General features: G+C 38.9%; 1 protein-coding gene across 1 annotated transcript; it reads right to left on the bottom strand.

Annotated features, from left to right (window-relative positions):
* Positions 1-29,476: 29,476 nt before the first annotated feature.
* STARD6 (StAR related lipid transfer domain containing 6) lies at positions 29,477-68,122 on the bottom strand. The gene is made up of 7 exons (XM_053700408.1): positions 67,990-68,122; positions 63,141-63,232; positions 62,649-62,698; positions 45,228-45,354; positions 39,826-39,943; positions 34,309-34,405; positions 29,477-29,932 (listed from the first exon to the last, which is right to left on the bottom strand). Exons 2-7 carry the CDS (start codon positions 63,228-63,230, stop codon positions 29,773-29,775), a joined length of 642 nt encoding a protein of 213 aa, XP_053556383.1. The 5' UTR covers positions 63,231-63,232; positions 67,990-68,122; the 3' UTR covers positions 29,477-29,772.
* Positions 68,123-72,089: the final 3,967 nt, after the last annotated feature.

Genomic DNA, 72,089 nt, shown 5'->3' with positions numbered 1-72,089 from the left:
CAAGATTGGGATATTCTCCCTTAGAAATCTCTGAATCAGGTTTCCCCGAGTCAGAGATGTCACCCACAGACTGAAGCTCTCCGTCCTCATGTTCTGCATACTGTGACGCAGTATCAGACATGGCTCTAACAGCATTTGCGCGCTCTGTATCTCTCCTAACCCCAGAGCCATCGCGCTTGCCTCTTAATTCAGGCAATCTAGATAATACCTCTGACAGGGTATTATTCATGATTGCAGCCATGTCCTGCAAGGTAATCGCTATGGGCGTCCCTGATGTAATTGGCGCCATATTAGCGTGCGTCCCCTGAGCGGGAGGCGAATGGTCTGACACGTGGGGAGAGTTAGTCGGCATAACTTCCCCCTCGACAGAACCCTCTGGTGATAATTCTTTTATAGATAAAGACTGATCTTTACTGTTTAAGGTGAAATCAATACATTTAGTACACATTCTCCTATGGGGCTCCACCATGGCTTTCAAACATAATGAACAAGTAGGTTCCTCTGTGTCAGACATGTTTAAACAGACTAGCAATGAGACTAGCAAGCTTGGAAAACACTTTAAAACAACTTGCAACAAGATTGGGATATTCTCCCTAGAAAGAAATGCTATATAGCACTCTCTGCCCAGACTGGGGTAGAGCCACTGATACCTTTAAAATTTAACTTTTATTATTCACTTTAAAAAATGGGTGAACACAAACAAATTAAAATGTCTCTATCTCTAAATAGCTGATGTCAAAAGCTTCAGGTTATTACCAAATTATTCAAGTAACCGGTTGATTCCCAAATACTTTTATATATAGTTATATTAGATCAATCGGTATTCCCTTGTATTGGTCAAGTAAAATTGGTAGGAGCTTAGTAATGGGTGTTTATTTCGTTTGAATGTCTCATATATTTTTTGAGGCTTGTATTGGTGTAAAATTGGTTTGAATTGAGCCTGAGTGACAGTAGGGATTATCAACTTTTATTCACGTTTATACATAGATTTCAGTTGTGGTTGAGTGTTTTAAAGATTTGTTTTTCTTGGTTATGTTGGTGTGCAGATGCCCTGGTTTGGGTATCCCTTACATTCAGATTTTTTGTGTGTATTCCAATTTTTTATATACACTCTTAAATTATTAATTAAGTAACAACACTGGTATGCGAGAATTCCTTGATACTAATAGTTTTTTTCCCCTAAGACCCACTGTTTACAATGTTTCTTTCTATAGTTACTCTTATTCTTATGGGTAACTGGGCTATTGTATTTGTATATGTTTCATTCCTTCATAGGTGCTCAACAATTGTTTTTAGTTATAATAGCAATATCCACCTTGGGATTTTATTCCATTTTCCTGCTAATTTGCTTTTTGTGTTGGGTGTATTATTCGGGTGGCTATATAAATCCTATGAACATATAGTCCAGATTTGTTATATATCTTACTGCTGGGTGATACAATAATCGTGTAAGTATATTGCGTATTCTTCTTCCAACATTCTTAGGCAATCTGTTTGATAATACTGCCTGTCTGCATCTATTTCTTTGCTTGATACTATATGTGCCCCCCTGATAGCAATCTTATCTTGCTGTTACCATTGTTTGTGGGGTTGCTATGCTGCTATATTTTGTATTGTTACTTTTGAACCACAAGTATTTTGTAATTGTAAAGTGTTATAATAAGTATACAATGTTGCAACACTCTAACTCTGGTTCCTTGCTAGGGACTCCAACATTGATTTTCCTTGTAATTAAGGTTCCACCTCTAAATTCGGTTACACTCTGTGCTTATTTGACTGTACCTATTAATTATACCACTCGGTGAGTCTTTCGGATTACCTACAACCCGGTACTATGTCTTCATAAATTATTCTAATGATATTTACGATAATATCCTAACTGCCGCTCTGCGCCGTTTACACTACAGCTAGGTTTGGCAGTCTGTCACTAATATAGAGTCTCGTTCGATTGAGATCCGTTGGCAATCGATACTTCTATTTGGCTAAGCCCCTTATGGACACTAGTGGGGATGCACTTGGGTTAATTATTTAAATAAGGTTACCCATAAGTTATATTCCGGTTTTTATCGTAGTTTAACCATTAACCCCCAACATGCATTCACACACTGTTTGATATCTTCCCCATTACTTTTGCAAATTTTCGCTATTTGAGATAGATTAATTTAAAATACACACATAACACATTTACGATAATATCCTAACTGCAGAGCGGCAGTTAGGATATTATCGTAAATATCATTAGAATAATTTATGAAGACATAGTACCGGGTTGTAGGTAATCCGAAAGACTCACCGAGTGGTATAATTAATAGGTACAGTCAAATAAGCACAGAGTGTAACCGAATTTAGAGGTGGAACCTTAATTACAAGGAAAATCAATGTTGGAGTCCCTAGCAAGGAACCAGAGTTAGAGTGTTGCAACATTGTATACTTATTATAACACTTTACAATTACAAAATACTTGTGGTTCAAAAGTAACAATACAAAATATAGCAGCATAGCAACCCCACAAACAATGGTAACAGCAAGATAAGATTGCTATCAGGGGGGCACATATAGTATCAAGCAAAGAAATAGATGCAGACAGGCAGTATTATCAAACAGATTGCCTAAGAATGTTGGAAGAAGAATACGCAATATACTTACACGATTATTGTATCACCCAGCAGTAAGATATATAACAAATCTGGACTATATGTTCATAGGATTTATATAGCCACCCGAATAATACACCCAACACAAAAAGCAAATTAGCAGGAAAATGGAATAAAATCCCAAGGTGGATATTGCTATTATAACTAAAAACAATTGTTGAGCACCTATGAAGGAATGAAACATATACAAATACAATAGCCCAGTTACCCATAAGAATAAGAGTAACTATAGAAAGAAACATTGTAAACAGTGGGTCTTAGGGGAAAAAAACTATTAGTATCAAGGAATTCTCGCATACCAGTGTTGTTACTTAATTAATAATTTAAGAGTGTATATAAAAAATTGGAATACACACAAAAAATCTGAATGTAAGGGATACCCAAACCAGGGCATCTGCACACCAACATAACCAAGAAAAACAAATCTTTAAAACACTCAACCACAACTGAAATCTATGTATAAACGTGAATAAAAGTTGATAATCCCTACTGTCACTCAGGCTCAATTCAAACCAATTTTACACCAATACAAGCCTCAAAAAATATATGAGACATTCAAACGAAATAAACACCCATTACTAAGCTCCTACCAATTTTACTTGACCAATACAAGGGAATACCGATTGATCTAATATAACTATATATAAAAGTATTTGGGAATCAACCGGTTACTTGAATAATTTGGTAATAACCTGAAGCTTTTGACATCAGCTATTTAGAGATAGAGACATTTTAATTTGTTTGTGTTCACCCATTTTTTAAAGTGAATAATAAAAGTTAAATTTTAAAGGTATCAGTGGCTCTACCCCAGTCTGGGCAGAGAGTGCTATATAGCATTTCTTTCTAGGGAGAATATCCCAATCTTGTTGCAAGTTGTTTTAAAGTGTTTTCCAAGCTTGCTAGTCTCATTGCTAGTCTGTTTAAACATGTCTGACACAGAGGAACCTACTTGTTCATTATGTTTGAAAGCCATGGTGGAGCCCCATAGGAGAATGTGTACTAAATGTATTGATTTCACCTTAAACAGTAAAGATCAGTCTTTATCTATAAAAGAATTATCACCAGAGGGTTCTGTCGAGGGGGAAGTTATGCCGACTAACTCTCCCCACGTGTCAGACCATTCGCCTCCCGCTCAGGGGACGCACGCTAATATGGCGCCAATTACATCAGGGACGCCCATAGCGATTACCTTGCAGGACATGGCTGCAATCATGAATAATACCCTGTCAGAGGTATTATCTAGATTGCCTGAATTAAGAGGCAAGCGCGATGGCTCTGGGGTTAGGAGAGATACAGAGCGCGCAAATGCTGTTAGAGCCATGTCTGATACTGCGTCACAGTATGCAGAACATGAGGACGGAGAGCTTCAGTCTGTGGGTGACATCTCTGACTCGGGGAAACCTGATTCAGAGATTTCTAATTTTAAATTTAAGCTTGAGAACCTCCGTGTATTGCTTGGGGAGGTATTAGCTGCTCTGAATGACTGTAACACAGTTGCAATTCCAGAGAAATTGTGTAGGCTGGATAGATACTATGCGGTGCCGGTGTGTACTGACGTTTTTCCTATACCTAAAAGGCTTACAGAAATTATTAGCAAGGAGTGGGATAGACCCGGTGTGCCCTTTTCCCCACCTCCTATATTTAGAAAAATGTTTCCAATAGACGCCACTACACGGGACTTATGGCAGACGGGGTCCCTAAGGTGGAGGGAGCAGTTTCTACTTTAGCAAAGCGTACCACTATCCCGGTTGAGGATAGTTGTGCTTTTTCAGATCCAATGGATAAAAAATTGGAGGGTTACCTTAAGAAAATGTTTATTCAACAAGGTTTTATTTTACAGCCCCTTACATGCATTGCGCCTGTCACTGCTGCGCCGGCATTCTGGTTTGAGGCCCTGGAAGAGGCCATCCAGACAGCTCCATTGAATGAAATTATTGACAAGCTTAGAACGCTTAAGCTAGCTAACTGATTTGTTTCTGATGCCATTGTTCATTTGACTAAACTAACGGCTAAGAATTCCGGATTCGCCATCCAGGCGCGTAGGACGCTATGGCTTAAATCCTGGTCAGCTGACGTGACTTCAAAGTCTAAATTACTCAACATTCCTTTCAAGGGGCAGACCTTATTCGGGCCTGGCTTGAAGGAAATTATTGCTGACATTACTGGAGGCAAGGGTCATACCCTTCCTCAGGACAGGGCCAAATCAAAGGCCAAACAGTCTAATTTTCGTGCCTTTCGAAATTTCAAGGCAGGAGCAGCATCAACTTCCTCCGCTTCAAAACAAGAGGGAACTGTTGCTCATTCCAGACAGGCCTGGAAACCTAACCAGTCCTGGAACAAGGGCAAGCAGGCCAGAAAGCCTGCTGCTGCCCCCAAGACAGCATGAAGGAACGGCCCCCTATCCGGAAACGGATCTAGTGGGGGGCAGACTTTCTCTCTTCGCCCAGGCGTGGGCAAGAGATGTTCAGGATCCCTGGGCGTTGGAGATCATATCTCAGGGATATCTTCTGGACTTCAAAGCTTCTCCTCCACAAGGGAGATTTCATCTTTCAAGGTTATCAGCAAACCAGATAAAGAAAGAGGCATTCCTAAGCTGTGTGCAAGACCTCCTAGTTATGGAAGTGATCCATCCAGTTCCGCGGACGGAACAAGGACAGGGATTTTATTCAAATCTGTTTGTGGTTCCCAAGAAAGAGGGAACCTTCAGACCAATCTTGGATCTAAAGATCTTAAACAAATTCCTCAGAGTTCCATCATTCAAAATGGAAACTATTCGGACCATCCTACCCATGATCCAAGAGGGTCAGTACATGACCACAGTGGACTTAAAGGATGCCTACCTTCACATACCGATTCACAAAGATCATCATCGGTTCCTAAGGTTTGCCTTTCTAGACAGGCATTACCAATTTGTAGCTCTTCCCTTCGGGTTGGCCACTGCCCCGAGAATTTTTACAAAGGTTCTGGGCTCACTTCTGGCGGTTCTAAGACCGCGAGGCATAGCGGTGGCTCCGTATCTAGACGACATCCTGATACAGGCGTCAAGCTTTCAAATTGCCAAGTCTCATACAGAGATAGTTCTGGCATTTCTGAGGTCGCATGGGTGGAAAGTGAACGTGGAAAAGAGTTCTCTATCACCACTCACAAGAGTCTCCTTCCTAGGGACTCTTATAGATTCTGTAGAGATGAAAATTTACCTGACGGAGTCCAGGTTATCAAAACTTCTAAATGCTTGCCGTGTCCTTCATTCCATTCCACGCCCGTCAGTGGCTCAGTGCATGGAAGTAATCGGCTTAATGGTAGCGGCAATGGACATAGTGCCATTTGCACGCCTTCATCTCAGACCGCTGCAATTATGAATGCTAAGTCAGTGGAATGGGGATTACTCAGATTTGTCCCCTCTACTAAATCTGGATCAAGAGACAAGAGATTCTCTTCTCTGGTGGCTTTCTCGGGTCCATCTGTCCAAGGGTATGACCTTTCGCAGGCCAGATTGGACGATTGTAACAACAGATGCCAGCCTTCTAGGTTGGGGCGCAGTCTGGAACTCCCTGAAGGCTCAGGGATCGTGGACTCAGGAGGAGAAACTCCTCCTAATAAATATTCTGGAGTTAAGAGCAATATTCAAGGCTCTTCTAGCTTGGCCTCAGTTAGCAACACTGAGGTTCATCAGATTTCAGTCGGACAACATCACGACTGTGGCTTACATCAACCATCAAGGGGGAACCAGGAGTTCCCTAGCGGTGTTAGAAGTCTCAAAAGATAATTCGCTGGGCAGAGTCTCACTCTTGCCACCTGTCAGCGATCCACATCCCAGGCGTAGAGAACTGGGAGGCGGATTTTCCAAGTCATCAGACTTTCCATCCGGGGGAGTGGGAACTCCATCCGGAGGTGTTTGCTCAACTGGTCCATCGTTGGGGCAAACCAGAACTGGATCTCATGGCGTCTCGCCAGAACGCCAAGCTTCCTTGTTACGGATCCAGGTCCAGGGACCCAGGAGCAACGCTGATAGATGCTCTAGCAGCTCCTTGGTTCTTCAACCTGGCCTATGTGTTTCCACCGTTTCCTCTGCTCCCTCGACTGATTGCCAAAATCAAACAGGAGAGAGCATCGGTGATTCTGATAGCGCCTGCGTGGCCACGCAGGACCTGGTATGCAGACCTAGTGGACATGTCATCTCTTCCACCATGGACTCTGCCTCTGAGGCAGGACCTTCTAATACAAGGTCCTTTCAATCATCCAAATCTAATTTCTCTGAGACTGACTGCATGGAGATTGAACGCTTGATTCTATCAAGGCGTGGCTTCTCCGAGTCAGTCATTGATACCTTAATACAGGCTCGGAAGCCTGTCACCAGGAAAATCTACCATAAGATGTGGCGTAAATATCTTTATTGGTGTGAATCCAAGAGTTACTCATGGAGTAAGGTTAGGATTCCTAGGATATTGTCCTTTCTCCAAGAGGGTTTGGACAAAGGCTTATCAGCTAGTTCTTTAAAAGGACAGATCTCTGCTTTGTCTGTTCTTTTGCACAAGCGTCTGGCAGAAGTTCCAGACGTCCAGGCATTTTGTCAGGCTTTGGTTAGGATTAAGCCTGTGTTTAAAACTGTTGCTCCCCCGTGGAGCTTAAACTTGGTTCTTAAAGTTCTTCAGGGAGTTCCGTTTGAACCCCTTCATTCCATTGATATTAAACTTTTATCTTGGAAAGTTCTGTTTTTGATGGCTATTTCCTCGGCTCGAAGAGTCTCTGAGTTATCTGCCTTACATTGTGATTCTCCTTATCTGATTTTTCATTCAGACAAGGTAGTTCTGCGTACCAAACCTGGGTTTTTACCTAAGGTGGTTTCTAACAGGAACATCAATCAAGAGATTGTTGTTCCATCATTGTGTCCTAATCCTTCTTCAAAGAAGGAACGTCTTTTACATAATCTGGACGTAGTCCGTGCCTTGAAGTTTTACTTACAGGCTACTAAAGATTTTCGTCAAACATCTGCCCTGTTTGTCGTTTACTCTGGACAGAGGAGAGGTCAAAAAGCTTCGGCAACCTCTCTCTCCTTTTGGCTTCGGAGCATAATACGCTTAGCCTATGAGACTGCTGGACAGCAGCCCCCTGAAAGGATTACAGCTCATTCTACTAGAGCTGTGGCTTCCACCTGGGCCTTTAAAAATGAGGCCTCTGTTGAACAGATTTACAAGGCTGCGACTTGGTCTTCGCTTCACACCTTTTCAAAATTTTACAAATTTGACACTTTTGCTTCTTCGGAGGCTATTTTTGGGAGAAAGGTTCTACAGGCAGTGGTTCCTTCCATTTAAGTTCCTGCCTTGTCCCTCCCATCATCCGTGTACTTTAGCTTTGGTATTGGTATCCCACAAGTAATGGATGATCCGTGGACTGGATACACTTAACAAGAGAAAACATAATTTATGCTTACCTGATAAATTTATTTCTCTTGTAGTGTATCCAGTCCACGGCCCGCCCTGTCCTTTTAAGGCAGGTCTAAATTTTAATTAAACTACAGTCACCACTGCACCCTATGGTTTCTCCTTTCTCGTCTTGTTTCGGTCGAATGACTGGATATGGCAGTGAGGGGAGGAGCTATATAGCAGCTCTGCTGTGGGTGATCCTCTTGCAACTTCCTGTTGGGAAGGAGAATATCCCACAAGTAATGGATGATCCGTGGACTGGATACACTACAAGAGAAATAAATTTATCAGGTAAGCATAAATTATGTTTTTTCCCTAACTTTATACCTGGTTATTTACCATTGCATATAGATATTCAAGATATTTGTGTTAGAATGAAGTCCATGTTTTCTTTAAGAGGGTCCCTTGCATTGGCGGAGAGCTAGCAAAGATAAATATCCCACTTTGGTGAAATTGGAAAAACCCTACTTATGCATCTCAGGCACCTCAACACCATCTGAGTGCCTCTTCTCTGCTGTACGCAAAATAACTTGCACAAAGAAAGCCAGCCTCAGCCAGGAGCCTGCCTCCTTTCTATTTCTCCTTTTTTTTTTTCAAACAGTTTGTGGTTTTATTTTCTAAAATTATACAAATGTGTTCTGCTGTTTAAAAATTGGACAAACAGTTGTGTTAAAGGGACACTAAACCCAAATATTTTCTTTCATAATTCAGTTAGAGAATACAATTTTAAACAACATTCGAATTTACTTCTATTATCTAATTTGTTTTATTTTTTAGATATCCTTTGTTGAAGAAATAGCAATGCATATGGGTGAGCCAATCACACGAGGCATCTCTGTGCACCCACCAATCAGCAGCTACTGAGCCTATCTAGATATGCTTTTCAGCAAAGAATATCAAGAGAATGAAACAAATTAGATAATAGAAGTAAATTAGAAAGTTGTTTAAAATTGCACGCTCTTTCTAAATCATGAAAGAAAAAAAAATGGGCTTTCATGTCCCTTTAATATAAAGTTTTAGTCTGAAGTTTATATTTGTAACACTCACTATGTGGATTTTATTTTAAATATAAGAAAATGTTTTGTTTTGTTTTTTTAATCCGATTAATCAAAAAAATAATAATCATCAGATTAATTGATTATGAAAATAATGGTTAGTTAAAGCCCTAGTTATAACAATGTGAACCCCTTTGTGTCGGCATAAGTGTTAACATCAGAACAAATATCTGATGTGAAGACTTTCTGTAAAAGTGAAATGATGTGATTGTCGATGCGATCACATGATTTTAAGGCTGGAATTGGATCATGGGGGACTGCCTACGCAGCTAGGCACGACCCTCAGTGCAGTTTTTGCTTGTGTCAAAGGAGGAGGCTGTAAGACGCCATATAATGGCGTTAAATCCCAGCAATAATAGGATGGCATGGAACGTCCTAACTGCGTGAAGGGGTTAAACATAATTTTCGAGGCAGGTGCACACTCCTAAGCCTTCCTCATGGATGATGGATCTAAGTTTAAACAAAGGATACCAAGAGAAAGAGGTTAATTTGATATTGAAAGTAAAAATGTATTGATATTTTTTTTTTTTTATGCTCACTCTAAATGAAAGGTTGAGTTTTTGTTTTGTAGGTGTGGGGTGACTTAGTGAGGAAAAATGAAGTGTGATTTAAGCTTTAAGTTAAAAAGGACCTTTATTTTTTCTGTCACGGCCTGTGACCAACCCTGGCCAGTAGTCTTCTTATCCCGGCATCAAGTGGAGTGACAGGAAAGAAATCCCACACCAAAAAACAATAGCACTAGGACCCAGCGGTAGGAGTGGAGTAGCAGAAGTCGCAAAGCACGGTGACAACCTTTACAGGCGGAAAAAGGATGAATCTCTTAATAACAAGGATTGTCAGAAACCAGACTGGTAAACAGAACTAAATCAGCAGGCAAGAGAGAGGTCAGTGGCAGTACAATGGTCAGGGAAGGGGGCAAACAAGAAAGTAGTCCGGAGATGCAAGGGTCAGCAAAAGGAATTCCAGCAAGAGAAGTATAGCACACCCAGAATACTAGATTCAATACACGAGCAAAGACAGGAAGCAGCCTTTTATAGGCTGCTAATTAGGTAACTGACTGCAGGTGGAGCCAGAGAGCCAGCCAGTAGGATTCAGCAATTCACACATGGAGCCAGAACCCTCAAGAGGAAAGGCAAACGGCCAGAGACTGGAGGTTCCAGGATCATTTCCGTGCAAGCCAAGGAGCAGAGCGCACACCGAGCGCGATTTGACAGTTTCATTGCATCTGGTTTAAAGAAATAATGACAATGTTTCAGGCCAACTATTGGCCCTTTGTCATGTCTGTTGATATACATATATGTTATCTTTTATACTCCTGTGTCACAACAGCACCATCATTTGGTCCATTATTATTCCAGAATGTGTCATAAAAAAAATCTAAAAATTAAAATAACTAAAAACATATGTAAAAAAGTATAAAAAAAATTAGGTTGCACAAATATACATAAACACAACAATATCCAATCAAAATCTTTGGTCATACATAAAGGTTCCAAAACATAAATCCAATACATTTCCTGATTTTGAATAGATGCCAAATGCTGACCCTTTCAATAACTTAGAATTTCAATTGACTATTATGTCCAGCAGTCAAAAAGTGGGAGGAGACAGTTACCCTTACTTGCAATTATTCAAATCTTAATCTGAACCTTTGAATTATTAGCACCTCCTTGTGTAAACTTGAACACAGGTGTACAGCCAAAAAGCAGGGTATTATCTAAAATTAGTTTGGGGTTATTACAAAAACCCAGTATCATAATGTGACACAGAAAGCAGCTATTTAAAATAAATTATCACTATGGCTGAGTAACAATCTGAAGAATACAAATAATCTTTGCTTAATTAAACATGTAGAGTAATGTTGTAAATAATTGTTTACCTAGCCACTACCTTTCGAGAAGAAAAAAAAATGAGGGACCCTTTCCAGCAGCACAATCAAATACTCCAGTTATGAGTTTACTGTACACCACAGCTGATGTTCTCAACCCCAAACACACAATGTAATTGCACACACAAAATATTAAATACTGTAGTATTCAATTAAATCTGTAAATTGGTGGAGATTCACAGATGCCAGTTCACCAAATTAGATATATTTTATTATTCTGCTGTATGTAAAGTACATGAGATGGAGATGCCACAATATACAAACAAATATATACATACATTTCCAAGGACCTCATGTCTGATTCCCACAGAATGCCCCTTAATGTTAAAATCATTAAGGGAGAGAGTTTGATCTTTGTAACAAAATAGAACATATTAAAATGAAGGTAAACTTTGATGAATGAAAGCCAGTTTTTTAAAAATACTATTAAAAACAGGGACACTTTCATTCATCAAAGTTTACAAAGCAGCCATTTTGATTAAAAACTTACCTCTCTTCTTTGCACAGCCAGAGCAGCTTCCCCCACCCGGAGATCCTCTCTTCACCCGTCATCAATGACTAATCCAGCTTCCTCCAATCATGGCTTTCCCCCCAGGGTAGTCATTGCCTGAGGCCATGCCGTGATTGGAGGAAGCTGGATTAGTCATTGATGACGTGTGAAGAGAGGATCTCCGGGTGGGGGAAGCTGCTCTGGCTTTGAAAAAAACAAAAAGGTACGTTTTTTTGTTTGTTTTTTAATCAAAACAGCTACTTTCTAAACTTTGATGAATGAAAGTTCCCCTGTTTTTAATAGTATTTTATCACTTACCTTCATTTTAAGTGATACAATTATTCTTATTTTAATAATTCATTGTTATGTATTGAAGGTATGTAATCCGCATATCAATGTTTCTCTTGTAAGGTGTATCCAGTCCACGGATCATCCATTACTTGTGGGATATTCTCCTTCCCAACAGGAAGTTGCAAGAGGATCACCCACAGCAGAGCTGCTATATATCTCCTCCCCTAACTGCCATATCCAGTCATTCTCTTGCAACTCTCAACATAGCTGGACGTAGTAAGAGGAAAGTGGTGTAATATAGTTAGTTTTTTCTTCAATCAAGAGTTTATTGTTTTTAAATGGTACCGGAGTCGTACTATTTTATCTCAGGCAGCATTTAGAAGAAGAATCTGCCTGCGTTTTCTATGATCTTAGCAGAAGTAACTAAGATCCACTGCTGTTCTCACATATGTCTGAGGAGTGAGGTAACTTCAGAGGGAGAATAGCGTGCAGATTATCCTGCAATAAGGTATGTGCAGTTTAAGTTTTTCTAGGGATGGAATTGCTAGAAAATGCTACTGATACCGAATTAATGTAAGTTAAGCCTAAATACAGTGATTTAATAGCGACTAGTATCAGGCTTGCTATCAGAGGTATATACTCTGATTAATGTGCAATATAAAACGTTTGCTGTCATGTTTAATCGTTTTTATATATGCTTTGGTGATAAAACTTATTGGGGCCTAGTTTTTTCCACATGGCTGGCTTTATTTTTGCCTAGAAACAGTTTCCTGAGGCTTTCCACAGTTATAGTATAAAAGTTACAGTTGGTGCAGTTAAAATTACAAACTGTGACATTCAGCTTCCCTCAGCAGTCCCCTGCATGCTATAGGACATCTCTGAAGGGCTCAAAAGGCTTCAAAAGTAGGAGCTGTGGCAGTTGTTATGACTGTTTAAAAAACATATTTTTCGTTTTGTTAATCTGTTTTTTGTATTAAGGGGTTAATCATCCATTTGCAAGTGGGTGCAATGCTCTGCTAACTTGTTACATACACTCTAAAAATTTTGTTAGTTTAACTGCCTTTTTTCACTGTTATTTCAAATTTTGGCAAAATTTGTTTCTCTTAAAGGCACAGTAACGTTTTTTTATATTGCTTGTTAACTTGATTTAAAGTGTTTTCCAAGCTTGCTAGTCTCATTGCTAGTCTGTATAAACATGTCTGACATAGAGGAAACTCATTGTTCATTATGTTTAAAAGCCATGGTGGAACCCCATAGGAGAATGTGTACTAAATGTATTGATTTCACTTTAAACAATAAAGATCAGCTGTTATCTTTAAAAGAATTATCACCAGAGGATTCTGACGAGGGGGAAGTTATGCCGACTAACTCTCCCCACGTGTCGGACCCTTTGACTCCCGCTCAAGGGACTCACGCTAAAATGGCGCCAAGTACATCAAAGACGCCCATAGCGATTACTTTGCAGGACATGGCGGCAATCATGGATAATACCCTGTCAGCGGTATTAGCCAGACTGCCTGAATTCAGAGGAAAGCGCGATAGCTCTGGGGTTAGACGTAATACAGAGCACGCAGATGCTTTAAGGCCCATGTCTGATACTGCGTCACAATATGCAGAAGCTGAGGAAGGAGAGCTTCAGTCTGTGGGTGACATTTCTGATTCGGGGAAACCTGATTCAGATATTTCTACTTTTAAATTTAAGCTTGAGAACCTCCGTGTATTGCTTGCTCTGAATGACTGTGAGACAATTGCAGTGCCAGAGAAATTGTGTAGACTGGATAAATACTATGCAGTGCCGGTGTGTACTGATGTTTTTTTCCAATTCCTAAAAGGTTTACAGAAATTATTAATAAGGAGTGGGATAGACCCGGTGTGCCGTTTCCCCCCCCCCCCCCCCTCCTATTTTTAGAAAAATGTTTCCAATAGACGCCACCACAAGGGACTTATGGCAGACGGTTCCTAAGGTGGAGGGAGCAGTTTCTACTTTAGCAAAGCGTACCACTATCCCTGTCGAGGACAGTTGTGCTTTTTCAGATCCAATGGATAAAAAATTAGAAGGTTACCTTAAGAAAATGTTTATTCAACAAGGTTTTATCCTGCAGCCCCTTGCATGCATTGCGCCTGTCACTGCTGCTGCGGCGTTCTGGTTTGAGTCTCTGGAAGAGGCCTTTCAGACAGCTACTCCATTGACTGAAATACTTGACAAGCTTAGAACACTTAAGCTAGCTAATTCTTTTGTTTCTGATGCCATTGTTCATTTGACTAAACTAACGGCTAAGAATTCTGGATTCGCCATCCAGGCGCGTAGGGCGCTATGGCTTAAATCTTGGTCAGCTGACGTGACTTCAAAGTCTAAATTACTTAACATTCCCTTCAAGGGGCAGACCCTATTCGGGCCTGGTTTGAAGGAAATTATTGCTGACATTACTGGAGGTAAGGCTCATACCCTTCCTCAGGACAGGGCCAAATCAAGGGCCAAACAGTCTAATTTTCGTGCCTTTCGAAATTTCAAGGCAGGTGCAGCATCATCTTCCTCTGCTACAAAACAAGAGGGAACTTTTGCTCAATCCAAGCCGGGCTGGAAACCTAACCAGTCCTGGAACAAAGGCAAGCAGGCCAGAAAGCCTGCTGCTGCCTCTAAGACAGCATGAAGGAACGGCCCCCTATCCGGTAACTGATCTAGTAGGGGGCAGACTTTCTCTCTTCACCTTTCGAGATTATCTGTAAACCAGATAAAGAAAGAGGCATTCTTACGCTGTGTGCAAGACCTCCTAGTTATGGGAGTGATCTGTCCAGTTCCACAGACGGAACAGGGACAGGGCTTTTATTCAAATCTGTTTGTGGTTCCCAAAAAAGAGGGAACCTTCAGACCCATTTTGGATCTAAAGATCTTAAACAAATTCCTCAGAGTTCCATCGTTCAAAATGGAAACTATTCGGACCATCCTACCTATGATCCAGGAGGGTCAGTACATGACCACAGTGGATTTGAAGGATGCTTACCTTCACATACCGATTCACAAAGATCATCATCGGTTCCTAAGGTTTGCCTTTCTGGACAGGCATTACCAATTTGTGGCTCTTCCCTTTGGGTTAGCTACAGCTCCAAGAATCTTTACAAAGGTTCTGGGATCGCTTTTGGTGGTCCTAAGACCGCAAGGTATATCAGTGGCCCCTTATCTGGACGACATCCTGATACAGGCGTCAAGCTTTCAGATTGCCAAGTCACATACGGACATAGTTCTGGCATTTCTCAGGTCACATGGGTGGAAGGTGAACGAGGAAAAGAGTTCTCTATCCCCACTCACAAGAGTCTCCTTCCTAGGGACTCTGATAGATTCTGTAGAAATGAAGATTTACCTGACAGAATCCAGGTTATCAAAGCTTCTAAAATCTTGCCGTGTTCTTCATTCTATTCCGCTCCCTTCGGTAGCTCAGTATATGGAAGTAATTGGCTTGATGGTAGCGGCGATGGACATAGTGCCATTTGCACGCCTACACCTAAGACCGCTGCAACTATGCATGCTCAGTCAGTGGAATGGGGATTACACAGATTTGTCCCCTCTGCTAAATCTGGATCAAGAGACCAGAGATTCTCTTCTCTGGTGGCTTTCTCGGGTCCATCTGTCCAAAGGTATGACCTTTCGCAGGCCAGATTGGACAATTGTAACAACAGATGCCAGCCTTCTAGGTTGGGGTGCAGTCTGGAATTCCCTGAAGGCTCAGGGATCGTGGACTCAGGAGGAGAAACTCCTCCCAATAAATATTCTGGAGTTAAGAGCAATATTCAATGCTCTTCTAGCTTGGCCTCAGTTAGCAACCCTGAGGTTCATCAGATTTCAGTCGGACAACATCACGACTGTGGCTTACATCAACCATCAAGGGGGAACCAGGAGTTCCCTAGCGATGTTAGAAGTCTCCAAGATAATTCGCTGGGCAGAGACTCACTCTTGCCACCTATCAGCAATCCATATCCCAGGTGTAGAGAACTGGGAGGCGGATTTTCTAAGTCGTCAGACTTTTCATCCGGGGGAGTGGGAACTCCATCCGGAGGTGTTTGCTCAATTGGTTCATCGTTGGGGCAAACCAGAACTGGATCTCATGGCTTCTCGCCAGAACGCCAAGCTTCCTTGTTACGGATCCAGGTCCAGGGACCCAGAAGCGGCACTGATAGATGCTCTAGCAGCGCCTTGGTTCTTCAACCTGGCTTATGTGTTTCCACCGTTTCCTCTGCTCCCTCGACTGATTGCCAAAATCAAACAGGAGAGAACATTGGTGATCTTGATAGCGCCTGCATGGCCACGCAGGACCTGGTATGCAGACCTAGTGGACATGTCATCCTTTCCACCATGGACCCTGCCTCTGAGACAAGACCTTCTACTACAAGGTCCTTTCAATCATCCGAATCTAATTTCTCTGAGACTGACTGCATGGAGATTGAACGCTTGATTTTATCAAAGCGTGGCTTCTCCGAGTCAGTCAGTGATACCCTTATACAGGCACGAAAGCCTGTCACCAGGAAAATCTATCATAAGATTTGGCGTAAATATCTTTATTGGTGTGAATCCAAGAATTACTCATGGAGTAAGGTTAGGATTCCTAGGATATTGTCCTTTCTCCAAGAGGGTTTGGAAAAAGGATTATCAGCTAGTTCTTTAAAGGGACAGATTTCTGCTCTGTCTATTCTTTTGCACAAGCATCTGGCAGAAGTTCCAGACGTTCAAGCTTTTTGTCAGGCTTTGGTTAGAATTAAGCCTGTGTTTAAACCTGTTGCTCCCCCATGGAGCTTAAACTTGGTTCTTAAAGTTCTTCAAGGGGTTCTGTTTGAACCCCTTCATTCCATTGATATTAAACTTTTATCTTGGAAAGTTCTGTTTTTGATGGCTATTTCCTCGGCTCGGAGAGTCTCTGAGTTATCTGCCTTACATTGTGATTCTCCTTATCTGATTTTTCATTCAGACAAGGTAGTTCTGCGTACCAAACCTGGGTTTTTACCTAAGGTAGTTTCTAACAAGAATATCAATCAAGAGATTGTTGTTCCATCATTCAAAGAAGGAACGTCTTTTACATAATCTGGACGTGGTCTGTGCTTTGAAGTTTTACTTACAAGCTACTAAAGATTTTCGCCAAACATCTACACTGTTTGTTGTTTACTCTGGACAGAGGAGAGGTCAAAAAGCTTCGGCAACCTCTCTTTCTTTTTGGCTTCGGAGCGTAATACGCTTAGCCTATGAGACTGCTGGACAGCAGTCCCCTGAAAGAATTACAGCTCATTCTACTAGAGCTGTGGCTTCCACCTGGGCCTTTAAGAATGAAGCTTCTGTTGAACAGATTTGCAAGGCGGCGCTTCATACCTTTTCAAAATTTTACAAATTTGATACTTTTGCTTCTTCGGAGGCTATTTTTGGGAGACAGGTTCTACAGGCAGTGGTTCCTTCCATTTAAACCTGCCTTGTCCCTCCCTTCATCCGTGTACTTTAGCTTTGGTATTGGTATCCCACAAGTAATGGATGATCCGTGGACTGGATACACCTTACAAGAGAAAACATAATTTATGCTTACCTGATAAATTTATTTCTCTTGTGGTGTATCCAGTCCACGGCCCGCCCTGTCTTTTTAAGGCAGGTCTAAATTTTAATTTAAACTACAGTCACCACTGCACCCTATGGTTTCTCCTTTCTCGGCTTGTTTCGGTCGAATGACTGGATATGGCAGTTAGGGGAGGAGCTATATAGCAGCTCTGCTGTGGGTGATCCTCTTGCAACTTCCTGTTGGGAAGGAGAATATCCCACAAGTAATGGATGATCCGTGGACTGGATACACCACAAGAGAAATAAATTTATCAGGTAAGCATAAATTATGTTTTTTACAGATTACTTCATGTCAGCCTATAAAAAGAGTATGAACCTGAAGAATCTATTGGTTAAGGCAGATACAGGAACTAATAAACAGATGTTATAGGAGGATCATTGGTACATCCAGGACAGTATGTTATCCCTGTCTTGGATATATCAGTTGTAACTCTATGATAAAAGGGCAATTTTCCTACCATCCGACATTAGGACCAAAGTATGGGATCAAAGCATATTTGTTATATTCAATTAAATGCCTCTGTGGATCTAAGAGAAAGTATTACAAAACATAAAATGAAATGCAAAAACAAGGAGGTTGCTGTCTTTTCCCACTTATTGGCTACTGGACTTAAGTCAAATGAGATTCTAAGTTATAGAAAGGGTCAGCAGTCCAAGAAGATGAGGAGACAGAGAGCAAAAATCAAGAAAATTTATTGGATTTATGTTTTAAAATCCTTAATACCTAAATGTATGAGCAGGGTTTTTGGTGAATAGAGATTCTGCAGGGTTTTTGGTGAATTTTGTTTAAATAATTTCATGCAACCTAATTTTTTATACTTTGTACATATGTTATTAGATATTGTTTTGACACATCCTGAAATAATGATGGAAATAGTTTTATTGTATGTAATTTAAAACCTGACCACATGATGGTGTAATTGTGACACATGATTTTGACTCTAAGGGGCCTATTTATTAATGTGCGAGCGGACATGATACGATGTAGCGTATCATGTCCACCGCACAACGATAAATGCCGACAGCATACGCTGACGGCATTTATCATTACACAATCAGTTCTTGTGAACTGCTTGTGCAAGGCCACCCCCTGCAGATTCGCGGCCAGGGGGTGTCAATCAGCCCAATCTTATAGGATCGTGCGGATTGAAGACCGCAGCCTCAGAACAGGCGGAGAAGTTATGGAGCAGCGGTCTTTAGACCGCTGCTTCATAACTGCTGTTTCTGGCGAGCCTTAAGGCTCGCATGGAAACAGGGGCATTAAGCTCCATTCGGAGAATGATAATTCAGCCCCTAAGTATAAAGTATAAAATATACTAATATGTATGTATACAAAAAGGCATGATTAAAGGGATACTAAACCCAATTATTTATTTCATGATTCAGATAGAGCATACAATTTTAAGCAACTTTCTAATTTACTCCTATTATCAATTTTTCTTCCTTCTATTGCTATCTTTATTTGAAAAGCAAGAAAGTAAGCTTAGGAGCCAGACCATTTTTGGTTCAGTACCTGGAATTCGTTTTCTGATTGGCGGCAAAATGTAGCTATCCAGGCGCTGAACCAAAAATGTCTCCTTAGCTTAGATTGATAATAGGAGTAAATTAGAAAGTTGCTTAAAATTGCATGCTCTATCTAAATCATGAAAGAAAAAAATTGGGTTTAGTGTCCCTTTAATGCCTAATAGTTAGTCTGAAACACCCTTGTTATATCCTTTGACTCTGGTGCAATGAAATAATAAATATATACATATATTTTGTACATTTATATTTTTTAGATGATCAAACAAAAATATCTGAAGTATGGAAACAATGTCCTATTTTTCTGTTAACTGAAATGTATCTTTAAATAAATTACTCTCATACAGTTTACTTATGAAAAATAATAAATAATTATATACAGTAATTCTACCTCACACTATTTGTCTCAGAATAATTAACAACACATTTTCAGATCATTTTAAAAGGTCTTGTCTTAATATATGTTTCACAATGATTAGATTGTTTTCAATTTTATTAATCACTTAAAAAGCACCAACAGATTACATAGAACAGCAGCCAAGTTACACATGCTTTAAAGGGACAGTCAAGTCTCAAAAAAACTTTCATGATTAAAATAGGGCATGTCATTTTAAAAAACTTTCCAATTTACTTTTAGCACCAATTTTGCTTTGTTCTCTTGGTATTCTTAGTTGAAAGCTAAACCTAGGAGGTTCATATGCTAATTTCTTAGACCTTGAAGGCCGCCTCTAATCTAAATGCATTTTGACATTTTTTTTCACCAATAGAGGGCATTAGTTCATGTGTTTCATATATATAACATTGAGCTCATGCACATGAATTTACCGAGAACTGAGCACTGATTGGCTAAAATGCAAGTCTGTCAAAAGAACTGAAATAAGGGGGCAGTCTGCAGAGGCTTGGATACAAGGTAATTACAGAGGTAAAATATATATTATAACTGTATTGGTTTTACAAAAATTAATGGGTAATAAAGGGATTATCTATCTTTTAAAACAACAAAAATTCTGGTGTTGACTGTAATTGCAACACAAGATATAAAGTATATGTCTGTGTGTGTATATATGTATATATATATATATATATAGGTGGCCCTCGTTTTACAACGGTTCAATTTACACCGTTTCAGAATAACAACCTTTTTTCCAGTCATGTGTCTGGTATTGAAATCATTGAGAAGCAGTGCATTTATTAAAATAGCCAGTAGGTGGAGCTGTCCGCTTGTGTTGCAGCAAAGCCAAGCAAGCTGAAATTAATCAGTTTAACCAGACCTGTACTATTGAGCAGATTTCAAAGGAACAAGATCTTCCTGTTATAAATCAGTCCAGATTGGAATGCATAGAAACTGTTTGCAGAAAAATGCAAGTGAAGTCTGTGTTGTGATTATTTTATTAGGTTAATAATGCTGTTTAGCAAATGTTTTTGTTCATTTAACTTAGTTTAATTATATATTCTGTGTTGTGTGATTAATTTATTAGGTTTATAATGCTGTTTAGCATTTAAAGTCTTCATTTCAAAGCTTTAAATATAATGTATTAGGTGTTACTTATGACAATTTTGAAAGGGGCCTGGAACCTATCTCCCTCACTTCCCATTGACTTACATTATAAACTGGGTTTCAATTTACAACGGTTTCAATTTACAACCATTCCTTCTGGAACCTAACCCCGGCGTAAACTGAGGGCTACCTGTGTGTGTTTGTATATATATATATATATATATATATATATATATATATATATATATACACACAATGTTAAGAGAGAGCACTCTCACCCCAATTCCAACTGCCAGGGTGCCAACAGTTAAATATAAGAATAGAAGGAGGCGCTCGCTGGGCTTTTAATAAGTGAATTTAATCTTTAGAGTGTGACGTTTCGGGGGGACACTCCCCTTCCTCAGACAAGCTGACAACATCACGCTTTAAGGATTAAATTCACTTATTAAAAGCCCAGCGAGTGCCTCCTTCTATTTATATATATATATATATATATATATATAAACACACACAAGTCATGTAAACCGGTAAAAGTAGTGGAGGTACACAGATTATACTTTCACTGGTTGTTAGCTAACCCAAGGCTAGCTACAATTTTACAATCTATCATTTTTTGTGATGTTATCTTTTTTTTATTAAAGTGAAGGTCAATTTTCAGCAATGAGTGCCCGGTTTTTAAAAATACTTTTAAAAACAGGGGCACTTTCATTGATGAATGTTTATATTGCAGCAGATTTGTAGAAATACTTACCTTTTTCTTCTCCAAAGCCGGATCAACGATCCCAGCCTCAGTTCCTCTGTAATGACGTCAGAAATGACAAAGCCAGCTTCCTCCAATCATTGCTTTCCCCCAGAGCATCCATCTCATAATGCCCGGCTGTGATTGGACAAAGCCGGTTTCGTCATTGCTGTGTTTGTACAGCAGGAAGAAGAAGGCGGGGGATCGTCGATCTTGCTTTGCAGAAGTAAAAGGTAAGTATTTCTACAAATCCAGTTCAATGTAAACTTTCATCAATGAAAGTGCCCCTGTTTTTAAAAGTATTTTTAAAAACCGGCACTCTTTGCTGAAAATTGACATTCACTTTAAAGCTCAGAATGTGTACTTTTGAATCCAAATTAAGAGTAACTGCTAACTGTAAAGATATTTAAAGGGAAAATAAAGATGATTTATATATGCATAAGATATTAACAAGTAATTCACGGATCTGCATTAAAATGTTTCTATAAGCATTTAAAACTGTCCCTTGATTAGTAAAATTGTCAGGGTTTTGCTATCGGGATAAACATCTTGTAAAGGCTTTTGAATGTTTGTTTTGTCTCGAACTTGTCTTGATCACATAGGGAAATCACTGTGTAGAATACTGCATGGGGATAAACTATATTAAACTTTATTTTTTTTGCAATGGTATCCTGCATAAAGAATTGCATTTTGGCAAGCTTTTAAAGGGACAGTATACACCAATTTTTATATAACTACAGTAATAGACTCTACTATAAAGAAGAATATGCACAGATACTGATCTAAAAATCCAGCATAACACCTTTTAAAAATGTACTTAGGAGCTCCCAGATTAGCACTGTTGATGAGGTTAGGCTGAGACACCCACTGAAAGGGGCTAAGAACGTAATATAAGCAGATCCTACCCCCCTCCCCTGCATATGAGAAGACTCATTACACAAACAGGAGCCTGCAGGATTCTTTAAACATAAGTCTACATACAATACTTTGGTGCTTGGTTAGGAGTCTGAAAATCAACACAATGTTATTAAAAAAATAAGCAAAACTATACATTGTTACAAAAGAACTCCCAGATGGGTTATACAAATGGATCATCTACAAAACATTTATGCAAAGAAAAATCTAGTGTACAATGTCTCTTAACCCTTTCGTGACAGGGTTAAAGTGCCTACATCGGAACAACTGTTCCGATGTAGACAAATTGAAACTACGCGATCGTGCATACGATCGCGAGATTTCAATTATTGGATCGCATCTGGGGGGCGTCCCTACAATCCTAGGAACGCCCTCCAGACCGCGATTAAATCCTTGAAGCACAGAAGGCTTCAGGACAGCCGTTAGCTATGACGTTCTATTCCGTCATAACGGCTTTAAAGCCCAGTCTAATTATGACGGAATAGAACGTCATAACGGCTTTAAAAGGTTAAAGTACTCGCACTTCAACATGTATTTTTTGATTAGCTTTAGCAGTAATATGTACTATCACTGTTTTAAAGGGATAGTAAAGTCAACATTTTAAATGGAATTGATTGGATAGAGCATGACATTTTAAGCAACTTTTCAATTCATTTATATTCTTTTTCTTATTTGTCTTGGTATCTTTTGTTATAGAGTATCCCTAGGTGAGCCCAGGAACATGCACGTGCCTAGCTATCTGGCAGCAGTGTTGATAGCAAGGTTATCCATAGTTTCACACTCCTAAACTATCAGCCTACTTAGGTTTACTCTTCAACAAAGGATACCAAGAGACTGAAGCAAATTTGCTAATAGAAGTAAACTGAAAAGTTGATTAAAATTATATGCACTGAATCAGGAATGTGTAGTGTTTAATTACTAGTGCACAGGCCCTCACAGGATATGTGCGTATGCCGCAGAAAAACAGTAATACATTTTACTGGAAGCATTTTTGCTAATGGAAGTATATTGCAAAATGCTTATTTTTCAAATGTAAATGCACCCGAGCACATTTCAGTTTTGACCTTTCTATTCTATCCCTTTTAATATAATCATGCAATAAACAACTATACTAAGTTTATACTATAACCCTTTAGCATACATTAATTCTTACTATATATACTAAATTGTAGAGAAAGCATCTAGCACTCTCTCTTTTTCTAAAACCTATCACACTGCAATACTATCTTGCTTTTGTTCCATATGGCACTATCTCTACTAAACAAAAAAGTCTATACCTAACTTACACTGGACAGTAAACACCTTTTAGATTTTAATATAAAATATGTATTAGTTTTGAGTAGTTAAATAACTTTGCAATATACTTTATTTATTTGCCCCCTTTTCATGTACTTCTGGAAATTGAGGATTTTGTCATTCTTAAAGGGACACTGAACCCAAATTTTTTTCTTTAGTGATTCAGATAGAGCATGCAATTTTAAGCAACTTTCTAATTTACTCCTATTATCAATTTTCTTCGTTCTCTTGCTATCTTTATTTGAAAAAGAAGGCATCTAAGTACTCTGGACAGCACTCTTTTTATTGGTGGATGAATGTATCCACCAATCAGCAAGAACAACCCAGGTTGTTCACCAAAAATGCATCTAAACTTAAATTCTTGCATTTCAAATAAAAATACCAAGAGAATGAAGAAAATTTGATAATAGGAGTAAATTAGAAAGTTGCTTAAAATTTCATGCTCTATCTGAATCACAAAAGAAAAAATTTGGTTTCAGTGTCCCTTTAAAGCTGGAAATGCACCCTGCTTATTTCACAAGGCGAACCCTGTTACATGTATTTCCCTAATTGGCTTTAAAATAGAATAATGACTGCAAAACAATGCACTTAATAGTAACTGCGGTTAACAATGTCAGCTGCATACTAAAGCCTAGAATTGATCCTCTAAATATGGCAAATGGTGGGTAGAGTTTGGCTATTGAAAAGCAATTGTGGCAAACAAGATGTTAATTTGTTTTAAATAACATTTAGACTTAATTGATATGTTATTCTATAGCAACAGAAGTGTCTTGTAATTACAAGGTGTTTGCTGTCCCTTAAATTGTAAAAAGGTGAAGGACATAGATAAGGATTAGGGGCGCGATCTGAAATACGGCGCAGGTTTCGGCGCAAGCGTGGAAACCTGCGCCGCCCGAAGTTTCAGCTCGCAACTCGAGCTATCACATATACGGCGCCGTCAGATGCTAAAGTGCCGTAAGTCTGACAAACTAGCGATGTCCAGAAATCTGCGTAAGTACAAATTTCTGGAGTCGCCAGTGACTTACGGCACTTTAGAAACTGCCGCCGCCTACAAAAACTTACTAAAATATTAAATCACCCGTAACTGTCTAACACGCCTCCCAAAACTAGCCCGACACGTATACCCCTCTATCCGCAATCCCCCCTCTCACTCCTAACAATAAATATATTAACCCCTAAACCGCCGCTCCCGGACCCCGCCGCCAGCTACATTAACTATATTACCCCCTAATATGATCCCCCTACACCGCCGCCACCTATTTTAAGTATATTACCCCCTAATGTGAGCCCCCTACCCCGTCGCCACCTACATTATATGTACTACCCCCTAATCTGACCCCCTTACACCGCCGCCACCTATATTAAAATTATTAACCCCTAATCTAATCCCCCTACACCGCCGCCACCTATATTAAATGTCTAATCCCCTAATGTGATCCCCCTACACCGCCGCCACCTACATTAAAATTATTACCCCCTAATGTGAGCCCCCAACCCCGCCGCCACCTATTTTAACTACATTACCCCCTAATCTAATCCCCCTACACCACCGCAACCTATAATAAATGTCTTACCCCCTAAGATACTAAAATGTCCCTACCCTAAACTAAATTACAAATAGCCCTGAAAAGGGCCTTTTGCGTTGCATTGCCCCAAAGTAACCAGCTCTATTACCAGCCCTTAAAAGGGCCATTTGCGGGGCATTGTCACAAAGTAATCAGCTCTTTTACCTGTAATCTGACCCCCCTACACCGCCGCTACCTATATTAACCCCTAATCTGACCCCCCTACACCGCCGCCACCTATATTAAATATATTAACCCCTAATCTGACCCCCCCTACACCGCCGCCACCTATATTAACTATATTAACCCTAATTATATTATGGTTAATATAGTTATTATATTATATATATATTATTAATATAGTTAATAATTAATATAGTTATTATATTATATATATTAACTATATTAACCCTATCTAACCCTAACACCCCTAACTTAATTATTATTGCAATAAATCTAAATAATATTAATCTTATTAACTAAAATATTCCTATTTAAAACTAAATACTTACCTATAAAATAAACCTTAAGATAGCTACAATATAATTAATAATTACATTGTAGCTATTTTAGGGTTTATATTTATTTTACAGGTAACTTGGTATTTATTTTAACTAGGTACAATAGCTATTAAATAGTTAATAACTATTTAATAGCTACCTAGTTAAAATAATTACCAATTTACCTGTAAAATAAATCCTAACCTAAGTTACAAATACACCTACACTATCAATAAATTAATTAAATAAACTACAATTATTTAAACTAAAATATAATTAAATACACTAAACTAAATTACAAAAAAAACAAACACTAAATTACAAAAAATAAAAAAAGATTACAAGAATTTTAAGCTAATTACACCTAATCTAAACCCCCTAATAAAATAACAAAGCCCCCCAAAATAAAAAAAAATGTCCCTACCCTAAACTAAATTACAAAAAGTAATCAGCTCTATTACCAGCCCTTAAAAGGGCCTTTTGTAAGGCATTGCCCCAAAGTAATCAGCTCTTTTACCTGTGAAGAAAAAGAACAACCCCCCCATTACAACCCCCCACCCACACACCCCTACTCTAAAACCCACCCTATCCCCCCTTAAAAAAACCTAGGTCTAACCCCCAAGTGCTCCTTACCTGTCCTGAAGACCGGTGGAGAAGGTCCTGTTCCAGGCGGAGAAGTCTTCTTCCAGGCAGCGACCTCTTCTTCTTCCAGGAACCAGCCGGCGCAGAGCGGAGGAGTTGAAGACCGATGACCGCGGAGCTGAAGACCGTCCTCTCTGGAACTGAAGATCGGCGACGCTGGAACTGAAGATCGGCGACGCTGGAACTGAAGATCGGCGAGGCTGGAACTGAAGATCGGCGAGGCTGGAACTGAAGATCGGCGACGCTGGAACTGAAGACCAGAGCCATGGAGCGTGGAGGATCCTCTTCATACAATCGCCGCCGTACACTGAATCGGAATTCAAGGTACGCGATTAAAAATGGCGTCCCTTGAATTCCTATTGGCTGATTTGAGCCTTCAAATTCAAATCAGACAATCGGATGAAAGCTACTTTAACCTCTTATGGACATATGACGGAATTTTTCCGTCATAAAACAATTGAGCAAACAGAAAGCTGTGTCCTTAAAGGGTTAATTCTATTGGCTGATTTGAATAGCCAATAGAATAAGAGCTACTGTAATTCTATTGGCTATTCTAATCAGCCAATAGAATTACAGTAGCTCTTATTCTATTGGCTATTCAAATCAGCCAATAGAATTAAAGTAGCTTTCATCCGATTGGCTGATTTGAGCCTTCAAGGGACGCCATTTTTAATCGCGTACCTTGAATTCTGATTCAGTGTACGGCGGCGATCGTATGAAGAGGATCCTCCACGCTCCATTGCTCTGGTCTTCAGTTCCAGCGACGCCGATCTTCAGTTCCAGAGAGGACGGTCTTCAGCTCCGCGGTCATCGGTCTTCAACTCCTCCGCTCCGCACCGGCTGGTTCCTGGAAGAAGAAGAGGTCGCCGCCTGGAAGAAGACTTCTCCACCTGGAACAGGACCTTCTCCGCCAGTCTTCAGGACAGGTAAGGAGCACTTGGGGGTTAGACTTAGGTTTTTTTAAGGGGGGATAGGGTGGGTTTTAGAGTAGGGGTGTGTGGGTGGTGGGTTGTAATGGGGGTGGTTGTTCTTTTTCTTCACAGGTAAAAGAGCTGATTACTTTGGGGCAATGCCCCACAAAAGGCCCTTTTAAGGGCTGGTAATAGAGCTGATTACTTTTTGTAATTTAGTTTAGGGTAGGGACATTTTTTTATTTTGGGGGGCTTTATTTTATTAGGGGGCTTAGATTAGGTGTAATTAGCTTAAAATTCTTGTAATCTTTTTTTATTTTTTGTAATTTAGTGTTTGTTTGTTTTTTGTAATTTAGTTTAGTGTATTTAATTATATTTTAGTTTAGATAATTGTAGTTTATTTAATTTATTGATAGTGTAGGTGTATTTGTAACTTAGGTTAGGATTTATTTTACAGGTAAATTGGTAATTATTTTAGCTAGGTAGCTATTAAATAGTTATTAACTATTTAATAGCTATTGTACCTAGTTAAAATAAATACCAAGTTACCTGTAAAATAAATATAAACCCTAAAATAGCTACAATGTAATTATTAATTATATTGTAGCTATCTTAAGGTTTATTTTATAGGTAAGTATTTAGTTTTAAATAGGAATATTTTAGTTAATAAGATTAATATTATTTAGATTTATTGCAATAATAATTAAGTTAGGGGTGTTAGGGTTAGATAGGGTTAATATAGTTAATATATATAATATAATAACTATATTAATTATTAACTATATTAATAATATATATAATATAATAACTATATTAACTATATTAACCCTAATATAATTAGGGTTAATATAGGTGGCGGCGATGTAGGGGGATTAGATTAGGGGTTAATATATTTAATATAGGTGGCGGCGGTGTAGGGGGGTCAGATTACAGGTAAAAGAGCTGATTACTTTATGACAATGCCCCGCCAAAGGACCTTTTAAGGGCTGGTAATAGAGCTGGTTACTTTGGGGCAATGCCCCGCAAAAGGTCCTTTTAAGGGCTGGTAATAGAGCTGGTTACTTTGGGGCAATGCCACGCAAAAAGCCATTTTCTGGGCTATTTGTAATTTATTTTAGGGTAGGGACATTTTAGTATTTTAGGGGGTAATACATTTATTATAGGTGGCGGCGGTGTAGGGGGATTAGATTAGGGGTTAATACATTTAATATAGGTGGTGGCGGTGTAGGGGGATTAGATTAGGGGTTAATCATTTTAATATAGGTTGCGGCGGTGTAGGGGGATTAGATTAGGGGGTAATATAGTTAAAATAGGTGGCGGCGGGGTAGGGGGCTCACATTCGGGGGTAATAATTTTAATATAGATGGCGGCGGTGTAGGGGGATCACATTAGGGGGTTAGACATTTAATGTAGGTGGCGGCGGGGTCCGGGAGTGGCGGTTTAGGGGTTAAACACTTTATTAGGGATTGCGGCGGGGGATCACGGTTGACAGGTAGATAGACATTGCGCATGCGTTAGGTGTTAGGTTTTATTTTGCAGCCAGTTTAGGGAGTTACGGGGCTCCAATACTCATCGTAAGGCTTACTATGCCTGCATTTTGTGGCGAGGTGAAAATGGAGTAAGATTTCTCCATTTTCACCACGTAAGTCCTTACGCTGTATATTGGATACCAAACTGCGCTGGTTTGGTATACCTGTCTATGGGCCAAAAAACTACTGCCGAAGGCAGAAATATACGAGCGTAACTTCTAGGTTACGCCGTATATAGGATACCAAACCAGCGCAAAATTTGGCGTTGCCAGCTTTTGCGGGCGACGCTGCATATCGGATCGGGCCTTAGGTCTATAAATTTACTGAATAAATTAAAAAGAAGCTTAAAAGAACATGAAACCAAAAAATGTTCTTTCATGATTAAGATAGAGAATACAATTTTAAACATCTTTCCAATTTACTTCTATCTATTATCTAAGTTGCTAGCTGCTAAATGGTGGCTGTGTGACTGTGTGTATGTATGTGTGTGTGTATGTATGTATGTATGTATGTAGCCTTCAGTTTACGCCGGGGTTAGGTTCCAGAAGGAATGGTTGTAAATCGAAACCGTTGTAAATTAAAACCCAGTTTATAATGTAAGTCATTGGGAAGTGAGGGAGAGAGGTTCCAGGCCCCTCTCAAAATTGTCATAAGTAACACCTAATACATTATTTATTTTTAAAGCTTTGAAATGAAGACTTTAAATGCTAAACAGCATTATAAACCTAATAAAAAAGGTTTTTATTCTGAAACAGTGTAAATTGAACCATTGTAAACTGAGGGCCACCTGTGTGTATGTGTGTGTATGTATGTATGTATATATATGTGTATGTGTGTATATATATATATAAAATCTTTTCATTGGTTTACCAATGTATTCAACTCCCAGTAATAAAGGATACTAAGAAAATGAAGCAAAATTTGATAATATAAGTAAATTTGAAAGTTGTTTAAAGTTGTACGCTATATCTGATTTATGAAAGAAAAAAAATGGGTTTTATACCCCTTTTTAAGCTTGTAATTTTAAACAAATAACAATAGGATCTTTCTAGACAAACTACCTATTTAAATAACAGATTATAACTTTGCAATTCATACTGATATACTGTACTTGTCTGACAGTAATACATTAGTATATGTTTGTATAAAATAGAAGTATTGTGTAATGTCATGCACACTGGCTTTTAAATACTTTCAATGTGGCAGATGTTGGATTAAAAACAGCACCTTTGTCATTTGAAATCATTAAACAAATTGCTAAAAGACTAGTTCTTGTTTGGAGATAAATATTGCTTTAGTCCCGTCCTGGCATCATTGATGAGGTTCACTATATTACTTGGTATCGCCGATTCCACCACAGAACGGGGCAACAAGCCCCCTAGCTCAGGCTGGATGAAAGCCACAAGTTTGGAATGTGACGGATCGCTGTAAAACACGGTTAAATGGTTATTTTCTAGAGAATTATTCAGATAACATTAAAATAAATCTTACTTTTAAGTGACATTCCATGTATAAAATGAGGCACAAAACAAATTCTAGAATGAAGAGAACAGAGAGCAAATAAGCACCACACTTACATTTTGTCGTTATTCACTAAACAAATGCAGAAAAAGGCTACAGTCTGTGGCACTTGGCTCTTTTCAACTTCAGATACATTCATAAAAAAGTGCAACACACAAATATCTGTGCAAATACAAGTCTAACACTGCTCCATATCATTAATAAAACCATCTAATCTTTCCATTATAACATTTAGATTGTAAAAATTTAAATTTAAAAATTTCTGATTCAGATAAAGGGAAAGTCTAGTCAAAATTAAACTATTATAATTCAGATAGGACATGTAATTTTAAACAACTTTCCAAGTTACTTTTATGATCAAATTTGCTTTGTTCTCTTGATATTCTTAGTTGAAAGCTAAACCTAGGTAGGCTCATATGCTAATTTCTAAGCCCTTGAAGGCCTCCTCTTTTCTGAATGCTTTTGACAATTTTACACTGATAGACAGCATTAGTTCATGTGTGCCATATAGATAACATTGTGCTCATGCCTGTGGAGTTATTTATGAGTCAGAACTGATTGGCTAAAATGCAAGTCTGTCAAAACAACTGAAATAAGGGGTCAGTCTGCAGAGGCTTAGATACAAGGTAATCACAGAGATAAAAAGTATATAAATATAATTGTTGGTTATGCAAAACTAGTGAATGGTAAATAATGGGATTATCTATATTTTTAAACAATAACAATTCTGGATTAGACTGTCCCTTTAAATTTACCTCTTTCTCTTAGTCTCTCTGGTTGAAACTGTGACCCTTTCCATAAGGGCATACTGAGGTAGACTTAGGAACATGCATATGTCTTAAGCAATTTATGCCTGCAGCAGTGTGTGAAGCACGACTATACAAGCATCCTGCAGAGAGAGTTTTAGGAGCAACAGGCAGTTACGAATTACAACAGGGAACACTTACAGCTCTGTCTTCACTTAAAGTGACATTAAACCTACTTTTTTCTTTCATGATTCAGAGAATACTAATTTGTTCTTTGTTCTCTTTGTATCCTTTGTTAAAAAAACATGCCTAGGTAGGCTCAGGAGCTTGGAGCTAGCTGCTAATTGGAAGTTGCACATATATGCCTGTTGTCATTGGCTTACTAATGTGTTCAGCTAGCTCCCAGTATCACATTGTTGCTCCTTCAATAAAGGATACAACAGAAAGAAGCAAAATTGAAAATAGAAGTAAATTGGAAAGTTGTTTAACACAATAGTTTTGTCTCCTGAGTACAGCGATACCACCAATGCATAGGTTTGTTGGGTTATTTGGGGTTTGCAATGCCAAACTTCTGACGTGTTTGGGATTTTTTCAAATTTAATATATCTTCTTTGACTATCTTCTTTTGGGGAGCCTTTTTACATACCTCAATTTATTTGCTCCCCATGAACGTGCATATATTTCAGAAGTTGAGACCCCAAGGTATTGTATATGGGGTGTTTTGATGCCTTTGATGCAACTGTTTTAGCCAAAAAATTGGAGAAAGTGTATGGTGGTATTTTTTATTTTTACACACACATTGCTTTTTGGCTATGATTTAGGAGAGCTTGTTGTAAGTTATTGCAAAAAAAACACTCCAGGTTGTTTTCTGCAAGACCTCCTGAGTACACCTATGCCCCCCATGCATAGGTTTGCCAGGATTTTGGGAAGGTTCTGTTACAATATTATGACTTTTAATTTTAGTTAAGTGAGAGTATTTCTTCTGATAGGCCTATCTTTAGTTTGGCCCTATTGCATACCCCTGTTTTATTTATTGCCATGAAAGTGTATATATTTGAAATGTTAACACACCAAGGTATTGTATATTGAGTGATTTGATGCCTTTGATGCAATTGTTTTAGCCAAAAAAAATTGGACAAAGTGTATGGTGGTAATTTTTCAATTTTCATTTTTACACACACATGGATTGATTTTTGACTATGATTTAGTAGAGTCTGTCGTAAGTTGTTGTTTTCTGCAAGGCCCCCTGAGTACACCCATGCCCCCCATGCATAGGTTTGACAGGGGTTTTAGTAAAATACAGAACCAATTTTAGAGTAGTGAAATGTAAAAATCTTGCACAGTAAAAGTAAAAAAAACATAAAACACTCTGACAGTGAATATAACCACAAATAAACCCTGCAAATTTAAAATAAAAATGGATCATTGTATGATACCGCTTGAAGCAGTCCCCAATGCAGAGTCCAAGCTAATCAGGACAGTAATATATGGTGTCCTTTCTCTGCCCACTCTTGGTATAGACTCTGCATTTTTTTTTTTAGGTTTTTGCTTTGAGACAGTAGGGGGGATTTTACAAATAAAATGGGTAGCCCCAACTCTGCTCTCTCCCATCACCGCCCAGGGAGCAGGTGCATCTTGGAACAAAATCCCCTAAATGATCTAGAGCTGAAACTGTAAAAAAAAAATTGTTTCATTACGGGGTTTGATTTTTTGAACAACAACAAAAGCGTTTTGGGTTGCAATCTGCATTAAGTAAATTGCAACTTTTTTTTACCAGACCCTTGTCTTCCACTTAATTAGGTAGGGTTGCAGCAGCTGATCCGCCAGACCAACCCCACCCATATGCCAGTTATAAGCCTTGATGCACACTGGCTTCATTATGCTCTCAGCTCTGCCACGTACAGAGACCTCCACAGTCCTCTCTGTGTGGATGGTGATAAGAAGGTATATATCCTTCTTGTCTCTGTACTTAACTGCCAACAGCTCCTCTTGGCGCAGAGCTGAGGTCTCTCCCCTTCGTAGCCAGGTGCGTGCAAGTTGTCCTGGGAAACCTGCACGGTTCTTTTTAATTGTACCGCAAGCTACTGTATCAAAGCAATACAGTAGCTTGAACAAAAGGACACTTTTATAGAAATTATCTAAATACAAGTGGTACACTTTGTTCATCAGGGGTAATATCAGGTCCCAATCTTGCCAGTGGTTCCCATATGTTCTGGGCAACCTGGAGGGTCAAGGAGGCTATCCTTTCCCTCATACACCTGGAAGGCCTGAGCATACCCAGTCTTGCTCTCACAGAGCTTATATACCTTTACCCCATACCTGGAGCGCTTGGAAGGAATATACTGCTTGAATCCCAGCCTTCATTTATACTTCATCAGGGATTCATCCACGCATATATTCCTTCCAGGTGTAAAACCTGGAAGCCTGGTAGCAAAGTGGGTAATCAGGGGGCAGATTTTATACAGCCTGTCAAATTGGGGATTACTCCCTAGGGGGGCACAGGCTGTTGTTGCTGAAGTGCATGAAATGTAGAATCATTTCAAACCTCTTCCTCGACATACTCTGGGAGAAAATGGGGGTAGAGCAGATGGGGCTATTGCTCCAGTAGGAGCAAATGGAAGGTTTCTTTATGATGCCCATCAGCCTAGTCAATGACCAGAATTTTTTAAAATCTGGCACATCGATGGGGTCCCATTGCTGCTTTGCCAAATATGAGTCAGGCTTTGCAGCATGAAACTGATGGGCATATAAATTAGTTTCGGCGACAATGTTCCCTAATACATCATCGCCCAGAAACACCTCCAGAAACTGTTGAGGGCTACATCCTGCAACATCCATATTGATGCCAGGATTTGCTGTTAAGGTTGGGATATCTGGCCTCTGGTGATGAGGCATTAACCACTCATCAGTGGCAATGGCAGCAACATGTCTTCTTCTGGCAGGGGGGCTAGCAGCCAGCATATGGCAGGGTCAAAATTGGGTTCTGAGTCAGACATAGAGGTCCAAAGAAGTAATTTTCCAGCCTTCAGTAGACATGATTAAGAACCAAGTTATGGTTTGAAACGTTGTTTGTATGATGGACCCTGCAAGGAAACAATAAAGGTCTTTTAAATTTTACTGGAGGCTGGAAAATTACTTCTTTGGACTTTACATTGGGGTTTGGCTAACCCATTCCTGTGCCCCAGGACATCAGTAAAGGTGCTGTCTTTCACCACTATATTCAGACATAGAGGTGTCTGACTCTGATGCAAGGATGGCATATGCCTCCTCAGCACTATATATTCTCTGTGACAGCCCGGCAGTTGGGAACAGTATTGCAGGATGCCTTGACATTGAAGCATCGCTGCAATACTGTTAGAGCATCTGGAATCTATCTCGATCGCTTCCAGCGCTCAGATTACCTGAGGACATACAGGGTACGTCCTTGGTCGTTAACAACCGTTTTTTGTAGGACGTACCCTGTACGTCTTCAGTCATTAAGGGGTTAATAAAATAATTCAAATACAGAAGTCAGTTTATGATTGATATACTTACTTGGGGATAGGTGAACAAACATAACCACATGGGTTATTATGGCCACGAACATGTGATGAGGTAGATACAGGGAACTTTTCATATTCAACACTTACAGCTGCAATAATAACATGAAAAATAAAATACTATAAACACAGCACAGGAAGTTGTGGAAATACATTTACTTAACACATATCCCAATACGGCACCTTAATACACAATTATATGTTCAATTACAATATCTGTTATTTTGAACGTTGAAATGATTTTTTTTGTCATTTGAGGGGCAGCATATTAACTAGAGAGGGTTGAATGTCTGCTGTATTCATTTTTCTAATTAAAGGTTTATTTATTTTGTTTTTTGAAAACAAATGTTAACTTTTCCTTTTATCAAATGTAACATTCAAATAAGAAAAGATTAGTTTGAATATCAAATAGAACATTAAGATATATTACTATTAGCATTCAAATAATGATTCTCATTGATTTCGTTGAAAGTTTAAGGGAATCAATATCCAGATGTAATATTTGATTGTTAAATGTGTATTTGATTAACATTCTCCTTTTCAAATGTCAGGACAGTGCATGTGTCGTCTAGGGAGCTATATCGCAGCAGTGCACACTACCTACCTGAGTATTTTCTTCAGCAAAGAATAGCATGATAATGAAGCAATTTTTCTAACAGAAGCAATTGGAAACGGGTTTTTTTTTTTAAAAAAAAAGGAAAAAAGTATGCTCTATGTTCTTTAATCATCTCAAGTATCTATATCCCTCTGTCTCTCGGTCCACTTCTTCCCTACTTTTCCTATTACTTGCACTACTATACTTCTTTTTTTATTCCTGGGCCATTACTCCTCACTTATCTGCTCTCATTTACCCTGGGTTATCTTCACTCATCTCATCATTCTTATGGTGGCTTTGCATTTCTCATCCTTTATTTATTATACCTTGTGATTTCCCTTCATATGTAGGATGTGGTAGTGAGAGGACAGGCTAGTTGCGAAGTGAGGAGAGGTGATAAAGTAAGCTGTGTCTATGGGCACCGGTGATAGAAAATATAAAGGGACACTAAACCCGAATATTTTTTTTTACGCTTTATATTACTGCCACATAGTGTTCAATATATCCCATATTGTCATTTTTTGTAGCCCCCAAGTGCCATGCTTCCCCTGGCTTCCCCTCTGCAAAATAAACAAACCAATAAATTGTCATCCGGCAATATAACCAATGAGAAGCTGTATCATCTGCTCCTTTGTAAAAGATCCATTAAAGGGACAGTATACTATAAAATTGTTTTTCCCTTAATGTGTTTCCAATTACTTTTTTTTTCCAGCTGCAGAGTATAAAATGTATGAGATTTGCTTTTTAAGGCTTATTTGTGTATATGAATTAGCTGCTTTTGTGTTTTGAAGCCACAACCTAATAAAATAGGTTGAGCTTGTAGGTATAATCAGATCTCATTACTTTATCACATTGTGTACATATACCTGCTTCTTTATCTTATATCTGTCCATAAACCAATCACCAATACTTGGAGAGAACAATGGAAAATTAACATTTTATTACCTTATCTCTTCTATAACCCCACTAGGAGACTCGGAGTGTAATTTCTTCTACTGGCTGTGTTAACACAGCTTGACCTGGAGGACAAAAACTTTCAGGATGGGTGGGGATACCACAGGCTAAATAATCTATTTCATATGCCAATTTAATACACTCCAGCAGGTAAAGTGGATCATGAGGAACAAATTAAAGGGGATAAATATTTTGAGTAAACGGTCCCTTTAATGTGCTCTCCTCAGTTCCAAGCAGGGCTGACTCTATGTAGAGAGGTGCTGCGTGCTTGAGCCAAGCAACAAGAAGATGCATAGATCTTTATCTCTATGTAACAGGTGATACGGCTTCTCATTGGCTATACCACCTGAAGAAGGGTTATTAGGAAGAAATCCTTGAGCACACTATTTTGGGGCATAATAAATTATGTAAATATGTTATATGAGACACAGGGGCATGGGTATAACTACATTAAACATTTAATAAAATGCCACATTTTTTATTGTTGCATTATCTTGATCCTTTAATTGTAAAGGCAGAGTACACGCAGAAATATTTCTTACATAAAAGTTGTAAGGATGGACTGTATCACCAAATATGAAATGGGACTTATTTGGCACCACACAATCTCCAATAAGCAGATGGGTGAGCGTGATATCTGTTTAAGGAATAGTCTACTGACTACTGTTCCCTTTAATGTGTTCCCAATGATCCATTTAACCTGCTGGAGTGTACTAAATTGTTTGCAAATAAATTATTTACTTTTATTTTGCCATTTGAAATAGCTAAATTTGCCTGTTGTATCCACACTTTTATATAGAAAAATATCTGTACTTAAAGGGACAGTCAACTCAATTTTTTTATTGTTTAAAAAGATAGATAATCCCTTTATTACCCATTCCCCAGTTTTACGCAGCCAACACGTTTATATTAATTTACTTTTCACCTCTGTGATTACCTTGTATCTAAGCCTCATCTGACAGCTCCCTTATCACATTTATTATCTACTGACTTGCATTTTAGCCAATTAGTGCAGTCAGCCACAACTCTACGGGAGAGAGCACAATGTTATTGATATGGCCCACATAGATTAGCAGTCTCTTGTTGTGAAAAGCTAATAAAAAAGCATGTGATAAGAGGCTGTCTGTAGTGGCTTAGAAACAGGCAGAAATTTAGAGGTTTAAATGTTATAAAGTTTATTAATATAACAATGTTTGTTGTGAAAAGCTAGGGAATGGGTAGTTAAAGCGTTGGCTATTGTTTTTAAACAATAACAATTCTGGTGTAGACTGTCCCTTTAAGTAATGGTTAGGTTTACATGAAATAATGCTCCTAGTGGAGGGGAGTGACAGCGAGGTACTAAAATTGTCATCCGGCAATATAACCAATGAGAAGCTGTATCATCTGCTCCTTTGTAAAAGATCCATTAAAGGGACAGTATACTATAAAATTGTTTTTCCCTTAATGTGTTTCCAATTACTTTTTTTTTCCAGCTGCAGAGTATAAAATGTATGAGATTTGCTTTTTAAGGCTTATTTGTGTATATGAATTAGCTGCTTTTGTGTTTTGAAGCCACAACCTAATAAAATAGGTTGAGCTTGTAGGTATAATCAGATCTCATTACTTTATCACATTGTGTACATATACCTGCTTCTTTATCTTATATCTGTCCATAAACCAATCACCAATACTTGGAGAGAACAATGGAAAATTAACATTTTATTACCTTATCTCTTCTATAACCCCACTAGGAGACTCGGAGTGTAATTTCTTCTACTGGCTGTGTTAACACAGCTTGACCTGGAGGACAAAAACTTTCAGGATGGGTGGGGATACCACAGGCTAAATAATCTATTTCATATGCCAATTTAATACACTCCAGCAGGTAAAGTGGATCATGAGGAACAAATTAAAGGGGATAAATATTTTGAGTAAACGGTCCCTTTAATGTGCTCTCCTCAGTTCCAAGCAGGGCTGACTCTATGTAGAGAGGTGCTGCGTGCTTGAGCCAAGCAACAAGAAGATGCATAGATCTTTATCTCTATGTAACAGGTGATACGGCTTCTCATTGGCTATACCACCTGAAGAAGGGTTATTAGGAAGAAATCCTTGAGCACACTATTTTGGGGCATAATAAATTATGTAAATATGTTATATGAGACACAGGGGCATGGGTATAACTACATTAAACATTTAATAAAATGCCACATTTTTTATTGTTGCATTATCTTGATCCTTTAATTGTAAAGGCAGAGTACACGCAGAAATATTTCTTACATAAAAGTTGTAAGGATGGACTGTATCACCAAATATGAAATGGGACTTATTTGGCACCACACAATCTCCAATAAGCAGATGGGTGAGCGTGATATCTGTTTAAGGAATAGTCTACTGACTACTGTTCCCTTTAATGTGTTCCCAATGATCCATTTAACCTGCTGGAGTGTACTAAATTGTTTGCAAATAAATTATTTACTTTTATTTTGCCATTTGAAATAGCTAAATTTGCCTGTTGTATCCACACTTTTATATAGAAAAATATCTGTACTTAAAGGGACAGTCAACTCAATTTTTTTATTGTTTAAAAAGATAGATAATCCCTTTATTACCCATTCCCCAGTTTTACGCAGCCAACACGTTTATATTAATTTACTTTTCACCTCTGTGATTACCTTGTATCTAAGCCTCATCTGACAGCTCCCTTATCACATTTATTATCTACTGACTTGCATTTTAGCCAATTAGTGCAGTCAGCCACAACTCTACGGGAGAGAGCACAATGTTATTGATATGGCCCACATAGATTAGCAGTCTCTTGTTGTGAAAAGCTAATAAAAAAGCATGTGATAAGAGGCTGTCTGTAGTGGCTTAGAAACAGGCAGAAATTTAGAGGTTTAAATGTTATAAAGTTTATTAATATAACAATGTTTGTTGTGAAAAGCTAGGGAATGGGTAGTTAAAGCGTTGGCTATTGTTTTTAAACAATAACAATTCTGGTGTAGACTGTCCCTTTAAGTAATGGTTAGGTTTACATGAAATAATGCTCCTAGTGGAGGGGAGTGACAGCGAGGTACTAAAATGTTGATTTTCCATTGTTCTCACCAAGGCCCTGATATCCAAAAATTCTCCATCTTGGAAAGAAATTGTAGCTTAGAATTCAGAAAGGCTGAGCTCACTGAATTTTCAAAAGAAGAATGTTGGAATTCTCCAGCACTGAGAGATCTCTTTCATTTATGTATGTGAAGCAGAGACAAGCCCAGTGCAATATAGCACTACATGACATGAGGGTTTTTTTACAATTATATTTTAGTGTATTGTATTTTATATTACTATACATTTCAGATTGGGTTCTTTCAGTGTTATTGCACTCATTTTGTATTTTAATACATTTAGATTGAGATCCAGCAGTGATTTTACACATTCTGATTATGCTTTGAATGTTTATGTGTTACTTTAATAACTTAGGGTTTTCCTTTTTATATTTCTGAGTATCTTTTACAAATTACATTGCACTTTTGAGATTAGCTTGCCTGCGCAGTAACCCTTTATTGCATGGAACCTCATAGTGATGAATGAGATCACAGGAAGCCTTGGTCTGTAGCCTAGTGTGTATTACGGACATATTTATATGTAGTGAGAGCACTGCAAACTTTATCAGCATTTTTAAGAGCTTTAGCAGCAAAATTGATAATACATGTCAATTACAAACTTTATCTTCTTTGCATGCTTTATTTAAATAGCCCATATTTTCTTGGGTGTATAATGTCCCTTTAATTAGCACAGGGAATTCATATACAAAAATAAACCTAACAGAGCCATTTCTCATACATTTTAAACTCTGCAGCTGGTAAAACAAGTCACTGGAAACACATTAAGGGGAAATAATTTTACAGTACACTATCCCTTTAACTTTGCTTTGTAGGTCTGGGAACTCTATGCAAAAATCAAAATGCAATTCAAGTTATTAGATGATCATTAACTTACAGTTAGTTGTGATAACACCCCCATCAAATTTCCTTATATGTATCAGATCGATAAATTCCCTGGATGATATAATTCCCATACCATAACTGTGTGTGACAATGTGACAGATCGCAGTGTCCTACAATAAAAAGGAGACCAAGTATGTTAGTAATAAAGATTTCAGTGTGATGAAAGGACATTTTTCAGATTTAGTTAGCAGAGAAGCCACAACATTATTACTTTTAGATTAACTGAAAACTACAATATGAACAGCATCTGATGAACAGTGGCAGAAATCCTGGCCCCACAGACCCCATGATCCACAGTTTTATCAGCCCCACCAGAAAGGGTCTCAGGCGAGGGTAAAGCCCTCAGTAGGTCGTACCCTATAAGTGGGACACTATAAGGCTGTATAATATACAATTAACTGTGACTGGCTAATTAGCTCACATGAACTGCTTCCCTGCTACACAATTGCTCTGCATGTGTGAACTACTTTGCTTGTACTAACAAATGTGAAGTTCTGCAAGCTGTATATTTCCTTGCTTTTTGCTGGGAGACACTTGGAGTTGTCCTTGCATTGGACTATTCATATGATCACATTAGCCCTTACTACTGACAGGACAAGGCAATCTGGACATTATTTACCAGAACATTACCTTTATTCCAAGATCTTAAGAGCTCAGACATCATATGATTGATAGTTTCCAATGGCCATTGGTGTATAAGTATCTTTTTAGTGGATATAGGCACTATTTTTGTATTAGTTTCTATTGCATGTTTATGTATTAATTACGTTATTAAAGTATTTTTGTATATCTAGCATCATATATTTATGGGAGAGGAGCCTGTTACATCCGTAACAGCAACCACCACACACAGTGCCTTAAGTCTTATATCTTTTTATCTTTATTGAAGGGTTGTGCTGACATAGGGCATACTTGACTTCTTCACTTAGCTTTCTATCTTCATTTTTTCCTTTTTATTAATATTAATTTACTATGCCCCCTTGCACCCCTGGATACATGATTTTTTAGTTATCCAGGGTTACCCACAATTCTCGAACTAGATTGGGTTTGAGCTGGTATACCGATTATTTATCTTTCCATAATATATATATATATATATATATATATATATATATATATATCACACACACACACTCACCGGCCACTTTATTAGGTACACCCTGCTAGTACCGGGTTGGACCCCCTTTTGCCTTCAGAACTGCCTTAATTCTTCATGGCATAGATTCCATAAGGTGTTGGATACATTCCTCAGAAATTTTGGTCCATATTGACATGATAGCATCACACAGTTGCTGCAGATTTGTCGGCTGCACATCCATGATGCAAATTTTCTGTTCCACCACATCCCAAAGGTGCTCTATTGGATTGAGATCTTGTGACTGTTGAAGCCATTGGAGTACAGTGAACTCATTGTTATGTTCAAGAAACCAGTTTGAGATGATTTGAGCTTTGTGACAAGGTGCATAATCCTGCTGGAAGTAGCCATCAGAAGATGGGTACACTGTAGTCATAAAGGGATGGACATGGTCATTAACAATACTCAGGTAGGCCGTGGCGTTTAAACGATGCTCAATTGGTACTAAGGGGTCCAAAGTGTACCAAGAAAATATCCCCCCCCCAACATTACCCCACCACCACCAGCCTGAACCGTTGATACAAGGCAGGATGGATCCATGCTTTCATGTTGTGTACACCAAATTCTAACCCTACCATCTGAATATTACAGCTGAAATTGAGACTCATCAGACCAGGCAACGTTTTATCAATCTTCTATTGTCCAAGTTTGATGACCCTGTGTGAATTGTAGCCTCAGTTTCCTGTTCTTAGCTGACAGGAGTGGCACCCGGCGTGGTCTTCTGCTGCTGTAGCCTATCTGCTTCAAGGTTCGATGTGTTGTGCATTCAGAGATGGAATTCTGCATACCTTGGTTGTAACAAGTGGTTATTTTAGTTACTGTTGCCTTTCTATCATCTCGAACCAGAGATCATCTCGAACCAGTCTGCCCATTCTCCTCTGACCTCAACAAGGCATTTTCGTCCACATAACTGCCCCTCACTGAATATTTTCTCTTTGTCGGACCATTCTCTGTAAACCCTAGGGATGGTTAGTCACTTAAATCCCCTTTCTTTCCCATTCTGATGCTCGGTTTGAACTTCAGCTAGTCGTCTTCACCACGTCTAGATGCCTAAATGCATTGAGTTGCTGCCATGTGATTGGCTGATTAGCAATTTGTGTAACCAAGCAATTGAACAGGTGTACCTAATAAAGTGGCCAGTGTGTGTGTGTGTGTATGTATATATATATATATATATATATATATATATATATATATATATATATATATATATATATATATATATATATATATATATAATGTGTGTGTATATATGTATGTATGTATGTATATATATATATATATATATATATATATATATATATATATATATATATATATATATATACACACACACACACATATAAATACATACAGAAAAGAGAAGCGCTCTCTCAGAAAGCTTGGTAGCTTATTCTATGGCGATTTACCACCTGGGTGCTGTTGTTCGTTCCTGAGAGAGTGCTTCTTCGTCTGCCTATCTATCTTTCTATTATAGCCAGAATCCATTAGTCCATTATTACAGACATAGGCAGAACCCCCTGTTGTAAAATCATGATGTATCCAAATTCACATTACATAAAATAGCCAGAATCCCATAGATCAGCATTATTTTTTTTTTTTATCCCTTCTGCCTAGGAATTCTCCTTTTTCACCCAGACTATATTTTAGTCTACAGCAATATTTACAGTGAGCAGTGTTCCGAGGCAGCACAACCTCTGTTATACACAGCCGTCGTGCTTGTGTTCAGGTCATTGAGGCTTGGCTTAAAGGGGGCCCATAAATCTAGCTCACAGGGAGGCCTAGAAAAAAATGTGTTCCGCCCCAGGTGATGAACATCCATTTTTATCTAATACAGACAGGTTACATTACTTTAATCTCAGCTTCTGGGAATATGTGATAAAAGCATCAACAACATTTTAGTATAGGATGAACCCAATATACAGGACCAGAAAGGGACAGAGAAGGGAAACAGGATCCACAAACAGATAGGATTAAAGGCAGAGGCTTGGTGACACAGTACCTTATTCAGCTAGAGTCACTAAATTAGTTGGATAATAAACATATGGGGTATTCCTAAAATCAAGACAAAATAATCTGGGGTTTTTTCTTTAAACTACACTAGCTGTGTAGAAATTGTAAATAAAACTGCAAAAAAATATTTCAATCATTTTTCAGTATTAACAGCCTAATTATTGTTATTCTATGTACCCATATAGGGTATGACAAGATAGCCCTGTTTGTATGTTAAAAAAGCAGTATATCAACAAAACAGAGGATACTGATAGTGAAACCTACAGAGAAAAATGACTGACTGTCATTTAAGCATGGAAACTGGGAAAAGCCTTTGTCCTTAAAGGAACAGTAAACACCTTACAAGACACTTCAGTCGTGTTGCTATAGAACACCATATCAGCCAAGTTAAAAAAGGTTTAAACCGGTTATTTGCCAACAGACAGGGTTTATATACAGCTTCTAAGATCTTATCTTTGCAATAGAAGCAATGAGGTCCTTTATAGTAAAGAACTGAAAGGAGGACAACCTGAATATTAAAGCACTCTACAGTCAACCTCAAGAACTTTTAAAGGGACACTCAAGTCAAAATATACTTTTATGATTCAGAAAGAGCAGCAGTTTTAACACACTTTTCAAATAACTTACATTATAAAATTTTGCACGGTCCTTTTAGATCATACAGAGCATATGCACAATCTCACTGGGTATACGTATGCTAGTCTGTGATTGGCTGATGTCTGTCACATGATATAGGGGGCAGGAATATGGGAGAAAAGTACATTTGTCAGAAAAAAAAATATACTGCTTATTTGAAATTCAGGAGTAGGTGCTAAATTATTATGCACTTGTTAATTATGCAATTCTATTGCATTGAGTGGTCCTTTAATAAATATTTTGGATGCGAATAAGTAGGCATCCGATAACTAAATCTAAAAGGACATAAACTGTATAAATTCCCCTAACTTCAGATTTTCAATGAACGACAATTTTAAGAAAAACATAAGCACTAACGTAAGCTAAAGTCCTATGTCAAAAGATTTTTTTTTAATTTACATATACATTTTAAAAGATAATATATAAACCAATACCATGCGTACACAGTTTAAAACTAATTGGTAATAGAAAGGAAAATGTTCCATAGTGTATTAGACACTAATGCATAGCTGTATTTTTGTAGACATAAACTTCCCAAGATTGGAAAGTGTACCAACCAGCTTTTTTTTATGAAAACATCTCTCCTATCCCCCTGGGAGGTTACTTTAAGCTGTGGTGTCCTGTTTACATAGCTTTTCTATACAGAATACAGCAGTATTCTGATTTTCAGTATAGCAGGTTGGTTTTAACAGGCAAAAGCAGCTATTTTAAATTTAAGAAATTAAGGTAAAGGAGCTGTTTACAAAAAATAAAAACACTAAAGCTCTTAAAATATATAACTGGGAATACATTAAAGGAGATTATTTTTTTTTTTACAGTACAATATCCCTTTAACCCCTACATTACTGAATTGCATAATGCAGTTTTCCACTGAAAAGGCAAAGCCGTCATTGGAATTGCTCCTGTGCCACTAAGACAGATTGAATAAAAACCAAAGGGACAATAAAGTGTATTGATGCTGTCAAACCTAAAGCTAAATGACAGGAAACATAAAGGCAAGAGCCAGACCTATATAACTCAAAATAAGCACAAAGTAGAAGGAAACCTACAACCATATAGTTTTAGGGTTGTGACTGGGCATAAACTCCTCGAGAAAACACCAGGGGATACTCCTGACTATTGAGAGAACTTCAAGATCACATACTGGAACAGGTTTAGAGGATGCACAGAGGCCAGAGGGGGTCACAATCCTCTCGCTTTATCTGTATAAAAACAAACCTTTCATTAAAAGGAATTGGTGTATGCAGAACAGGTAGATGTACTGAAGATTTCAGGCAAGGTTTCTTCTATCACTGGTAAGCTCAAAACCATAACCAACTAGAGTCTGATACTGTTACTATATGAGTACTAGAGAAATATTCTTGTAACTAGGTTTATTTGCTAGGAAATGATGGCAGATATTGTTGACAAAAAAAATGGCCTATTTCAATATTTTTCTTGCATGTTTGCATATTTGGTCTATTAATCAAAATCTGAATCTGGGCCAAATAAGAAGAGAAATTGACAGAGATGCAGACACTAGGAGCTATTGCTAGAACAAGGAATATAGCAACACAATTCTGAGTCTTCCTAATTTATAAAGGGAAATGGCCACAATAACAATACATTACCTCATCAATACGCTCTAACAGCGAATAATGCTGCAGAGCTTTGTCCCACTTTGACCTATACTCTGGAAGATACATAAATGGAATGATTTTCTCTGGTGTTCCCTCCATTACTCCTTCTCCACGATATCTGGGAAAGTAAGAGAGAAGATGAGGCCTATACGGTGTGAATGGCAATAAATAGGATTAAAGAGATATGAAACCCCAACAAAAATATTTTGTGATTCAGACAGAGCATACAATTTTAAAAATGTTTCAAATTTGCTACTATAATCAAATTTTCACGAATCAGATTTAATATTTTGTGCATATTGTTTTGGGTATAGTTACAAAAACAGTGGGTGTGGTAACATGCTTACTTGATTTTTCTGCTGCAATGTGTCCTGGGAAAAGTTTTTCAAATGTTTGCTGTTATGATGAGGTTTATTCAGGAATGCTTAAACGGACGTGAAACACAATATTTTTCTTTAATGATTCAGATAGAGAATACAATTTTAAACAACATTCCAACGTATTTCTATTATTTGCTTAATTCTTTGTTAACGAAATAGCAATGCACATGGGTGAGCCAATCACACAAGACTCCTATGTGCAGCCACCAAGCATCAGCTACTGAGCCTATTTAGGTATGCTTTTAAACAAAGGATATCAAGAGAATGAAGCAAATTAGATAATAGAAGTAAATTGAAAGGCTGTTTAAAATTGCAGGCTTTTTCTAAATCAATAAATTAAATAATTGTTTTTCGTGCCCTTTAAAGAAACAGTAAAGTCAAAATTAAATGTTTATCATTCAGACAGAGTATTCGATTTTAAAAAACTTTCCAGTTTACTTCTATGATCTAATATGCTTCATTCTCTTGGTGTCCATTGTTGAAAAGTATAACGAGGTAACAGATCTACTCAACAGAGGGACTTGGTGCAAGAGCAGCAATGCACTACTGGGAGCTAGCTGCACATATATGCTTCTTGTTATTGGCTTATCTGATGTGTTCATCTGCCTCTCAGAGGTGCATTGTTGCTCCTTCAACAAATGATACCAAGAGAATGAAGAGCATTTGCATAGAAGTAAATTGGAATGTTGTTTAAAACTGTATCTAAATCATGAAACAAGCATTTTTGTTGTTCATGTCTCTATTAATGTTAAAGCAAAAACATAAAGTGTGAGACAAGGAATTTTGAGTAATATGAACAATTCTAGAAATGCCCTGTAGCTAGGAGTGTGAGGAAGTGATAAGAAAGGAGAAGACAATTAGGTCTTAGGCAGCGCAGGAAGTATTTGCAGCCAATATTATACATAGGCAGCTGTTTATCTAATTCAGTTTTCAAATTTTCTTTTGTACTATGTATTAAATATAGTAAAATGTATTGTCTGGACATTAGCTGAGACTTTATATTTAATCTATAACACAGAGTAAATGAATGAGGGGCTATACACCTACAAGAAAAGGAAAAAAGAAAAGAAAAAATATTGATGGTGAATGCATCAAGCAAGTGAATCAAGTTTGAGGGATTCAAAGTTTATTAGAGAGCGCCACCTAGTGTGAAGATTATAACCAATCATATTAAATCTCTTGAATAAAAGATTTTATAGCAAGACAGGAGGCGAATATTTTGCATCAAATTCCAAACAGCAGCAAAGAAACTGAACAGAAACATTTGCATAAAGTTGAAACAGTACAGCACCAATCAGTACACAGACAATGTATAATAGTCGCAAATCCACACAGGAACTTCCTCTTTTCTTTGCTGCTTCCAGACAGCAGGTCATGAATTTTTCCTTTTTTTTGTTTTGAATTTATCTTAGGAATAGTTCTGATCTACGATCAGTTATTTAATTTGCTTTTTATTAAAGGGCCAGTAAACTCACCAAATAATGTTATATAATTCTGCACATAGTGCAGAATTATATAACATTAGCTTAGCGCCAGCTTTCTAAAGCAAAGGATTGCACAGATATTTTCTTACGAAAATTAATTTTACAGAATGCCGCTCCTGGCTCTACTGAGCGGGTCTGGTTTTTTACCTAAGCGCATCAGGCACGCCTGATCTTGCCAATAAACTGAATGTAGCTCGCTCCCGCTACCAGACCAATTCATTTTCGTAGGAAAATATCTGTGCAATCCTTCCCTTTGGAAAGCTGGTGCTAAGCTAATGTTATATAATTCTGCACTCTGTGCAGAATTACATAACATTATTTGGTGGGTTTCCTGACTCATTAACTTTTCATTTTATTTCTGTTTATTCAGATTTTTTTTGTCTATTAAGAGCAGACTGTAGTAAATCTGTGCTGTGCATAATAGTGAAAGCAATTCCTGAATAACTGCATTCACGATGGCACCATAGTAGCTAACAATATTTTAGAGTTTTAAACTTATGAGTTAAACTTATAAACCTCATTGGTGGCAGTGGCGTCTTTCCCTGAGTGATCGGTCGCGCTTTTTGCCGCTCCGATCATTTTCCTCTGCCCTTCATTCTCGCGGGCTCAGAAAGGACCGCCCCTCCCACCTCTGCACATTGCGATGTAGTTTTCACTCCGGTGTTCTAAAAGAAGTTGTCTACCGCATAGGAATGTGTATACCACGTCACTTCCGGTGAAGTGAATCAGCTGCTGGAGGTTTGTGGCGGTCACTGCACATGCACAAGAGGCCCAACCTCCTCCAAACAGCTGTTTAAGCCGATTTATTTGATAACAGGTCGCGCCATTCTATGGGCCGTGCCACGCATGCGCACATTCACCAAATTGTTCCATCGCACGCCGCCGACTTGCCGTGCCCGGGGGGGTCATGCTTATGGGGTTTACGTAAGTTACACAGGGGATGCTTATGGGGGTTACAGTGGGTGCAGATGGGGCTTATGTAGGCCCATAAGCACCCCTGTGTAACTTACGTAAGCCCCATGAGCACCCCCTGTAAACCCCATAAGCACGACCCCCCCCAGGAACGGCAAGTCGGCGGCTTGCGATACAACAATTTGGTGAATGAACGTGGGCAAATCAAACGGACCGATCAGATAATACATAGCAAAAAAAGCGTTACTGCATTATTTGATTGGTCCGTGAAGTCAGTGGCTGTACAACCAATAGGGTCTTGTCTGAGTAGGACCGTGTGCGCATGCGCGGCACGGCCCATAGAATCCCGCAACCCGTTGTTATCAAATAAGTCTTAAACAGCTGTTTGGAGGAGGTTGGGCCTCATGTGCAGTGAGCGCCACAAACCTACAACAGCTGATTACATGTCACCGGAAGTGATGTGGTACACACATTCCTATGGTAGAACACCGGCGGCGTGTTGAGGCCTAAGCGGACGCTCCGCTGACCAGCTTTCTATGCCGGTTGGCCGTGCGGGCCGCTCGTCAACACGGCTCTGGAGGGCAGCTTGGCGGTGTATTTTTTCTCTTTAATACCAAGGAAGACTGGGTAATTGCTAAATATCCTGAATCATTCTGCTCTCACACATCTGCAAAGCACATGTATTAGAGATCATTCCCTCGGACACATCCCACGTTAGCACTGTGATTTTTAAAAAATATATATTTTCACATTATATGTCATGTATGTTCCTTTAACCTAACATAAGTCAGTTTCTATATGTGATAATACCTGCAGTCACAGAGTGCAAGGTACAAGAACATTCACCCATTGTATGGGTATATCTTATTATGTATGTATGTTTATAAATGTCAAGGACATGTCCTTGAAATATCCTGTTATAGTCTAGGCTTTGGATTTACACACACACACACTTAGGGGATTTTCATATGCTTACTTCCAACAAAGTTGGACATATTTAAGTTTTCTGTTATTAAAGAAAAAGCTCAATCTACCCCTTGCACCTCTCATACAATAGAGGTTCCCCTTTCTTCCTCCAAATAACTTTTTGACTACATTAACTCTGCTATAGCAGCTGCCTTAAAACATAGTCATCCCCCTCCCCCAGAGGATGCGGATCTTAATCCCTCTAAAACAAATTCTCCTTTGTCTGATTCTTCAGAGTCAGAACCATCCAGAACCTGCAAGAGACACTGGAAAGCTCAATCCCACCCAGCGCTTCATAAGGGCAAAGCTCCGGCCCGTAGGCCTCACGCCTTTTCCCCCGAGTTTGATGCTAAATTAGCCACTTTCCTGACTAGAAAGGGCAGAGATTCCAGGAGGGGTACAGGATAAATGACTTGATATTTCTGGCCCCCTGGCTCAGATAGTGCACCTCTCTGATGAGGCCCTTCTCTCCAGCTCTTCCTTGGATCCCTTCTCTATTCGAGAATGGGCCTTCTGAGCCTTTTGTTTTTTGGGCAAATCAAATGTCGCCCTATCCAGCGGTTTTGGCACTAGAAGAAGCGAGCTCTTCAGCTAAAGGGCTCCTCTTTGGGGAACGCTTCCTGCAAATTATGAGACACTACGTTTCCACTTTTACCTCAATTGAGAAGATTCAATCCACCCTCAGAAGGGTATTTAAGCCTACTCGGGTTTTTGGCAGGGCTGGACGATTCAGGGGTAGTCTCCTCGGCCGTCAACCGTTTCTGGCACATCAACAGCAACACTGCCAAGTGCTCGGATTCCAGCAGTAACCCTCCCAACCTAAGATCCTCTTTCCCACCCGTTCTCGAGCAGCCAGGTCAAGACCTCCCAGAGCCGCCTTGCCGACAGGACCTACTGCTCCTCAGAGTGAGTACCCTGCCTCCCTCTTTCCCTTTGCGGGCAGACTCTCTCATGTGGGATCTAATCTCACAAGATCTCTGGATCTCCCAATCGATTTGAGGTTTCAACCTAGAATTGATATGCACGCTCTTCCAGGCCTCTCCTCCAAAACCCATTATGTGGTCGAAAGAAGTTGCTTCATTGGTCCAGACAGAGGTTCTCTCTCTGTCTCCAATGCACTATAGAACCGGTTCTCTCCCCAGAGCTAGGTTTTATTAGTAACCTCTTTCTGGTAAAGAAAAAGACTGTTCGCTTTCGTCCCATCATCAATCTTTGGCAGCTCAATTATTTCTTGACATACCGCCACTTCAAGATGGAGGGCATTTACATGTTAAGAAATCTCCTTCGTTTTGGAGATTGGCTGGTTTGCCTAGATCTGACCGATGCATACGGTGCCGATAGTTCAAGATCACCGCAAATTTCTCAGATTCATTTGGGCAAACCAACTCTGGCAGTTTACCAGCCTCCCGTTTTGGCCTCAGTTCCGCCCCTTGGTGTTTTACCAATCTCATAAAACCTGAGGTGGTCTCCCTGAGAAGCAGAGGTATTCGCCTTATATACTTTGATGATATTCTCCTGTTGGCAGAAGATCGAACTACGCTCATTCAACACCTAGACGTCACCCTATCCCTCCTTCAGGGTTTAGGTTTCGTCATCAACTTAGAAAAATCCTCTCTCTCCTATCTCAACAAGTGGAATTTCTAGGCTTTCACATAGACTCCACCTTGGGTCTTCTCCTTCTTCCCCAAGACAAGATAGACAGAATCAAATTAGAGATTCAAGGGGCCCTTTCGCCCCCATGGTGTCCATTCGGCAACTGTCCAAGATCATTGGGCTTTTTTCCTCCTCCATTCAAGCGATCTTCCCTGCTCCACTTCACTACCGGGCGGTGCAACGCCTTAAGAATCAGTCTTTAAGGGAATCCAGGTCTTATCACCTGGCAGACAAGGTGAAAGCAGAAATGTCCTAGTAATTGCTCCACATGGAATTGTGGAACAGCATTTTGTTATGTCCTCGGATGCCAGTCTCCTGGATTGGGAGGCTCTTGGACCTCACAAGAAAGCTCTCTCCATATCAACTGTCTAGAACTGTTGGCAGGATCCTTTGCAATCCGATTTTTTTTTTCTTCAAAACAATATACAGATGGGGGGAACTTCCGGGCGGCGGCCATGACAGGTCGCACAATATCATACTGCTCAAGCATTTTAGCTTTTTTTGACTATTTTATTCCAGACGGCCCATTTGTTTACTCCTTATCCAGATTATTGATCTGCTACAAATCCTACATCAGATGAGCCCAAAAACGCTGAGATAGAGACGACTGTGAGCACCCGGAGCCAGCCGTATGGTTGAGGCCTTTCATTTACCCCCCGGCGAGGCACATTTGGGCCTTGTCGTTAAGCAGCACATAGTGCTGAGAGCAAAGTACCGGGAGAGTACTAGCGCAACTTACCCTGAAGGGAATCTACACTTTTACCTTCCAGATGGAGACTAATTATGCCATACTACATAAACAACTTAGGGATCTCCTGGATGACCATTTCTTGCATCTTGCGAGTACATTAGATGCAGCGTGGGGATATGACAATGACACAGAACAGCACCCTAGCACCGTTAGCATAGAGATCACTTTGCAGGAGCTTTCCGACAAAAATCAGAGATCAGCCATAGTGTGGCGGGCTGATGGTTCCTCTAGGAGCAAGTGTCCTCCAAGCAGAACAAACGCAGCAACTCGATCGGACTGTCATCTGAATACCGCTGCAGTGACCCTACCTATGTCTCCCCACTTTCCTCCTGTTCCGAGCTTGGATCCTGGGATAGCCTTAGACTGCTATGATTCGAGCGGTCAAATGGATCAGTGCACCGCTATACAGTTAGCTGCTTCAATTCTACAGTCGGACGGGTTGATGCCGAGTAGTAAAAGAAAGACACACATTGCGATTTCATCCGGTTTCAGATCCGACCTCATGGGGGACATTAGTTGGGGGATACCTATATGGGGTCATGATTCTCAAGTTTACACACACCTATCATATGGACTCTTGTGTAATAAAACTGGTGTGGGCTAGACATCACTATACAAGTGGATTGAGGTGGTGAGTAGTGAATCCCCAAAGTCCCCTTCATGGACAGATCATTCAAGTCCTAGGGACTCTCATGAATATATTTTGGACTTTATCTGAGAATCAAGTTACATCCTATAAGTTTTCTGTGTTGTTAGATTGCATTTTATTCTGTTCTGCTGCATACAACCTAAATAATGCATATCTGTATTCTCTATGTCTCTGCAAGCTTAAGACTAGATAAGGCAGTCATAGCAGCTAACTAATGCCTCTTGTGTATATATAGTTGTAGGTTGGTTATAATTTTGGAAGTCGAATATTTAACCATTTTGTACTTATAGGACAACCATATATTACTTTTTTTATCAGCTGAGTTTTGTCTGTTTTGATCTCCACAGCCCTCATATTTTCATTTTCATTTTGTATTGTTCCTGCTAGAGTGTGACTCAATATGGCAGGGAAACAGTGGAGGCTACTCCATTGGAGCACACTCGCACGTGCCCCCCGCAGCCCAGAAGAAAGAAAAAAAAAAAACAGAAAAAAATATATAATTTTTCAATAGCCCCCTATTGAAAAAAATTATATATTTTTTTTACCCCCAGAATAAAAAAATAAATTTGTTTCAATGTTTTTTTAATACAATTTGTATTATTTGTGCCCTGCCTGGCCCCTGTATTGTTTGAACATACACACACAGTGTCACAGCCACTGTAGTACTATCTAATAGTCGGTCCCTAGGGCCTAAGCGCACGTGCGATAGAGAATCTATGGCACTGTGTCTGTGCGCATGCTAAATTTGGCTGCTGCGCAGCTCCCAGCCTCCTCATCCCCATAGACGGCTGATCGCACACTTCAGCCTGTGCAAGGGGTGGGAGGTGTTAAGAGCGAGCCCAGGCAGCAGCCAGTGACACAGGAGAAGAGCCGAGTCACGTGATGACGCTTGAGACGCTCCTCCCAGGTTCCAGTGGGTCAATCCTTGTATGGAGATGGGGTCATCCGAGGTGCTGCCCGGGTAGAAACAAAAACACATGCTGAGCCAGGGCCACGTGCTACTGCGACGCGGACACCTACTGTCACCGGAGTGGTGAGTTTGGTGACTGCTAAGACTAGCTACCAGGGACAGTGCGGCGGCAGGTCTTTAAATGTATTAAGACCTTTTGTGGAATATTACTTAATAGGATGTGTGGTACAGTTTAGGACCAATGACATTGACATGTTGCAGGTTTGAGTACTGTGGTAGTCACAGGTTTTATTAGGATGCATCAGTTACCCCCATTTTTTCTTAGGGATATTTTACCATGTATGATTGAAGAATAGCATTTTGTTTGGTTAGTTCTGTAATAAAAAATATGATTGTGTATTTAATCTAAGTCATCCAGCAAATTTGTGGGTAATGCATGCCATAGTATTAAGAAAGCATATACAAACATGTTCGGTATGGATTTAAGGGCATAGTTCATTTTTATTCTACCTAAAATGAGCTGAGAAACAAGTGTGCTCCAAAATATAACTAAAGAGCACTGATCATTGAAGCCAATTACTGGACATTCTCTGTGGTAAAAAGCTGTTTGTGGAATGTTATTTTCCCTAAAATGAGTACCTTTAGGAGATATATTCTTTTTAAGGATAAACTGGATATGAGTTTTGTTAAGCCCTAACAACAAAAATGTAGCATTTTTTTCACATTTAGTCATGAAAATGCTATGATTGTGCATCTGTTAGCACTCTACAAATAACTAATAATAATAATGCCTATGTTATACTACAGTATCTATTTACTATACTAACCATGGGATTAATAAATCATATACACGTTTGGTACCTGTGTGCTAAGGAGTGATAGGGTAGTCTTATTTTCCATTTTTATTCTTTCTCCTTACTGCTATGTCAACAATACACATAAAAACATTCTGTTAAAATATAAAGAATACAATAATACCTATATTGAAATGTGTTTCCTGGATGGATTTTTAGAAGGTTTTAGAAAACATGTTTTTTTGGGAGATTATGATTTTCAATAAAGGATATCAAGAGAATTAAGTTAATTTAATAATAGAAATAAATTCAAAAGTCTAATAAAATTGTATGCTCTTTCTGAATAATTTAAATTTTGACTTTCATATCTCTTTAATCCTGGTAAAAGGGGTAAACATATAACTACTGAGAAGGAGATGACTGCTGATTGGGTATGTGCATATGCTTTTAACTAGCTCACCAGCTGTGTCCTGCTCAAGAATTAAGTGCATCTATGTGTTTAACTTACTTAAGGGGTTTAAACACTAATACTAATAGGAAAATAACATGCTCTAAAACACTTAGTTTATTTTTGCATTAGAATGCCCCTTTAACATAAGTTTACTATTCTAGGTATTGATTAGCAACTGTGTTAGTCCTCCTTAAAGGGATAGTTTATTCAAAAATAAACTTTCATGATTCAGATAGAGCATACCATTTTAAACAACTTTCTAATTTACTTCTATTATCTAATTTGCTTCATTCTCTTGATATTCTTTCCTGAAAAGCATATCTAGATAGGCTCAGTAGCTTCTGATTGGTGGCTGCACATAGATGCCTCCTGTGATTGGCTCTCCCATGTGCATTGCTATTTCTTTGACAAAGGATATCTAAAGAATGAAGCAAATTAGATAATAGAAGTAAATTGGAATGTTGTTTAAAATTGTATTATCTGTCTGAATTATGAAAGAAAACTTTTTTGGGTTTAATGTCCCTTTAAGGTAACTGGCAGAGTGTACCTATGTATATGTACACACCCACATTAAAATGGGTGGAGCCATATGAGGGGCGGGGCTAGTGCTCCCCCATCTTCAAAAGTCACCAGCCGCCACTGCAGGGAAAGCAGAAAACAGAAGATATATCTTTCAAATGTAGATTCATGCCGGTTATAGTAATAGAAGCTGAACGCTAATTCAATGCATATTTGTAGGTTAAATGTATCTCTTGCATTTCTGCTGGCTTGATGCTTACTACTGGCATATATTATATTTCCAGCTACTTTTCCTCGCCTAATATGTATTTGCAGGACAAATATGTATTTTCTTCTCTCACTTGGCGATAAGAGTTGTACCATGGTTATTTTTTATCTTAGTTTTCCCTGCTGCATACATGAGAGATTGCTTTTTGTTCTCCATTGCTGTATCTTGGGGTCTCGCTGTCTACGGCCGGGATGGTGGGATCCTAATATTGATGAGATACAGACTGGGGACTCACATTTGGATAATCCTTCTTACCGAGCAGCTTCAACTTATTTTCACAACATAATTTGTGTATAGTTTTATTGCTTCTTTACCTTGTTATTGATAGCTATTCCTATCCATACACTTAGCCCCTACTACAAAATCTATAGTTGACTACCTAAGTTAAAGTGCTGTATTGCCTTATTACCCGAAGCATATCTCCTAAAAACCTATAGCTTGCAACATATCGATGTATGCCCTTTATAAAATATTGATTAACATCATAACCCATAAGAATGGTTGTATTTCTGAGCTTAGCCCTATGTATTATGAGACATATGTACCCCCTTTTAGTCTCTCTTTTAATTGGTAAGACGCAGGAATGGCGCTCATGGTATGAGTTATAACATGCCCTTAACCCCTAGACTCCTATGGTAAGCTAATTCTACTAGAAAGAAACTTACACTTTTTCCCTATATAATAAATATACAGTACAACAGATTTGGGGAAAAAAAAGAGGTTCTTCACTTAGGGTCCATGAGTGGCCCTTTCACATTAATGTTTACCCACTTCATATTGTGTTTACTGTAACTCTGTGGTCCAAGAGTGACGGCTTAAATCATATGGTGAGTATACTGTTTGAGCAGTACTTATTACTTGTTTTGAGAGTGTAATTTGTCACTTACCTATATTGTGTATTTATCTGAATTGTTTTGGTAGCCTACTCTGTAACAATTTATCTTACTTTATAATATGTATTGACAATTACTAATTGTTTGTTTTGAAAAGAACCTTAATAAAAAAAAATAAAAAAAAAAATATACAGATTGTTGCATCCTCCTTCGGATAGACAACATTTCAGCCATTCAGTACATCAACCGTCTGGGCGGCACCAAGTCCAGGGCCTTATCAGATCTGGCCTTTTTTCGGTTTTGCGTTTCCCTCAACATCTCCCTCCAGGCGCAATACATTCCTGGTTTCACCGATACGGTGGCGGACTGGTTCTCTCGCTTTTGGAGAGCATCCAGCGATTGGCGTCTGCATCGCTCAGTTTTTCTATCTATTCAGAAATTCTTCAGTCCCTTTACCTTGGATTTGTTTGCCTCCCGTACCAACCCTCAACTTCCTTGGTACTTCAGTTGGTTTCCAGATCACAGGAGCGAGGCCACAGTTGCCTTCCTTCAACTTTGGACCCTTGCGGGAGCTTATGCATTCTCTCTGTTTGCTCTCATTCTGAGCACCCTCTGGATGGTTTGGAAAATAAGAGGTTGCCTGACTATCATCATCCCCTTTTGGCCGATGCAACCCTGGTTTCCCCTCATTTTGGAGATGACCTTTTCTCTGCCTCTTCTGCAACCTCAAAATCCGGACCTTCTGCTAGACCCAAAAGGACACTATTATCCTCTAATCCTATAGGATCATCTTCCGCTGCTAGCCTGGCAGATTTCAGGGGATCCTGGTCTTCCAAAGGCTTTTCTAAAGACGCTCAATTGCTCCTCCGAGAAGCTTGAGTTCTGGGCACTCAAAAGTGTTATGCTCCAGCCTGGGCATCATTGGTGCAATAGCAGGCAAGCTGATCCCTTTTCAGTTCCTCCAAATTTAATTGTGAATTTCCTGACTGAGCGTTTCCATGGTCCTCAATTTTCTCCACTCTTGGCCTCCAAATGAGGACCTCTCTCTGAAACCACTTTCGGCTAAACTGGCTATGTTGCTATGCTTAGTCTTCTTTCTGAGAATTTTGGATATTCGCACTTTAGATCGAAGGACTCTCCTTTTTTTCCGGAGGGTGTTTCTTTTGTTGTCTCTCATCACACTAAGAGCGTTTTTTCTTCTATCCGTATTTTCTGGAGGACCCTAGACCTTGTGTGGCTCTTTGCCTTAAAACCTATTTGAGTAGAAGTGCTCCGTCTCATACGGTCCAGATTCTCATTTCTTACCTTCCTCCGTTTAGACCGCTTTCTTCCCCTACTCTTGCCAGATGGGTTCGTTGGCTTATGTTCTCTGCAGGCATTGATTTGTCATTTGGAGCCCATTCAGGAAGAGGAGCAGCGGCACCCAAAGCCCTTTTGGCCGGGAGTCAACTTGAAGGCTGCAGACTGGTCCTCTGCTTCTACTTTTTCCCGTTTTTATTTCAAACCAATCCCTCATGCAGCTGACGTTCTTCCTTCTGTACATTAAAAATGCAAAATATGAAGCCTCCTGTCTTGCTATAAAATTTGAATTATTATAGCCTTGGTGTATAAATAATCTAGATTTTATTAAAGACAGAAGGTGAATATTTTCCCTCCCCTTGTCTCTCCCTCCCAAAAAAAGTATAGTTTACCTGTATATATATGTTTGCTATCTGCATGACTGTCTTTATAGGTGGGAAATATGGAACAGTGGTTATTTGGATTTTCTATTTGTTTTACAGTGTAACCTTCTTGATGGATGCTTCACTCTGATTTCCGTTTCAGTTGTAGCCTGTGGTTGATCTTTTTTCCTTAGTTCCTGTGTCTTCATCTTAAAGAAAAGAGGAAGTTCCTGTGTGGATTTGGGACTATTATATGTGTCTGTGTACTGATTAGTGCTGTACTGTTCTAACTTTTCCTGTTCAGTTTCTTTGCTGCTGTTTGAAATTCAGTAAAGATTTGATGCAAAATATTTGCCTCCTGTCTTTAATAAAATCTACATTATTTATACACCAAGGCTATAATAATCCGAATGCTATACAAATAATTAAATAGCCGCTATTTAATAATCAATAGATATTAGAAAATAAAGAGAAACTGCATTACAATTAACTGAAATGAGTTTGGTATACAGAAAAATATATTTTTTAGATCTTTTTTTTGTGTATCCAAAATATAAACAGAGTGAGACTAGTGTCTCAACTTTGTTGCATTGCATATATACAATCATAATTCAGAGTACAGGGATGTTAAAATAGTTATAGGTATACAGCTGTATTTAACCTTTGATATGTTTGTGAACAGTTTTGGCATCAAGAGAGTGTAATTTGCTGAATGTTGGGCGAGATATACTACATAAATCACCAGAAAAGCAGTGCAGCAATCAGGTGATGAAGGGACGTGTCCCAAAGACGCGTTGTGTTTTGGACTACACCAGTCTGGCCATGCAAGTGTTTGCTTGCCCTTATTTTTGAGTTTATTTCAAATTGTTTTTATATACGTTTGTATATTTTAAATACTCTTTTGAATTTTCATTGTACAAGTGGAATTGGCAATACAGAGATTGCTGCACTGCTTTTGTGGTGATTTATCTAGTATATCTTTTAACGTTTAAGGAATGTAGTGATGTATGTAAGTGACACACCCATAGCCATTGATATTTTCTAGACACTGCAAAAAGTGGATTATTTACAGGTAAATGCTTTTGATTTTTACAAGTACGCTGCCCCCTTTTTCATTGAAAGAAATTGCCCTTTATATAGACTTTTCCATGTCTTCTAAAATGTTTGACCGATTCTAACCTGGCTTGATTGCTTTTATGGCTCAGGTGCAATTTCAAGAGGCCAAGGTACGCTAGGAGCAGCAATGCACTACTGAGAGCTAGATGTTGATTGGTGACTATGCACATAGGCCTCTTGTCTCTGGCGCACCAAATGTGTTCAGCCTGCTCTAAAGCTGACTTTAACCATGTGTTTAACTTATTTGCACAGGTTAAACACATAGTTATATGCAAGCAATAGAGCAATAATAAAATGCTTTACCAGATTAGATAAAAACATTTTTTAACCTTTTATGTTCCTTTACTATTGTGTTCTGTTGTTCCATGTCTCTATGCTCCAAATCTGCTTGTCAGTTATTTGAAAATGCATTAAGATAAGTACTGTGGATACTCTTTAGTCCTTTAGAAATGAATAGTGACAGTAACATGCTTGTAAATCCTATATAATAAAAGGCCAAGTGTGTTTGTCCGAAGCTGTCAGGCGCAGTAGAGACTGCGCGCAAGGACAAACACACCTGGCCTTCCAACTGACCTGGCGTCTGGTGGAGTGGGCGTGGCCGGGCGGGTGCGACGTGGGCGTGGTCGGGCATGACGGGGCCGGGCGGGACTGGGCGAGGCCATATGCTTGGGCTGCCGAGAGACAGAGAGCTCTAAAGAGGGGGGATAGAGAGAACAGAAGAGGGTGAATAGAGAGAGCAGAAGAGGGGGGATAGAGAGAGGGAGAGAGAGACCGCAAAAGAGAGAGGGGGGAGTGAGACAGCAAAAGAGAGGGGGGAGAGAGACAGCAAAATTGAGGGGGAGAGAGACAGCAAAAGAGAGGGGGGAGAGAGACAGCAAAAGAGAGGGGGGAGAGAGACAGCAAAAGAGAGGGGGAGAGTGCACAAAAGAGAGGGGGGAGAGAGCGCAAAAGAGAGGGGGGGGAGAGAGCGCAAAAGAGAGGGGGGAGAGAGCGCAAAAGAGAGGGGGGAGAGAGCGCAAAAGAGAGAGGGAGAGAGAGCGCAAACGAGAGGAGAGAGAGCGCAAATGAGAGGAGAGAGAGCGCAAACGAGATGAGAGAGAGCAAATGAGAGGGGGAAGAAAGAGAGCAAAAGAGAGGGAGAGAGACAGCAAAAGAGGGGGAGAGAAAGAGAGCAAAAGAGAGGGGGGAGAGAGCAAAAGAGAGGGGGGGAGAGCAAAAGAAAGGGGGGAGAGAGAGTGAGTAAAAGAGAGGGGGGAGAGAGAGAGTAAAAGAAGGGGGAGAGAGAGAGAGTAAAAGAGAGGGGGAGAGAGAGCAAGGGGTGAGACCGCTGTACTGCAAAAAATGGCCCGTGTACACGGGCTTTAGGACTAGTAGGTCTATAAAAGACTGGCAGGGTGACCTTCTGTAGAAGGCTATGGGAAGGGGAAACTATCACCTGAAAGAGGCTCTCATCAGTAGAGATAAGTACCCATTTAGAACACTGAGGAAATCCATTTTATAGGACTTTTTCCCTTTAACTATAAGTGCTTATATATATATATATATATATATATATATATATATATATATATATATATATATATATATATATATATATATATATACATACACTAGTGTTAAAGCCTGTGTACATGGGCCAAAATGTGTAAGGAAAGAAATATACCTCTTTGGAGACATCTCTCTCTCCCTCTATCTCTATCCATATCTCTCTATCCATCTATCCCTAACCCTCTATCCCTATGCCTCTTATCCATCTATCCCTATCCCTCTATTTATGTGTTCTATTTTTTTGTCTCTCTCTTCTGTAACACAGTGTCTTTTTATTTGTGTCTGTGTTTTATTTAATTTGTTTTTATGTGTTTTATTTGTGTCTCTCCATTTTTTTATGTGCTATTTTTTTGCTCGGCGTTGTAGTACTGTATAGTCTGTTGTCTTTTATTTGTGTCCTGATCCTTAAGGCCACACTTGGTTGTCACGCGTGCAGTCAGACACTGATCCTCACAGCCTTTTGAAGTCTTGTGCGCAGTCTGCGGTCACTAACTGATCCTTCCTTACGGCCAGGTATGTTTGTCTCGCGCTGTAGTATCTACTGCGCATGACTGCATCAGACAAACATATCTGGCCTTTTATAATATAGGATATATACACTATCTCACAAAAATGAGTACACCCCTCACATTTTTGTAAATAATTTATTATATCTTTTCATGTGACAACACTTAAGAAATGACACTTTGCTACAATGTAAAGTAGTGAGTGTACAGCCTGCTGTCCCCTCAAAATAACTCAACACACAGCCATTAATATCTAAACCATTGGCAACAAAAGTGAGTACACTCCTAAGTAGAAATGTCCAAATTGGGCCCAATTAGCCATTTTCCTTCCCCGGTGTCATGTGACTCGTTAGTGTTACAAGGTCTCAGGTGTGAATGGGGAGCAAGTGTGTTAAATTTGGTTTTATCGCTCTCACACTCTCTCATACTGGTCACTGGAAGTTTCAACATGGCACCTCATGGCAAAGAACTCTCTGGGGATCTGAAAAAAAGAATTGCTGCTCTACATAAAGATGGCTTAGGCTATAAGAAGATTGCCAAGACTCTGCAACTGAGCTGCAGCACGGTGGGCAAGACCATACAGTGGTTTCACAGGACAGGTTCCACTCAGAAGAGGCCTCGCCATGGTCGACCAAAGAAGTTGAGTGCACATGCTCAGTGTCATATCCAGAGGTTGTCTTTGGGAAATATACGTATGAGTGCTGCCAGCATTGCTGCAGAGGTTGAAGGGGTGGGGGGTCAGCCTGTCAGTGCACAGACCATACACTGCACACTGTATCAAATTGGCCTGCATGGCTGTCGTCCCAGAAGGAAGCCTCTTCTAAAGATGATGCACAAGAAAGCCCGCAAACAGTTTGCTGAAGACAAGCAGACTAATGACATGGATTACTGGAACCTTGTCCTGTGGTCTGATGAGACCAAGATAAACTTATTTGGTTCAGATGGTGTCAAGCATGTGTGTCGGCAACTGGGAGTACAAAGACAAGTGTGTCTTGCCTACAGTCAAGCATGGTGGGAGTGTCATGGTCTGGGCCTGCATGAGTGCTGCCGGCACTGGGGAGCTACAGTTCATTGAGGGAACCATGAATGCCAGCATGTACTGTGACATGCTGAAGCAGAGCATGATCCCCTCCCTTTGGAAACTGGGCCGCAGGACAGTATTCCAACATGATAACGACCCCAAACACACCTGCAAGATGACCACTGCCTTGCTAAAGAAGCTGAGGGTAAAGGTGATGGACTGGCCAAGCATGTCTCCAGATCTAAACCCTATTGAGCATCTGTGGGGCATCCTCAAATGGAATGTGGGGGAGCGCAAGGTCTCTAACATCCACCAGCTCTGTGATGTCGTCATGGAGGAGTGGAAAAGGAATCCAGTGGCAACCTGTGAAGCTCTGGTGAACTCCATGCCCAAGAGGGTTAAGGCAGTGCTGGAAACTAATGGTGGCCACAGAAAATATTGACATTTTGGGCCCAATTTGGACATTTCCACTTAGGGGTGTACTCACTTTTGTTGCCAAAAGTTTAGACATTAATGGCTGTGTGTTGAGTTGAGTTATTTTGAGGGGACAGCAAATTTACACTGTTATACAGGTTGTACACTCACTACTTTACATTGTAGCAAAGTGTCATTTCTTAAGTGTTGTCACATGAAAAGATATAATAAAATATTTACAAAAAATGTGAGGGGTGTACTAACTTTCGTGAGATACTGTGTGTGTGTGTGTGTGTGTATATATATATTAAATAACAGGCAGATTTGGTGGGTCTACAGGTTTTTATATGATGTCATGTACTAGCGTTATAAAATAATGAGTGTAACAGCAATAGAAAAGCATTAGAATGAGTAGTAATCCTAATATTATTCCTTTAACCACAGAGAAGCTACCAAACATTTTTTTGCTCCAGAAAATACTAATTTCAGTCAGAAGAATTTCCTGCTAAAATGCAGAATTATTTACTAATTTATTACAGCAAATTCATGTTTAATCAGAAAAAAATAATGACTTACATATTTCCTGGATATTCATTAGATGGTTTCCATGAGACTACAACATTTTTCTTCCAAAATAAATAAATGGGACAAAATTAATTAGAACATATTTAAAGAAATACAAATATATTGCTTAGGATCACATTGTAGACTTATATACACTTTTAATATATATATATATATATATATATATATATATATATATATATATATATATATATATATATATATATATACTGTATATAGTTATTTTTGTGTCAAGTTCACATAAAGTTATGTTTGCTTATTTTTTTATTTTTTTTTAATTGAGTATATAGTTATTTTTGTCAAGTTGTCAAAATGTATTGTGTATTAGCCAGTTTATGTAACTATAATGCAAATTTATACAAAAATACTAGTGACTTCCTAGATAATACTAGGGAATATATTGAGGTAGGAGGGGTTCCTAGCCCTATTCCTTCAGGGGAGTCTTTGTTTAGCAGTAAAAATGACAGACTAGTATCTACTTACTGATGACTTCACTAATTTCCACCCAGTTGTATCTTGATTGTATGATAAAATCTTTTCAGAGACATCAGCTGCAATCTTAAAATAATCCATGTCTAAAAATATAAAAAGAAGATGTGATAGTTTGTTCTTATAAAAGGTATAAAATTGGTATGGGCAGTAAGAATGCCTTCACAATTATAAACTCACATACTTACCTTAATATCAGAAATAAAGCAAGAGATATTAAATTACACATGTCTGTATTTGGAAGGTTATAGGGACAGTAAATGCAAAAGTTAATTCACTGTAATATTTTTCACCAGTTAAACAAACAAAAAAAACACCTTTGTACTTTCTTTGCGTATTTGCCTAGTTTCTGTGATTTAAAGGGACAGTCAACATTTGTTTTAAAAGATAGATAATCCCTTAAAGGGTTAGAAATATTTTTTTTTTTTTTTTTGTAAAATGTTTTTATTGAGGAAATACAATATCACCAATACAAAAACAGAATGACATATATTTCCACATTAGTTTAGATTTGTGAATTTTCAATAATCAAAACAAAGCAATTTGAAACAATTATAACAATGTTAACAATTTTAACAGATATGACAAATTTAACCAATCCTCTTGGGTGCTACCGGATATGTAGATCCACCCAGTGGAGGGATAATAGAAAGTAGTCCAGTGTATAGTAGTGATCAGGGTAAAACACGAAGGGGAATTTCCTTGTCTAGAATCTATATTTAAAGATCAAAGAGGATATATCTCTAGACAAAGAGGAAAGAGATAGAAAAGAAAAAGAAGCTGACAAAGAATAGAGAGGGAAGAAAGAGAGAGAAAAAAAATGTATTGGGGGGAGATGGGGGGAGGATTTGGAAAGGTTTAGGGGAGGAATAGGAGAGGGATAATACAGCGGGTGTATGGGTTCAGGTGGCAGAAAAGTTTAAATGGCTAGGAGGAGGTTAGTGGTAATTAAGGGGGTTTAAGAAACCATTTAGTCCAGATTGCCCTGTATTTATCTAGACGGTCAATCCCATTAAAGAAGCCCCTTTCCATAGAGGCTAGGTAGTCAATGAGTTTGGTGATCTGGCTTAAGCTGGGGGCCTCTAATTGTTTCCAGGACCTAGCAATACACACCTTAACTGCCGTCAGAATCGTGGCTCCCAAAATTTGTTGGGGTGTTTGAAGACCTATGTGGAGGAGGACTAAAGCTGGGGTCATAGGGAGAGGCATGCCCAAGACCGAGAGCAAGGAAAATATTTCCCTCCATAGGTGGGCTATCTTCGGGCACGACCACCATATATGAATATCAGAACCTAATTGTCCACAACCTCTCCAGCACTGTGAAGAGGCCGTGGGATATATCTTGGTCAGTTTATTAGGGGTCAAGTACCACTTTAGGAGGACCTTAAAATATGTCTCTAGATGTGACGTACAATGGATAGCTCTTTTAGTAATGGTAGTTGCATGTTCCACATCTAAGGGTTCAATCTGAACATCCATTTCACGGCCCCAGGCCTTAATTTGCCATGGTATTTCTTCGCTATAGTCGTTGAGGAGAATTAGGTGATGGTTGGTAAGTGGTCTTGTTAATTTATTCTCTTTTTTCCACCTTGTTTCCCAGGCGGTACATTCTCTAAGTTTCGTTTTAGGGAAACCTTAAAGGGATAGTAAACCCATTTTTTTATTTCATGATTCAGATAGAGCATGAGATTTTAAGCACCTTTCTAATTTACTCCTATTATCAATTTTTCTTTGTTCTCATGCTATCTTGATTTAAAAAAGCAGTACTGTAAGCTTTAGAGCCAGACCATTTTTTGTTCAGCACATGGGTAGCACTTGCTGATTTGTGGCTAAATGTAGCAAACCAATCAGCAGCTCTACCAAGGTGCTGAACTAAAAAATGGGCCGACTCCTAACCTTTTATTACTGCTTTTTCAAATCAAGATAACATGAGAACAAAGAAAAATTGATAATAGGAGTAAATTAGAAAGTTGCTTAAAATTGCATGCTCTATCTGAATCATGAAAGAAAAAATGAGGGGTTAGTATCCCTTTAAGCTTGACAATACCTATATTTTCTTTTTTAAAAGAATAAAAAATTCTGATGAGTTAAAGTATAACACATCTAAATTCACTTGCTTTTAGTTTGAAACAAAGCTTCAGTACATATATAAACTATATTTTAATATCTGCTATAAACGTCTCTTAGGACCGCCCAGAAAAGAAGGCATGTTTTACTAATATCATCCAATTGCGCGGCAGCACGGATCATGTTAGTTCCATTATTTACACTGATTGTTAGACAAGGGTTAAATAAAATAATAATAAAAATATACAATGCTCATTAGTAATTGTAAATGTTTTTTTTTTAAATGTTACTGTTTTTTTTTGTTTTTTTTACTTATGCCTAAAAATGCTCGTTAGTTTAGGGGAATTATGACTCGTCAGTCTAAGGGGCTATATCTAAATTAAAACAATGCTCATCAGTCTAGGGTTTTTTAAATACTTACCTCATTCGTTAAAGATTCTACTGCCCCATGCGCCTCCAAGCATGACTGCGACCCTCTGTTTTTAGCACTCGGATGCGCTACTCCCACCACTATCGGTTACTGGACTCTTTGTCAGCATCCAGCACAGTGTTTATGATGTGCCAGCTAACACAGGAGTGAAGATAATTGTGCGCATGCGTAACCAGAAATCAGAAATGCGCCTGCGGGCCACCATGCTTGTTCTACCCAGGTAGAACACAGTCATTTGCGGTGCATAATAAGGTTGAAAAAGGGTTTGGCAGAAGTAATAATTTCAACAGCAAAATATAGGTAAACTATAGAAAATGGCTAATACATGTTGTTTGCATAGTTAAACAACTTGATATGATTTGAAAATTGAAAAGTTTTTTGGGGGGTTTCCTATCCCTTTAACTCTGAAACTGGGATTATCTCAAAACCTGAAGTAGATCCTATAAGCTTCAGATTTGTGACCCTGTTACATGGTACATATTGATTGTTTGATCAGTAAAGGAGCACAGATCAATTGGCTTAATTGGCAACAGCAGAGGTGATAAGATAAATATACATAGGGCTAAATTTATCATCATTGCAGGCGGACAGGTTTGCAAGTAGTCCACCTGTCCACTTACAATTACCACTTGCAATGCTGCATTGTATGGTGAAATGTAACATTGCACAAGAGTTTTTTTGAGTAATGTTGCCCCCTACTCCAGTACAACCAATAGCGCAAGATCAGGGCATGTTAATTACCCTGAACGAATGAATGTTGGGGTGATTGATCTCACTACCTCCGAGGTGGCGGAGAGGCAAAATAAGCAGTTTCTGCTTCTTAAAGGACCATTACATACAATGACATTGCATAATTAAAGGGACAGTCAACACTAAAATTGTTATTGTTAAAAAAAAAAGATAAATAACATCTTTACTACCCATTCCCCAGCTTTGCACAACCAGCATTGTTATATTAATATACTTTATTACATTTAAACCTCTAAATTTCTGCCTGTTTCTAAGCCACTAGAGAGAGCCCCTTATCACCTGCTTTTTGGTTAGTTTTTCAAAGCAGGAGACTACTAGTTCACGTGGGCCATATAGATAACATTGTGCTCACGCCAGTGGGTTGTGCACAACACAGCTAAAATGTAAGTCAATAGATAATAAATAAAAAGTCATGTGATCAGGGGGCTGTCAAAAAAGGCTTAGATACAAGGTAATCACAGAGGTTAAAAGTTTATTAATATAACCATGTTAGCTGTGCAAAACTGGGGAATGGGTAATAAAGGGATTAGCTATCTTTTTAAGCAATACATTTTTTGAGTTTACTGTCCCTTTAACAAGTAAATAATAAAAAAGATAATGTAATAACACCGAGTTTCAAATTAGAAGTATATTTTGTTTTCTAACAAATGTATTTTTCTCTGTGTGCCTGTATCATGTGACAGCCATTAGCCAATCACAGACTAGTATACGTATACACTGTGAACGTGAGCACATGCTCAGTAGAAGTTGGTGCCTTAGAAAGTGTGCATATAAAAAACTGTGGAAGTAAATTGCAAAAAACAAATCTTAAAATGCACGCACTGATTCTTATAAGATTTTGACTTAGTGTCCCTTAGCCTCAAAAGCTGTGAATGCAGCTTCATAAATTCACCTTGTACAATGTTTTTCACAGGGTATGTTAATGGACTGCAAAACAATGTAACTTGGTATCAAAAGGACAGTTTAAATGTTCCTAGCACAGTAATTTATGTACAAATATTTTGCAACTTAGGGCATTTTTTACAATATATAATGTTCATTTACAAAATAACATTTAAAGTACTTATAAATTTGTGTGCATATTATTAAATAGATGAGTTTCTATTCAATTTTTTTTATTTTTTTATTTTTTACAAAATTACATAAAATCAGTCAACATCCAAAAGTAAATATATGTAGAATTACTTATGAATTAGGCTCAGTGACACCGTGAGTTTCTGGATTTCTCTTAACCTTTTCTTGCAAGAAGAATGTCTTGCAAATTTAACACCACTTAACCTCTATAAAATATTCATTTGTAATCAAATTATATCAGATATAAAACATCTGTCAGATTTACTTATTTTTGTAACTGTTGTTACAAAAATAATATTGAGGAACAATGTTTGTGAACAGATGTGACATAATATGTGATGTTCATATTATTTACAGAATGACAATATGTATGTAAAAATATAACTCGAAAATAGCCTCAGACACTTTAAACTATAGCAATGTAAAACAAAAAATATATCAACATGCAAAGAGTAAGAGCAGATGAATGTGAATTGCTTTGTAGAAGCAAAATATTTATAAGCTCATCTATCAAATTTTTACCTATTTGGCTGGAAGATTGAAGTAATCAGCAACTCTTACTCGATTCTCTGTACTTGGACTTTGATCTCTGAACTGCAGATCTATTAAATTGCAACATACTCGCACATAAGGACACTTGCCAGGAAGTCACAGCACAAACGACTGTCTGCAGCTGCAGTAACAGCTGGCCTACCTATAAGTTTATGAATCATGGATCATGTGACTGAAGCCAGGGGGAGTCATCTTAGGTTTGGGCAAAACATATGGATTGACAATTCAGCTAAAAATAAATGATTTAAGATTAGTTACAGTAATAATCCAATTTCTTTTTCAACACACGCCTAGTTGTTGCAAAACAACATATGCAACACAAAATATGTACATTTTTAACAATAAAAACATATACTGTGGTATGAAAAAGGGTATTTCTTGCAAATTTCTTTTCAACAATTTTATTCATGCAAAAATATTTAATTCTTAATTGATGTTTTTAAATATGCATCATTTTTGCCTAAAATCTGTATTTTAAAAACATCAGATTCCATATAATTGTATCAATGAAAAACAGAATGTCAGAAATTTATATCACTATAACATTTACAAACCTTACATTGTATATCACAAAGGTCAAACTCCATGCAAAAGCAAAATCAGTTTATGCATTTTTTCATCTACAGACGAGTTATCCAAATCCTATTCATGAGCTTTAATCAAGACATTTTTTATCATGACAGATTATCAAGTGGCGAAACTCATATTACTTATTTAATTTAAAAACTGCAAATATATTGCAATTTGTGGCACACATTATTTGAAAAAAATAAATCTAAGCTTTTTATTTTTTTTATTTACACACACATATTATTAACCATTTCTCTTGTAAGGTGTATCCAGTCCACGGATCATCCATTACTTGTGGGATATTCTCATTCCCAACAGGAAGTTGCAAGAGGACACCCACAGCAGAGCTGTTATATAGCTCCTCCCCTAACTGCCATCTCCAGTCATTCTCTTACAACTCTCAACACGCATGGAGGTAGTAAGAGAGAGTGGTGAAATATAGTTAGTTTTTTATCTTCAATCAAAAGTTTGTTATTTTGAATGGTACCAGAGTTGTACTATTTTATCCCAGGCAGTAAATAGAAGAAGAATCTGCCTGAGTTTTCTATGATCTTAGCAGGTTGTAACTAAGATCCATTGCTGTTCTCACATATGTCTGAGGAGAGAGGTAACTTCAGCGGGAGAATGGCGTGCAGGTTACTCTGCTATGAGGTATGTGCAGTTACAATTTTTTCTAGAAATGGAAAATGCTAGAAAATGCTGCTGATACCGGATTAATGTAAGTTAAGCCTGAATACAGTGATTTAATAGCGACTGGTATCATGCTTACTCTCAGGGGTAATACCCTTATAAAATTGCAATATAAAACGTTTGCTGGCATGTTTAATCGTTTTTATATATGCTTTGGTGATAAAACTTTATTGGGGCCTAGTTTTTTCCACATGGCTGGCTTAAATTTTGCCTAGAAACAGTTTCCTGAGGCTTTCCACTGTTGTAGTATAAAAGTTACAGTTGTTGCAGTTAAAATTACAAACTGTGACATCCAGCTTCCATCAGGAGTCCCCTGTATGCTATAGGACATCTCTAAAGGGCTCAAAGGCTTTCCAAAGTTGTTTATTGGGGAAGGTAGGGCCACAGCAGGCTGTGGCACTTTGTTGTGTCTGTTAAAAAACGTCTATATCGTTTTTTTTATCCGTTTTTTTTAATTAAGGGGTTAATCATCTATTTGCAAGTGGGTGCAATGCTCTGTTAACTTATTACATACACTGTAAAAATTTAGTTTGATTTACTGCCTTTTTTCACTGTTTTTCAAATTTTGACAAAATTTGTTTCCCTTAAAGGCACAGTACCGGTTTTTATATTTGCTTGTTCATTTGATTTAAAGTGTTTTCCAAGCTTGCTAGTCTCATTGCTATTCTGTATAAACATGTCTGACATAGAAGAAACTCCTTGTTTATTATGTTTAAAAGCCATGGTGGAACCTCCTCTTAGAATGTGTACCAAATGTACTGATTTCATTTTATGCCATAAAGATAATTTTCTGTCTTTAAAAAATTTATCACCAGTTTTGCTATACAGGCGCGCAGGGCGCTATGGCTTAAATCATGGTCAGCTGACGTGACTTCAAAATCTAAGCTGCTTAACATTCCCTTCAAGGGGCAGACCCTATTTGGGCCTGGTTTGAAGGAGATTATTGCTGATATCACTGGAGGAAAAGGTCATGCCCTTCCTCAGGACAGGTCCAAATCAAGGGCCAAAGAGTCTAATTTTCATGCCTTTCGAAACTTCAAGGTAAGTGCGGCATCAACTTCCTCTAATGCAAACAAGAGGGAACTTTTGCTCAGTCCAAGACGGTCTGGAGAACAAACCAGACCTGGGACAAAAAGCCTGCTGCTGCCTCTAAGACAGCATGAAGGAATGGCCCCCTATCCGGTAACGGATCTAGTAGGGGGCAGACTTTCGCTCTTCGCCCAGGCGTGGGCAAGAGATGTCCAGGATCCCTGGGTGTTGGAAATTATATCCCAGGGATATCTTCTGGACTTCAAGGCTTCCCCCCAAAAGGGAGATTTCACCTTTCACAATTATCTGCAAACCAGATAAAGAGAGAGGCATTCTTACACTGTGTACGAGACCTCCTAGTTATGGGAGTGATCCATCCAGTTCCAAAGGAGGAACAGGGACAGGGTTTTTACTCAAATCTGTTTGTGGTTCCCAAAAAAGAGGGAACCTTCAGACCAATTTTGGATCTAAAGATCTTAAACAAATTCCTCAGAGTTCCATCATTCAAGATGGAAACTATTCGTACCATCCTACCTATGATCCAGGAGGGTCAATATATGACTACAGTGGATTTAAATGATGCTTATCTTCACATTCCGATAACAAAGATCATCATCGGTTTCTCAGGTTTGCCTTTCTAGACAGGCATTACCAGTTTGTAGCTCTTCCCTTTGGATTAGCTACAGCCCCAAGAATCTTTACAAAGGTTCTAGGGTCGCTTCTGGCGGTCCTAAGGCCGCGGGGCATAGCAGTGGCCCCTTATTTAGACGACATCCTGATACAGACGTCAAACTTCCAAATTGCCAAGTCTCATATGGACGTAGTACTGGCATTTCTGAGATCGCATGGGTGGAAAGTGAACGAGGAAAAGAGTTCTCTATCCCCACTCATAAGAGTTTTCTTCCTAGGGACTCTGATAGATTCTGTAGAAATGAAAATTTACCTGACGGAGTCCAGGTTATCAAAGCTTCTAAATTCCTGCCGTGTTCTTCATTCCATTCCGCGCCCTTCGGTGGCTCAGTGCATGGAAGTAATCGGCTTAATGGTAGCGGCAATGCACATAGTGCCGTTTGCACGCCTACATCTCAGACCGCTGCAACTATGCATGCTCAGTCAGTGGAACAGGGATTACACAGATTTGTCCCCTCTACTAAATCTGAATCAAGAGACCAGGGATTCTCTTCTCTGGTGGCTATCTCGGGTCCATCTGTCCAAACCTTTCGCAGGCCAGATTGGACAATTGTAACAACAGATGCCAGCCTTCTAGGTTGGGGTGCAGTCTGGAACTCCCTGAAGGCTCAGGGATCGTGGACTCAGGAGGAGACACTCCTTCCAATAAATATTATGGAAGAGCGATATTTAATGCTCTTTAGGCTTGGCCTCAGTTAGCAACTCTGAGGTACATCAGATTTCAGTCGGACAACATCACGACTGTGGCTTACATCAACCATCAAGGGGTAACAAGAAGTTCCCTAGCGATGTTAGAAGTCTCAAAGATAATTCGATGGGCAGAGACTCACTCTTGCCACCTATCAGCTATCCATATCCCAGGTGTAGAGAACTGGGAAGCGGATTTTTTTAAGTCGTCAGACTTTTCATCCGGGAGATGTTTGCACAATTGATTCATCGTTGGGGCAAACCAGAACTGGATCTCATGGTGTCTCGCTAGAACGCCAAGCTTCCTTGTTACGGATCCAGGTCCAGGGATCCCAAGGCGACGCTAATAGATGCTCTAGCAGCGCCCTGGTCTTTCAACCTGGCTTATGTGTTTCCACCGTTTC

Source organism: Bombina bombina, chromosome 2 (genome assembly GCF_027579735.1).
Source record: "Bombina bombina isolate aBomBom1 chromosome 2, aBomBom1.pri, whole genome shotgun sequence".
In the NCBI taxonomy this organism is placed as follows: Eukaryota; Metazoa; Chordata; class Amphibia; order Anura; family Bombinatoridae; genus Bombina; species Bombina bombina.
This window is presented reverse-complemented; position numbering and strand designations above follow the sequence as displayed.

Bases quoted from the DNA above. Each gene is read 5' to 3' on its own strand.
- STARD6 (XM_053700408.1), bottom strand. From the start codon at position 63,230: ATGGATTATTTTAAGATTGCAGCTGATGTCTCTGAAAAGATTTTATCA. The intron at 45,355-62,648 runs GTAAGTCATTAT...TTACTTTCCCAG, and splicing joins AATGAATATCCAGGAAATAT to ATATCGTGGAGAAGGAGTAA. The intron at 29,933-34,308 runs GTAAGTATATCA...CGTGTTTTACAG, and splicing joins GTTTGTTCACCTATCCCCAA to CGATCCGTCACATTCCAAAC.